This window comes from Haemorhous mexicanus, chromosome 4 (genome assembly GCF_027477595.1).
Source record: "Haemorhous mexicanus isolate bHaeMex1 chromosome 4, bHaeMex1.pri, whole genome shotgun sequence".
Classification (NCBI taxonomy): Eukaryota; Metazoa; Chordata; class Aves; order Passeriformes; family Fringillidae; genus Haemorhous; species Haemorhous mexicanus.
Window position 1 is genome coordinate 8011953 of NC_082344.1, and position 72089 is coordinate 8084041.

The 72089-nt window shown below is 38.2% G+C and overlaps 1 long non-coding RNA gene across 1 annotated transcript; it reads right to left on the reverse strand.

Annotated features, from left to right (window-relative positions):
- Positions 1 to 26090: 26090 nt before the first annotated feature.
- LOC132326898 (uncharacterized) lies at positions 26091 to 34622 on the reverse strand. The gene is made up of 3 exons (XR_009486358.1): positions 34570 to 34622; positions 33605 to 33661; positions 26091 to 29071 (listed from the first exon to the last, which is right to left on the reverse strand). It is a non-coding gene; the product is annotated as an uncharacterized LOC132326898 (long non-coding RNA).
- Positions 34623 to 72089: the final 37467 nt, after the last annotated feature.

The following is a 72089-nucleotide window of genomic DNA, read 5'->3' on the forward strand; positions in this document are numbered from 1 at the left end:
CAGCAAAGATTTGGTTTCTTCTGGGGACACAAGACCTATGCAAGAAAGATACACATCTATCACCTTGTAGGAAAGGCCTCCTCTGACTCTGTTAGTAGAAATAATTCTCTTTAGTTGGCTTTTTCCTTTATAAAGAACTATACAAAGGTTCATTTTAAGAAGCTGGGAAGTCCCACATTTGCAGGCTGCCTTGTGCTGCTTTTTAAGCCTTCTAAACAACCAGAAATTCATTAGCAGCTCACTTTTTCTCTGGGACCCAAAAGCTCTGAGGCAGGTATTAAATACTCCCACTTTAAAGCATTCAAAACAAATTCACAATCTGTTCCATATTTACTAATTCACAAAAGCTTGATGGCCACTGGAAAGCAGATGTTAGGGCTTTCCTGTCAACATCTGTTTGCTATGAATAAGTGGAGCTCTTCTAGTACAAAAATCATTACGAAGGAGCGAGTAAAAATCTTTCAAAGAACTTTATAAAAATTAACCTGTACCAAGCAATGAATTTTTGCAGCAAGGATCTGAATGCTAGTTCTTTCCAAGAGATCTAAGGAAGCTTCAGGCTATATTTCCAGACAGTATATAACAGGAAGAAAAATAACAGTTACATAAACGTGTGTAGATTTTTAGTGGTTGCCAAAGAGATTCATTTGATATTTTTATGATCCAAGTGTTTTCCATTTAGCCAGCAGACACTGGTAATTTTGTTCTGCAGAGAAAGCCATAACAAACCAAATAAACTACTTGATACAATAAAGCTGTTCTGCCCTTAAGGTACAGAGCTTTTCCATACTGTTTTCATTTGAAAGTTTATTCAGATTATGAACCCCCTGCTGACACCAATACCTCTACTCTCTCTCTCTCCCTTCCCAGCTCTTAAATCAAATTGTTGGGCCAGCACTTTTACTTTGATTATGTGAAGTCCCTGTGGAAATATACAGTACATTCTAAAACATCTTTATTTTACAGTCTGCTGTGATCTTAAATATTTGAATGTCTAATTTACAGGCATGCTTAGGGAAGTGTTGATGTAAAGAAACTGGCTGTTTGTACACAACCCAGATCAAAGTGGTTCTTCTCAGTAACATGCTCTATAGCATTAGTTAAATAATTGAGAAAAAGTCTGCCCTAAAACATCTGTAAGCAATTTCAATTAAATTTTAAAATTCTTGGCTGACTTTATCAGCCTATTGTCTGGGTTTCCTATCAAATGACCCTGTGCCCTACCCACTCTGCTGACTACCTGAATGACAGTGTTGATGCAAGCACAGATGTGGGCAGATGTGGAGAGGTCCCAGACACATTGTCTACTGAACATAAACTTCATAAGGCACCAAATTCAGACATCTGTGCTCTGCCTCTCAGCTTTGCTTGGTAGCATGGGTTTACTGTGCCCTTGGCTGTGCTCACATGACACAAATCAGCTTTTAGCACAGGCAAATCCACTTGCACCTGCCTGAGATATAGTGCACAAATCTTTTTTCATTACTGACGCCTCCATAACAGAAAATAAATCTGGAGAATTGAGATTGGTGCCTTAATGCAGATTGGTGCCTTAATTCACAGCTGAAATGTCTTCTTGGATGTGGAGAGTCAACACAGTTGTAAAGAGGCATCAGAACAGTAGTGATGGAGCTCAGCATGAGCTGCCCCGGGGCAGACAGAGGTACGAGCCTGCAGAAACAAACATCTCATTTCTATTTGTATGATCTGGGCTTTAGAATGTTAAGCAGTGCAGTTCTTGCTCCTACATGCAAGAAACAGCCACCTCTGTGGGCAGCCCTCAACCACAGCAGATAATGAATTCAGCCATGCAACAACACACTTGTCTTTTTTTTTTTTCCCCTTAAGAAGAAAATAGTTTAGTTGAATCTCAGACCAGTTTTCTTCACTGTATGGCTTTGGGCAGGAACAATTTTAACCCAGTATTGCTGCCCAGCAATTTTTTTAATGTTGAAAGACAGCCTGAGCTATGGTTTTGATTAAGTTAATACTCATGCATTTTATATAAATATATATTTATCTATATATTAGAAGACATGCTCAGCACTTTAGGATTGCTCAGGATGCCAGATTAAGAAATTATAAGCAAAACCAAAAATTTTAGTGGTGTTGCTGTTGAGCAAGCCAACAGTAATCACAGTAATTGCACCTTAGGGATGTAGAGGAACCACTTGTGTTGTTACCTGATACTTGCGTATCAGGACTGTAAATCACTACAGCACACAGTAGAGCAAACTAAAAGCTAGCAAGGGCTCAGTCAGAAATCACAACATGTGCAGTAGAATTTATGAACCAATTTTGAAATGTCAAGATGATCTTTCACATGCTCTTACATGGACTAATAAAATGCTTGATATTTGCTGTGGTTCCACATGTTCTAGTACCTGCAGTAATTAAGGTGGATTTTTGCGCTTGTCTTGAAGTAGACTTTGGTTCTATGGCTTTCCTCAAAATAAGGATGAATAAAATAAAAGCAAAGAGACACAGTTGTGTGAGAACTGTTGAAGGTTAATGACTCAAAACAATCAGCCATTTGCAAAATCATCTGGGTGCCTTGCTGAGGCCAGGTTTGCACCACCAGCTGAAGGGGAGGAGGAGTTTTTGAAGTGTGGTGACCGTGATAAAGCAACTTTTGTTTAGTAACAAGCTGTGTTTTGAGCCAGATAAGGGAGAAGGCCGATAAGAAACACCTTCTGAGGAGCTGGGATTCTGCTTTTTATCATGCCAATATCCTCCCTTACACAACTGGCTCAGGTGTAAAGCTCCCCTCTAGGAGAGGCATCAGGTCACTCACATACAGGTCTGAGGGTTTTCATCCCTTCTGATGGGGCATAACTGGCTCCACTACAGGGACATGAGAAACTGCAGTCATGTCTTAGAAGGGGTCACAAGCCATCAAAGACCCCCCAAGCATCCCCAGACTCATTTCTGAGGCCTTCCACCAGAGGACTGCACGTAATTCACAGTGCCGCAAATGACAGCGCAACAAACCTCCCCTGCCAGGGGAGGTACCTGGGCATTCCCACCTGAACCTGAATGTGCATTAACCCACTGAACTTGGGGATATAATTTTGTAAATTAAGGGGCTCTCAGGCAAAGATATGGGAGAGGAAAAATTTTACAATAATAATAGGAAAATTAAAAATACAAATGCAACAGTCTAAAAACCCACCACAGAACACGACCTGACACCCTGTGGGTCAGGGTGTTGGCAGCAGTCCCATTAAATGGTGGCTGCAGCCCTCCTGCAGTGACAGGTCTGGTTCTGTTGAAGCAGTGATCCTGTAGAAGGGTGGAGTTTTCCTCTGAAGGTCCAGTGGTGGTGTAGATGGGCCTGGTCCTCCTCTGGGAATGCAGTGGGAAAAGGCTGCCTGTGGTGTTCCAAGTCTCAGATTATCTCCGGGTAGGAATGCTTGGCTCCTCCCCCTGGGTGGCACATCTCCTAATGGATAATGGAATTTTATCAGCCATGCAGTGACACTCCATGGCCCATTAACAGAGGATATTTCCCAGAGGGAGGATGGGTTGTGGAAGAGATAAAGCAAACTGTCCCACCTGGTTTTAACAGGTGGCCCCAATTAACAGAAGGCCTCTAACAGGTGACAACAGAATACACACCCCCAGCCACATCCCACATTTCTAACCTAAGACAGGAGAGATATCAAAAGATATCATCCTCATATGGATCCCTATGGCATCCCACTGGTCCTTCTTCACCCTGGCCTTCTCAGTGGTGGGGGTCCTGGATTTGTTTTCCTGAGGTATCACCTTATACAGTCCAAGCTCCAGGTTTCCTGGGGCACGGATGCCATTCCCATAACTTGAGAAGGTATGTGTATAAGCACTTGCTTCCTTTCCCACAGTTTGCCATGGTGGGAATTTTTGCTTGGATGCTAACTGAACCTCCACCTCTGTTAAGCCTGGAATTATCTTCTTCCTGCTGTGCTGTCTGTGCTTATATCAAATTCCTGTTGTGGTGGCTTATCCTATGGGAAGTTCCTTCTTTGACAGTGTTTTGAGAAGTTAACTGCATTCTTTAAGTCCTTACACATCCATGGGTGGTGATAACTTTCTGCTTTTCTTTTTCTTTCCTTTATGTGTTTTCCCAAGCAAAATCTCTATACTTTTATATTTTTTCATTTCTCTAGGTAACCAAGAGGGTTGTGTATCTGCCTTCCGCTGCAATCAAACTATTCTAAAACAAATCCTACATACATGTATAAACACAGGTCAATCTGTGTTATTTTCCTCTATTCAGCCCCAAGAGATCTCTTGACAAGAAGCTTTGTTACCCTCGCCTTCAGGAACAGGTCATAGCAAGATGACACAGCAGTGATGGAAGCAGAGTATTCTGAAGCTAATAGTGATTAAAGTACTCCAGTTTCCAAATACTCTATTTCACTGTACTTTTAAAAACAGAATAAATACAAACTGTCTCAAATAGTTATATTTAAACCTATAGTCTTACCTCTCTACATCTCAAATTTTGATTGAAATTGGAAAGTAGAGATGCAAGTTAACCCAAAGAGCATGAAACCATCTTGCAAGCTCCTTTCCTCATGAACTCTCACCGACTTTGGTGAAATTATTATTGCTATTGATTATTAAAAATTACTATTGCCATCTTCTGGTGCAATTGAAAATAGGAAGTTATCCTTCTTAAAACATGTCTTGAGTGTGCTGATGCTGTCGAGTGCTGGGAAAACAGTAATGTTCCTTTTGGAACTGAACTTGGAATGCACAATAGGTGTGATATTCCTCTAAATAAAAAGATGGGTTTCTCCAAAGAGCTTTTTTGTAGACTTGTGTGTATGGAACTTAATGTTTGTCTTGAAAAAGAGGTAAGGAGGAAAGAGTGATGGCATATCAAGCTCACAACATTTCTGAACCTTTAATAAAATTAATTATTTAATAGACTGTTGTGGTGAGTATGGGTAAATTTCTAGGAATAGTAAGTTTCTATTACCAGTTCAAAATTACCCTCTTCTTTTTCTAGGTTTTCAAGGGTTTGAATTCTGTAACAAAACAAACATACACTAGCTTTCACCTTCGGTGGGAAGAGCCAAATGTCTGATGCCAACAGCACACGTTGCTGGTTCATGGTTCTAGATTGAAAAGTAAGGCGGGGATCTTTGGGCACGTTCAAAACACCCTGGTGTAATTTTTACTCTGATTATGAAACAAAAAAAAAAAAAAAGTAGGCCAGCCGACTTGAGAACAATCCACTTGTCAAAATTTGTCACAAAGATAATAAAATCCACCAACTCAGGAGTTAAATCTTTCCATACAAAAAGCTGCCAGAAGTGTAATACATATTCCAAAGTAAAGCATATTGACACATTTTAAAGTATTTTTTAATTATTGCAAGGCTTAGTTGCTGCAAAGTAAAATGAACAAGTTTCAGCCCTGGAATAGGTTAATGAATATCTAGTGAGTAAGGACCAAGTCACCAGGGAATTTCACATTATTTGATGACTTTATAGCTCTATGTATACCCTTCCACCTGAGTACAACTTCCATGCACCAACAGCTTTGTGAGATTTTAATGGCCTGTGTTTTATAGTCTAGGTGTTTTCAAGTTTTCAAATTTGCACATCTGTAAATTATACAGAAGGGAATGAAATATGCTTCCTTACTTGCTTAGGTACAGTAGACTGATTTCACAGTTTTTAGACACTTCAATTCAGGGCAAAAAATAAACAAGGAACTTGCTCATGGACCCACTGGGAGTTTTTTCACTAAGTGCATTATATATTCTCCTTCACTATAAGTGGTGCTACTTAAAGTCAATTCTTAAATTACTGGAAAATATTCAGCATTAAAAGACGTTTTTATTGGCTCAAAGATTAAATGCATAATACCCTCAAAGAAGTGTGGGGGAATTAAAAGGGAACTGAAGAGGAAAAATCACACAGATGATAAACTGTTACCCATTTTTTTCTTTACAGATCTAACACCAGACTAGAAGATAATAATAATTTTTTAAAAAAGATAGAATCATTAATATGCTTACCTAACTGCAGCAGATAATACCTCAGTGTTGCAGACGCTCTGTTCAGCCAGAGGAAAGATGAAATCTTGCTGAGTTATAGGCAGAGACTGATCCACAACAGTTTCTCAGTAGAAGGAAATCATGAGATATGCAAGGTGGTATCTCACTCCAGCTCATTCAAGTGAGACTGCTCAGCCCAGATCCTTCATCCCCATAAAGTCAGAACAGGGACTGGCTTCTCTTTGTCCCACTGCCATCCTAAAGAAGCAACCAAAGGCTGAGCTGGTCTAAAAACCCCAAAGGGAGCCCTCCTAAAATTTCTTTTTTACCTTCAGCTGAAGATATTGTATCATGAAAAGAGAGTGGGACAAGCTAACACATAAGGATCTTTTCCAAAGTTGCCCTGTTATGGCTGGTCCTGAGCCTGTGGTTTTCCTCCTTTTCTCTCTTTGCTTCTTTAGTGTAATCCCAAGAAATTCCATCCCCCTTTCCTGTCACAGATTCTGCTCCTCAAAATGTAGAGAGGTCAACCTGAATGGCTGAAAAATGTGCTTCAGGATACACCAGCCATTCTTCTGGCAGGAAAGGAAGAAGTAACTTTCTAGAGAAGAAAGTTGAAGTGAGTTTATGAAGAATTATTGGTCACGTGGCAAGAGCCTTGCAATATGAATTCAATTAAATACATGGATCTTTTACTCTCCCTAAATTATGCATTAGCAGGCAGCCACTTAGCTGATACTCAAGTTTTAACCAAACTCCATTAGAAGTGAAAGACAGAGCAAATTTTTTCTGTCCTTCCCTTCACGAACAGTTCCACTCTGAGGCTACTTCTGAATTTTATGCACAAGCAGCATACTCTGTGCATTTGATCTTAGTTCTGGTCAAACTGATTCTGCCTTGCTTATTATTTATAATTGTAATTTAAAGATTATATAGACAGTTAGTTGTATTTTTATAATGTTATCTTAAGCACTTTTACATTTATTTTCAGCTTCTGGTGTCAATTTCATTATCTGAAGTGACAAAAACCCCACAATTTTTGCATTGCTGATGTATTAATATTTATCTTTTCTGTTTTAAATCACATACTTTTGTCATGGTGAATGTTGTGCTGGCCCTTTATACCACAGATAGGTGAGTTCTCAGATGTCATCCCTCAATTCTCAGGGATTCTTCCTTTCCTAGTTTAAATCTCTAATCTGCCTATCTGCCTTTCTACATTGACAGTCCTGGTCACACAAGTATTTGGGGACCATTCACTCACCACAAAACAGGGGACATCCTGAGCACTCAAGAACTTTTAACAAACACATATATTTTGATTATTATTGAAGCAAATAAACTACTCCCATGTTAAAGTTTTGCTGGATCCAAGTCAAGCGTTACTATTGTCTTTCATCCACCAAAGACACATCAAATAAAAATTTAAAGCTTTCAAGAATGCCAAATATTTTGGAAGCCATCCACCAGTCTCTAAAAAACCTACTTAATTTTTCATGGCACTCAGGGCTTTCCAAAGTCCATCTATTAAATACACAATTACTTTCAAATAAGAGCAAGCCAATAACTTGAACCCTTCAAAACAGCAGATCTGGAGTTGACAACAATGCCACTGGAAGGGGTCCCCAAATGTCCCCATCACAGCAAAGGATTGTGGGGGTGGAGCAAGACTGCTGAGCTGAATGCTTGACAAATTCTGACAGAAGAGGTGGTTCCTGTCCAGACCTTCAAAAGGTATTTGATTTTCTGAATTGTGGCCCCTCTCCTTAATTTTCTGTGAAAGACTGACAAAAATTGCCTACCTTTCAATCCCATTTCCCCATGGGTTTTTTGGTTTTTATTTTCAATAGAACTATATGTTTCCCAGCTGATGTGGTTGATTTTCTTCTTGATTCCAGCACTGACTCTGCAGGTCACTTTAGGAGAGAATTGTCACTTCCCTGCTTCTCAGGTTGCTCATATATAAAAAGGAAGAACTAATGTCTATTTTAAGTGCCTTGATATCTATGGCTGAGAAGTGTTCTTTGTAAGCAGTTATTACTTAGAAATGACAACAGGAAAACAGAAAGTGCTTTCAAAATTAGAAAACAAAAATGGAGCACTTCAAGGAGTATTTTTTTTGTTACTCTTCACTCCCATGCACAACACGGCATGACAGCAGCAATGGAAAGTTTTTGGGGCTTTTTGTCCACCATAAAAAAATCTCTTGCCACCTCTTTTTTATACAGTTACTACTGTATTTTCTACTTAATTTTTAAGATATTTGTTCTTATGTTTCCCCCATTTTAATGTCCTTTCTTTTGCCATTAACCTTTGCAATGATGTAAAGAAAGCCTAGACTAAAGTGCTGTATAAAAAAATGATCAAATAAAAACCGTAATGATGACAGAGAGAAAATTGCCTTTTGTTGCTAACACAGCTTGCTCCAACCAAATTCACCAGAATCCTGCACTCTTGTCAAGGCCTGGCCTAAAAGTAATTTTCCTCTGCCCCTTACCAACACCCTCTTTTAAGGCATTTAAGAAAGCAGGGGGGAAGTTCAGTTTTCAATGATATGCCACAAAATGTCTGTGAAGATAATTTCTCCTAACAATTTTTCCCTTAGAAACGTCAGCTCTTCTGTCTACACATAAATTTGGTGATTTGAAGGAGGGAGAGAAAGAGAGAGGGAGAAGACTCACCAAGGCTTTATCTATTTGGAAGCCATAGACAGGACTTACCATTTTTTCACCTCATCATTTTTTCACTTCATTTTTTGTATTAAACAGGCAAAGACAACTAAGGTGAGCAGAGGAAGACAAGCAAAGATTTTAACCTTTTTCCTGAGTATATGTAACATTTTGATAGCTCATGAAGAAAAGTCATTAGGATGCTAAGGCCATCAAATTGAAAATGGGCAGCAGATCAACAGAATTGCTTAAGGAGACAACAAATATGGGACCAAAAAGGAACTAATTAAAAAATATATAAAAATATCATTTATATTCAAACACAACCAAATTTCCATGTGGGGAATGGGGGGAAATGGAGGCATTTGGGACCTGAAAGACAAGAGAACATTTACAAAGATGCTGCCCCTGTTGCTGAGAGTTCTTCTTTTCTGTGACTATGTTGGAATGGTTTCTCTTGCTACTGAATATTTTTAGGAAGCAGCTGCCCCTTAAACACCCATTTATGCCTCTGCTTATTAGTGGAAAATAAGTTCTCTGAAGACATGAAAATATTTTGCTAAATAGGCTGGGTCTAGAGTTTGAAAAATTATTGCAGCATATTTCACCGTTCTTATCAATGTAAATACGATTTTGTACATGACAAAAATCTATGAGAACAAATCCTCTGAAGTAACTTATATTACAAACCAAATAATAGCCAAGTGTTACACAAACATAGCCAGTCTGGTCTTTACTTTAGAAACTAGATTCTCCACAGTAAGTTTAGACAAAGATTGCTTAAAATCCACATGTAAGACATTTGGAGAAAAATGGATTTTTGCTGTGCACACAACAATGGTTTCCATTACTGTAAAGCTTTCTCACAAGCTTTTTCTGGTTTATTTTCTTGAAAAACTTAAAATTTTTATTAAAATTCTTGTCACATTCAAACAAGTTGTTAGCAATCAACCAATAAATATTATCTGTATTAATGTCGTGCTAAAATAAGATTTGATGTTTATCAAAGAAAACAGTACAGGTACATTTTCAATAATCTCATTTGCTGCTTTGCACATAGAAGCCTTGAGATTTTTTTAGTCTAAGGGACAAGGAGAGCATGAAGTTGTTTGGATTTTTTTCTATAGACAAATGTAATACAGATTCCTCAGAAGTGTCATATGAACTTCTGTGAAAATTGGGTTGTTTTCATTTGTTATTTGGTGGTACAGTTAAACTTGTGTTTGGAATTTTATGTGGCTTATGGTACTGAAAAATGTTATTATTATGTAGAGTAGGCTTATAAACAGACATTAATCCTTTTCATAAGTAGGCCAAAAGAAAAAAAGATATGGGTTTAGGAAAAAAAAAAAATCCTATCCATGTTGTCCCTGTTGATGACCTCTTCCATAAAAAAATACATTTTTATTTGGCACTACTTATTCAGTAAGGCCAAAACTTGTAAATAAAACACATGGACAGTTTACTCTAGAAATAAACACTGACAGCTAATAAGGATCTGGCATCATGGGAAACAGAACTCAAGCAGCAATAATCAGATGAAATGGCAAGGAGAAAAAATAAGCCATAAGAGAAGACAATGAACACTCTAAGTTAATATTCACTATAATAATTAAACACATTGCAAAAGTGAGAGAGGGAAAGAGCTTGTTTCAAAATAAAACAAGCACAGATGTTACAAGACTGATAATATCAAGTACATCTTCAGCAGCAGTAAGATTTATCTGTGCTTCCTGACAAATTTCTCATCATTTTGAGTCCAAATTGTTCTCTTGTGGCTCCATTTCCATAACCATAAGCTCTAGAAGAGTTTGAGGCATTTTTCCTTGGAAAAACCTGACTTCTCATGATATCAGAAAGAATATCAAAGAAATGCCATGCTTGTGCTCTCTGTGTTTTTCCACCACAGCTTCAGAAACAGAGGCAACCTGCTTTGTGACAAAGAAAAAGAAAAAGACACAAGACATCAAGAAAAAGCTCCAAAATTTTTATTCGTGTAATGGTTTCCTCATCCCCTGTTTTTTAATTATCTTTCTGTAGTCAGTAAACTCCCAGAAATTTGGATTTTCCCTGGCTGGATTCCCAGCCATGCAACAAGCTTACTAAACTTCTCTGCAGAAAGTTTTTGCATCTTCAGCAAGTAATGCAAGCTCTGTTTTACTCCTAGCTTTTCCTCTGTCTGATTTCCCCCTTATTCTCTCTGATCATTTTCATTTTGGGAGTACCATAGTACCATAGCTCTGCATTTGGGATGCTATCATGTGCCTTGCTTTAATCAAACCTGGGGTGCCAATGGAATTCTTTACTGTGGTTTTTTTTTCCTTATTGACTGTTCAGAAAAGTTGGCTGGATTGGGAGGAGGTTTTTGCATTCTCCTCACCAGGAATTCAAAAGATCTACTTGGATAAAAAATTTCTGCTGTAATGTGGGACAACTGCAGACAACAATTTTACGGTAACCCCAGGTCCTTGATAGAATGAGTCAGGAAAATAAATCCTTCACTTTTGATTCTTACATGCAAAGGAAGAAGAATAATAAGAAAATCATTAGTGAAATATAAAGGTAGAAGGGCAAGAGTTGCCCTCTGTCAAGGGATTAATACTGTACAAGTTATCTCATTACTAGATGTGGCATGAGATAAAACCATGCATTTTTTTTTCATTTAACTTTTAATTATTACTCATTTTTGTCCTAATCTGCCCAAAATTACAGCATACTGTAGGTAGAACCACATATGCAACTTACTTTACACAAACCAGCATTTTTTCTTCCTGTAGAGCAAACACTTCAGAGTCAACTAGTTCCTTCCCCTTCTTCTGCATAATATTCTCTGAGCTGCCTGCAAACCTCTGTCAACTGTGATTGCTATCAGCAGAAGACACAGCCATCAGATCCCAGACTTTGTAGCCTTCCATCACCTATTTTTGTGGCCTTTGAAACCCACCACCCCTAGAGCACTACTGAAGGCCTAGTTTAATTTATCCTTTTCAAAAAGAAGCCATTGTTTGCTCCAACTTGTTTTAATGCTTCATGTTTTAGCTTTTATAAATTTTTTCAGATTCTGTGCTGCTTTAGCGGGTGGGCCTGGGCTTGATATGAGGGATAGTGAGCTCTCTCCATGGAGTAGGGAGACAAAGCAATTCCTTCTCTAGCTGGGGACCAAGGACAACCAATCCAGATCCCAGGCCCAAGAGCATAAACAATGGTAGAATGAAGAGAGAAAAACAGGAAGGATGGGACTTCATAATCTAAAGCTGTAATTGGACAGTAAACTCCAATATGCCAATCAACCAGAACTTATATAAGTGAGAGACCCCATGACTGGTTGTCCATTTTGTGACCACTTTGGGTTTATCTACGGTGTAGCCCTGGCTGGGCTCCTGTGCTGCCCAAGGTGGATCCATTAAGACCTTCTAATAAATACCTGCTTTATTTTTTAACTCCATCTGATCTCTTTAAACAATGAAAATACCAGGCTATAACTCACCAAACTGATATTGCATTAAAACTTTATGATAGCAAGCAAATTCATGCTGGCAAGCACAGTCTGACAACATTTTGTCATTCATCATAATTAGGAGCTTGTGATAAATCTGATGTTCTGCTCTTTGTGTATACATCCCTTTTAAATACACTTGCTTTCCCTTTAATATTTAGTTTTGTTAGATATCATTAGTCATTGTGTTCAGACAAGGAAAATAGGGAACATAGACAGCAGAACATGTTTAACACTTCCATGAAGTATCACACTGAGAAAAGGAAAGAAGGAAGTGGCAGAAGGAAGTGGCGGAAGGAAGGAAGGAAGTGGCGGAAGGAAGGAAGTGGCGGAAGGAAGGAAGGAAGGAAGGAAGGAAGTGGCGGAAGGAAGGAAGGAAGGAAGGAAGGAAGGAAGGAAGGAAGGAAGGAAGGAAGGAAGGAAGGAAGGAAGGAAGGAAGGAAGGAAGGAAGGAAGGAAGTGGCGGAATTGGCAGAAGTGGCAGAAGTGGCGGAAGGAAGTGGCGGAAGAAAGGAAGAAAGGAAGAAAGGAAGAAAGGAAGAAAGAAAGAAAGAAAGAAAGAAAGAAAGAAAGAAAGAAAGAAAGAAAGATTGATTTTAAAAAGTTATATATACCCAATCTACAAAAGCTGAAGAAACTGGCTTGTGGGGGAGACACAAATCCCTAGTCTGTTGGGATCCAATCTTCGTAGACTCTATTTTCATGCTGGATTAACTCCTGATGATGACTTCAAAAGGACAAGGTTTTCACCTCAAGTGTTCAAAGCAAAACTGAAAAGAAAAAAGCCCACACAAGACTCCCCAACCTGTTTTTGATGTGGAATGTGAGGCACAAGATGACGGGGACTAGCTGAGCAGCTCTGATCCTCTAATCTACATTGTTCAAGAAAATGACTTTGAAATGCATTTTGTGGTGTAGAATTATTTTGTGGTGCAAATGATTATGTAACCTGTAGTAACCTTTTATATAATTCAACGTGTAATCATCAGGTTCTGTACAAGGAAAATCTAGCTAAAATGTGTGGAAAAATATCTTGTTTACAGCATCATGTAGATTTGCAAAGAGATGCCTGGTGTGTACTCCATGTATTTTTGAAGTGTAGACAGCTTTAGGGATAACTTAGCTACATATGCTCTACCAATATATTATATTTTTATTCTTATACAGCTCATTCTAAAGCTTTTGTGTATGTCAAGCTCTCTGAGTTTTAATTTTCTTGTCACGTTTAAAGCAATATATCAAGCTGAGCTTCATATTTAAGCCCAGACATGGAACAGCTGCATCTTTATGTTCTGACTAGGAAACACTAGGCTCTGCACCAAAAAGCTGACTAAAATATATCCAAAATTGAGTGCTTGTTACAGGAGAGCAAACTACAACAAAAACAAAGAATCACATTTCCTATCTTTCAACAAAGTAGAGGCAGTAATGATTCTTCTAATGGTAAGATGATTATTGTCATGTAATGTTACATCATCTTTGCTTGAAGGTGCTTTTTATTTTCATTTTTAGCCCCTCTTTGGAAGGTTAATGACCTTAAAATTAGGTATTGTACAAAGTTTGGGTAAGCAACCCAAATTCAACATGTTCATTTCTTTTCAGGAGAATATAATTGTAGATTCCAGCCAGAAATGGATGAAAGGATAAAAGGTGCTGATAATCTTGAAGATTAAATGAAGAATTGTTTCAGAACACAATTCCCCTTTTTCTAATGACAAAGTTATTTCCACTTTGGAAAGTGCTTTTGATGAAGGTTCAGCATTTGAGGGCAATGTCTGTGTGTAAAGGGCAAACATTATGGAATAAAAGTTGGTTCAGAAAATTACAGACCAAATGAGGAAAAACAATTTAGTAGTTTTAAATGGGTCCATAGAACAGTAAATAATAAGGAATCAGAAAAACAAATATTTTTTAATTTAAATGCTAATATCACCTTTGCCTTCTAGAAATAAAGAAAATTAATAGGAACAACACAAATGCACTTAGATCAAGCTCAACAACTGGTAGCAGGATATTCACCATTTTATAACCAAAGGGGACATTTCACAGCTATGTAACTTTGCAGCTCTTTGTGCTGAAATAAACAGCAACTAACCAGAATCCCACAGTTGTACCTGTCAGCAGTTTTCTCTACTCCATTACTCTAGGACAAAGCTGAAACCTCCAGGAGTATAGAGAGAGAAAGAACAGCATCCCCATGAATGAGACTCTTCAGCTCAAAGATGTGTGGTTTGGGATGAGTCAAACACTCCAAGTCCAATTTCATGTTCTTTCTCACCCAATAGCTTCTGCTGTGGGTATTCGGGTGCCTCTTCATCCAAATGATGGTGTGGATGCAAATTAACATCCTTTTTCAGAACAGATGTAATAAAATACGTTGATCTGAGGTGACATAAATCTTGATAACTTGTATGGAATCTCTCCCAGACCTTTGCACCTGAGTTACTTGTGATCTGCACTCAATTTAGATACAGTGGTACAGTTAGAGCAATATGCCTTCCATCCTCCCTGACTCTCACAACAGCATGCAGGCATGCTGCTGAAAGCTGTCTTTCAAATGGTTTCTGCCCAGATGTGAGAAAGAGGAAGAGTTTGGGAGCTGGGAGTAGCTGCAAGAGAGGAAAAAGCAAACCATGAGAGCTGAGGGTTTGTTTATCACCATATTGCGTAGGAACTGAACTGAGCTAAAATATTTGTAATTATTATCAGGGTTTTTTTATTTAACATTTTTTTCAAGACTATGTAAAGTTTATCAGGCATATACTCTGTAAATTAAGCAAATCCCCCTATTTTAGGATTAACAGGAATAAACCTTTATCCATGGGCCCTGACAGAACTAGGTAAACTGACCCATTGCTCAGATGTGAAACTCACATGTGTACTGTGCTATCTCACAGTACATCAACTGCAGCAGCACTTGGCTTCTCACCTACCAGGCCTGAGCCCTCTCACAGATCCACAGGCTTTATAGTCATTTCCCTCTCCCTTTCAGTTTCTTTATAGTCATTTCCCTCTCACCTGCTGGCACAAGGCAGGTGAGAGGGAAATGACTATAAAGAAACTGAAAAGCACTGCAAAAGAGGGAAAGATCACCTTTAGCATGCCCTTCTTTTATTTTATTTTTTTTCTGAATTTCTGTTCTCTGGTAAACATGAAAATTGTGCTACATAAGCCTTTCTTCAGACCTGATATGGGAGATCTTGGTATATTTCATTACAAAGGATAATGCTATGTCACAAAACTCTCTCTCTGTTGCCAGAAAGAGCTTAAACTGCAACCCAGAAGCACACACAAAACAACATTTGACTGTGCTCATATAGAATATTTGATTAAAAAATATAAGTAACCATTTATGCAAGGAAACCTATCAACTCAAAGCACTCAAAGCTTGTTAATAAAAGTGTACTGAAAGGAAATTAAAACTATGGCCTAAAAAATTTTTTAAAGGTGATCCCATATTCAGTTTAATGCTGTTTAGTGGATCTTATATGTGGTTAGAGGAGCCCTTGAAGGAACAGCATCATATTTCTAGCACATCAGAAACTGAGTCCCAAATTCCTGCTGCGTCTTCTGTGATGCCTCAGTGTACAGCTTGCATGAGAAAGAGCTCATTATGGCCCACATGATCACAGATGCCCAGCAGAGATAACAGTCTAAATCATTTGTTCTCCTTAAAATAATTTATTCATAGGTAGGAATATGAAAATGTGCCCTTTATGGAGTTTATCTGTGTCTATAGCAAACACAACTTAAATCAATTCTTCATCTCCAGGACTGGCAAAGTTTGACTAAGGCATTAGGGATTTTTTATTAACCTCCATTAATTCAGCAATCCTACCACTTTAATAACAAATAAAAATGGATGGCTAAGAAGCTTCACCTCATTAAAAGGTGTGACTGAGTACAATTAAACATGCCTTACATATCTCAAGATACATTACACATTCTAATAAAATTCCAGGGTTATAAAGAAGTGAAGTTTATTAGGCTGTTGACTGGTGATCACATATAGCACATAATTTCTGTGGTAGGAGGAACACACAATGATTGATCTTAATTTCTCTTACAGTTCTGATTTTATTTTTGGCATTTCTATAGAATCCTCATATCCCACAGCAATTTAATTTTAATTAGATAAGCAAATAAGATGATGAAAGTCTTTTTTTCCATAGCATTCAATGAATTGCCTACATACTACATTCTACTATTTGAAAAAGTATTAGAACTTATATGGGTTACAAATCTCTGTAAAACCCTTCTATTTCTGCTCATTTCTATTCAGAAAACTCTAATTTTCCATTAATCTAACTTATTTTAAGTGAGTGTCTCAACTACTTAGTGTCACTCCCTACCTACTTTCTTTTAAATGCAAAGTTCCAGTCCAAAATTTTAGCAGCCTAAAGTTCAGGACCAATCCATATTAAGCACATGAGAAATAAATTAAAATAATCAGACCGTATAACCTTTTGAAAGTGAGAAATAATGCATAAAAGATGTGGGGAGAAAATACCAGACCACTCTATTTAACATTAAACAATGAATTAGGAAGAGGGAGGGAAAAAAAAGAAATGTATATCAGATGATGTAAAGAAAATGGGTCCAGTATGCTACTAGTATAACAATGAGGAGAGCAGGCACACAGTGCTGCACCATTGAAAAGGTAAGTCAAGATAAGCCTGCTTTGTGTGTCACTTAGAATGAATAGGCTACATTAATATACAGCCCATATTTTAAAATTACCTCTAAAATAAAATGAATAATGCTTTTGCTGCACAAACCAAACTCCTTTATCTGCACAATAAAACTGGGGTACCGAGTCACTTAAAAAAAGAAAGCTCTTTAGCACAGATAAAAATTCAATGAAGAAAAATCTTCTCCTGTGATGAAATATGGAAAATAAATTATGTTAGTTTCTTTTGCTCCTTGCTAGAATGACATTTATAAAAGCATAACTTAATTTTGGGAAGAGATTTGCTGCATTTCAAAACCTCATGTAAGTTCATCAAGCATGAAGACTCACAAATGTTAGGTGCTAAATATAAAGCTTGAGCACTTCTTCTGCATCAGTTTTCTTCAGGCATCTAATTTAATATTGCTTCTTAACTTGCACATGTTTATGCAGAATTTGAATGTAAAAGTCAGCTTTGACTGGTCAAAATGATCTGCTGACATACTCATCCTCTCCAAGGCAGAAGGAACAAAAAAATCCATTGTTTTTACAATAAAATCCAATCTGCTCTGGTTCTCACAGAAAACCTAAATTTATCACCCCATATTTTTCAAACAAAATATCAGAACATTTTCACATTTAAGATAATTAAGGATTTTTTCCCCTTGTTGGCTTTTTTAATGACCTTTTCGACAGTGGAAAAAGGAATGAAGATACCTCTAACCCAAAGAAGTTAAGACTGCATTTTCTTTTAAAAAGACATAATATTTTCCCTCTAAATCTCTCTTAAAAAATAATAAGAAATGTCTCTCATTTAAGAAACTGTAATCAAAACTAGTAATAAAAATCATACATCACTTAAATATTAGTAATTTTCCCCCTAAACATGCAAAATAAAAGGCAATCTCTTTAATAATCTAGTAACTTTTTCCATTGACAGGAATACAGAACTAGATCTATGAGGTTATTTCAGAATTCTTGAGGCACAGAGATACTAGAGAGACCAGAGAACTGAGAAAAAACTAGTTTTCAACCATTACATTTTAAACCCTCAGTTTAATCTCATTGCTACACCAATCAATTTCTAATTACATACTTTCATCCTTTCAAGAAATACAATTTTTAAGAAGTTCATTAGAATTTTTTTTTTTTTTATGTGACAAAGAACTCAAATACATTGATTACTCAATCAGTTACACCTCAAATGTATTACAATGAAACCTTTGCTTTCTGATTTTTCTTCGCACTGTGAGAAACAGTTTGAAAGTAAATAATGGGACAAAAAAAAGTGTTTTATTTTTGGTTTTGATGGAAGAAGTGACAGGCCTGATCCATTGCATTTGACAGTTTATATCCCCATAGCCTGAGCTGAAATTCCAGTTAGGATTGAGCAGATTTATCTGGATTCCCCAGACTCGTCTTTACCTCAGTGACACTGGTCTGTGACAATAAGTTGAGTTTCTCTTCTGAAACAGAGTGAACCTGGCTGATGCCTTTCCTTTCCTTGCTGCTGGGAGAAAAGCTCATAGTTTTACAGCACAAACATCCCTCCAGCAGTGAATGGAGTGAAAACATTTTGAGAAGTAAAAGGGTGTCTCTCCTCAAGGCTGTTGTTGTCCATTCAAGGTTCCAGCAGTCCAAGGCAGCAGAGGGCAGCCCACAGGGGTCAATCCAAGTTACAGGGTCAGCACAAGCAAAACAACATTTCTCCACCAAGCCCTTAAGAGCCTTGCAGCACCCCAAACCATCATTTAGAGCCTCCTTTCTGCTGTTGTTGCCATCAGAGGGTGGTGCTGTAGGGCACCATGGAATTACTGCCAGACAGGGCTGAGTGGGCAGGGGACAGGAGGGAGCACCAAGTCCCAGTGGCTTTGCCCACTGGAACTCCCCAACCCTCCAGAAAAACCGTGCCAGCAAGTGTGTGTGTGCTCTACTCCCTTAATATCAAATGGTAAGGTGCAGTGCTGGAATAGAAATAAATTATAGGGAAGGAAAAGGAAAAGGAAAAAGAAAAGGAAAAGGAAAAGGAAAAGGAAAAGGAAAAGGAAAAGGAAAAGGAAAAGGAAAAGGAAAAGGAAAAGGAAAAGGAAAAGGAAAAGGAAAAGGAAAAGGAAAAGGAAAAGGAAAAGGAAAAGGAGGGAAGGGAAGGAAGGTTTCGGGAAGGTTTCGGGAAGGTTTCGGGAAGGTTTCGGGAAGGTTTCGGGAGGTTTCGGAAGGTTTCGGAAGGTTTCGGGAAGGGAAGGGAAGGTTTCGGAAGGGAAGGGAAGGTTTCGGGAAGGGAAGGTTTCGGGAAGGGAAGGTTTCGGGAAGGGAAGGGAAGGGAAGGGAAGGGAAGGGAAGGGAAGGGAAGGGAAGGGAAGGGAAGGGAAGGGAAGGGAAGGGAAGGGAAGGGAAGGGAAGGGAAGGGAAGGGAAGGGAAGGGAAGGGAAGGGAAGGGAAGGGAAGGGAAGGGAAGGGAAGGGAAGGGAAGGGAAGGGAAGGGAAGGGAAGGGAAGGGAAGGGAAGGGAAGGGAAGGGAAGGGAAGGGAAGGGAAGGGAAGGGAAGGGAAGGGAAGGGAAGGGAAGGGAAGGGAAGGGAAGGGAAGGGAAGGTTTCGGGAAGGTTTCGGGAAGGTTTCAGGAAGGTTTCGGGAAGGTTTCGGGAAGGGAAGGGAAGGGAAGGGAAGGTTTCGGGAAGGGAAGGGAAGGGAAGGTTTCGGGAAGGGAAGGGAAGGTTTCGGGAAGGGAAGGGAAGGTTTCGGGAAGGTTTCGGGAAGGTTTCGGGAAGGTTTCGGGAAGGTTTCGGGAAGGGAAGGGAAGGGAAGGTTTCGGGAAGGTTTCGGGAAGGTTTCGGGAAGGTTTCGGGAAGGTTTCGGGAAGGTTTCGGGAAGGGAAGGGAAGGTTTCGGGAAGGGAAGGTTTCGGGAAGGGAAGGTTTCGGGAAGGGAAGGTTTCGGGAAGGGAAGGGAAGGGAAGGGAAGGGAAGGGAAGGGAAGGGAAGGGAAGGGAAGGGAAGGGAAGGGAAGGGAAGGGAAGGGAAGGGAAGGGAAGGGAAGGGAAGGGAAGGGAAGGGAAGGGAAGGGAAGGGAAGGGAAGGGAAGGGAAGGGAAGGGAAGGGAAGGGAAGGGAAGGGAAGGGAAGGGAAGGGAAGGGAAGGTTTCGGGAAGGGAAGGGAAGGGAAGGGAAGGGAAGGGAAGGGAAGGGAAGGGAAGGGAAGGGAAGGGAAGGGAAGGGAAGGGAAGGGAAGGGAAGGGAAGGGAAGGGAAGGGAAGGGAAGGGAAGGGAAGGGAAGGGAAGGGAAGGGAAGGGAAGGGAAGGGAAGGGAAGGGAAGGGAAGGGAAGGGAAGGGAAGGGAAGGGAAGGGAAGGGAAGGGAAGGGAAGGGAAGGGAAGGGAAGGGAAGGGAAGGGAAGGGAAGGTTTCGGGAAGGTTTCGGGAAGGTTTCGGGAAGGTTTCAGGAAGGTTTCGGGAAGGTTTCGGGAAGGGAAGGGAAGGGAAGGGAAGGTTTCGGGAAGGGAAGGGAAGGGAAGGTTTCGGGAAGGGAAGGGAAGGTTTCGGGAAGGGAAGGGAAGGTTTCGGGAAGGTTTCGGGAAGGTTTCGGGAAGGTTTCGGGAAGGTTTCGGGAAGGGAAGGGAAGGGAAGGTTTCGGGAAGGTTTCGGGAAGGTTTCGGGAAGGTTTCGGGAAGGTTTCGGGAAGGTTTCGGGAAGGGAAGGGAAGGTTTCGGGAAGGGAAGGTTTCGGGAAGGGAAGGTTTCGGGAAGGGAAGGTTTCGGGAAGGGAAGGGAAGGGAAGGGAAGGGAAGGGAAGGGAAGGGAAGGGAAGGGAAGGGAAGGGAAGGGAAGGGAAGGGAAGGGAAGGGAAGGGAAGGGAAGGGAAGGGAAGGGAAGGGAAGGGAAGGGAAGGGAAGGGAAGGGAAGGGAAGGGAAGGGAAGGGAAGGGAAGGGAAGGGAAGGGAAGGGAAGGGAAGGGAAGGGAAGGGAAGGTTTCGGGAAGGGAAGGGAAGGGAAGGGAAGGGAAGGGAAGGGAAGGGAAGGGAAGGGAAGGGAAGGGAAGGGAAGGGAAGGGAAGGGAAGGGAAGGGAAGGGAAGGGAAGGGAAGGGAAGGGAAGGGAAGGGAAGGGAAGGGAAGGGAAGGGAAGGGAAGGGAAGGGAAGGGAAGGGAAGGGAAGGGAAGGGAAGGGAAGGGAAGGGAAGGGAAGGGAAGGGAAGGGAAGGGAAGGGAAGGGAAGGGAAGGGAAGGGAAGGGAAGGGAAGGGAAGGGAAGGGAAGGGAAGGGAAGGGAAGGGAAGGGAAGGGAAGGGAAGGGAAGGTTTCGGGAAGGGAAGGTTTCGGGAAGGGAAGGGAAGGGAAGGGAAGGGAAGGGAAGGTTTCGGGAAGGGAAGGTTTCGGGAAGGGAAGGTTTCGGGAAGGGAAGGGAAGGGAAGGGAAGGGAAGGGAAGGGAAGGGAAGGGAAGGGAAGGGAAGGGAAGGGAAGGGAAGGGAAGGGAAGGGAAGGGAAGGGAAGGGAAGGGAAGGGAAGGGAAGGGAAGGGAAGGGAAGGGAAGGGAAGGGAAGGGAAGGGAAGGGAAGGGAAGGGAAGGGAAGGGAAGGGAAGGGAAGGGAAGGGAAGGGAAGGGAAGGGAAGGGAAGGGAAGGGAAGGGAAGGGAAGGGAAGGGAAGGGAAGGGAAGGGAAGGGAAGGGAAGGGAAGGGAAGGGAAGGGAAGGGAAGGGAAGGGAAGGGAAGGGAAGGGAAGGGAAGGGAAGGGAAGGGAAGGGAAGGGAAGGGAAGGGAAGGGAAGGGAAGGGAAGGGAAGGGAAGGGAAGGGAAGGGAAGGGAAGGGAAGGGAAGGGAAGGGAAGGGAAGGGAATGGAAGCTGGACCAGATAATTCTAGTGGTGTTCTTTGGACATGGTATTCCATGATTCTGAGATTGAAATAAAGATGGTCACAGGTCACTAAGCCATCCTGATCATCATCAGACTTAAAGGGAATATGAGAGTTTGTGCAAAGTATTTGGAATGTATTTAGTTGTCAAATTCAAAAGAAACAGAGCATATATAGAATAAAAACTCAGATGCTAAAAACAGGTCACAGCATTACATTTTGTATTGTTTCAGTAAATATGGGCCATAGCCCCTACTAATTTTTACCCTTAATTTTTATCACAGCAAAATGGCCTGACTGTGTATAATAAATATTAGGAATTACATATATAATGTCTGGTATTTTACCTTGAAGTTTGGTAGTGGCATATTTCTAGATTAAACCAAAAACATTATGGCCACCTTTAAGATTTCTGAAAATAAATTTGAAGACAAAAAAGCAACAAACCTCCCCATCAACTTTGAAAATTGCACCTGAGAACTTCTCATCCCTCATTCTTCCTCACTGTCAATAATAGCATAGAGCTAGCGGGGCAAAAGAAGGAAATAAGAAAAGCAGGATATTGTAATAGACATCATACCACATTACTTTAGGAGAACAGGGAAATGCAAAGTAGCAAAATGGTATAACTCAGTTTAGGACTTTATGTTTTAATTTTAATGACTGCTGTTCTTATTTAAAGATTCATGGACTCTTAAACAAATCTCAACTGCCAGAACCTCATCTTTAAGTTCTCCTTTATCAGATTTCCAGCACTGCAGTGCTCCCTAGAGTTACATGGATGAACTGGTTTGGTTCTGGCTGGATGCTTGACCATTGCTCAAGGACATCCCAGGGCAAAGCTCAGTGGGTGCTCAGACATCCAATGTAAAGAGAAGCATCCAAGATTATCCATAGTTCAGACATGGGTAGCTGACTTGTTTAATATTTGCATGTTCTTTGTAACCTACACACAACCTATTCTCCTTTTACATCATTTTTGTCTCTTTGATGGCTATCACATTCTGTTTACAAACAAAGATATTGACATTTACCTTTTCTGAAGTTATTTCAGTTTCCAGACTATTTCCAATGACAAACTCTATCAAGTTTCATTATGCACATGGAATACACATGACTGAAGACAGAGGCTACTATTAATCATGAATTATGATAGCAGATGTTTCTTTTAACATATTTTTACCAGTTTTGTATATGTTATCACAAAACAGTAAAACTTCAGCTTTGGCAGCAAAACCACATTTGCTTTATTTTAGCATTATTTTAGTATGTTCCATTTAAATAATGGGAAATACTGTGAGAAATACATTTTTAAATATAGTTATTTTCTTAGATCTCTACCTAATATCTCAAATAATCTTTCACATTGATTTATTCAAATTATTAGAAAATGCATCTCTCTCCCCCTTCCATTAATACTGTTATTAAATTAAAGAACAAATTCAGTCATTAGAATTAATGTTAACAAATTAATGAAGGGCATAACAAATACTGCACCGCTAGAACATCACTTTAGGAAGACCATTTATTATGAAACATTATAGTTAGTAATGGTTTTGTTTAACACAAATTATTTTCTCCTGGTCACAACATGGTCTTTTTTGCACATCAGTGTGAAGGAAGAGGAAGGAAAGTTTCATGGTTTCCAAAAAGGCCTAAGGATATTCCACTTGGAAAGATAATCCTAAACCTCTTATCTTTCAATGTCTTTTCTTTAAGGTTGAATATTTCCAGAGATTTTGTATTTTAAGCTTCTAAATCCACTTTATGATCTTTTTAAATTGCAAAATGTTACTTTAATAGTAAAAAAAAAAAAGTTTTCTAGCAATGGTTAGTTAAGACGACAACAACAAAAACTTATGAGTAATTTCCAGTTGAATCAGCTCTTGATCCAGGTGAATATTGCTAGAGGAAGCAGCCCTATCTAAAAAATCCACAGGGAAATTCAAATTTTCCTTTGGACTGGAGCTGAAGTTCAAATTTTGGATGTTTTCTACTCTCCTCTCTGCACCAACCCTCCTAAAATGATTATTGCAAACATCTTGTGTCTCTGTCTTTCACAGTAAAACTGAACTTCCTTGATCATGGACTCTGACAAGGCATTTGAGATATCAGATCTTTAGTATATATCACAAAACTCTTCAGATCAGTACTCAGCCCTCCTGGTTCATCATATTTTTTTAAAGCTTTCCCTTTCTGCCCTTTAGAAGTCTTAAAAAAAGACTAAAAATTCACCTTTTTTTTTTTTTTTTTCCTTTTTTATTTTCTTTTTTTTCTTTTTTTTTTTTTTTTCCCTAAAGCTTTATTTTAATAACATTCATTATCCCTTGCAGCAGAGGCTGAAGACAAGCAGGCAGCAGACTGACTAGAAGCAGTTGAGGTCGGGTACAGATACTGTTTTTAAGACTCAGTTCAAAGTGCTTAAACACACATCTAAATCCTATTAAAATCAAGTGTTTACTTCAGTTGCACAGGTCATGAGCAAAACAGTTTGTTCTGATGAAAAATAAGGCCATGTTTTGCATGAGCAGGACATCTCTTGCCGGGCATCTCCTCCCCCCGGCCAGTGACAGACCTCTGAGCCACGAGATTCGTGTTCAGCCCTAGAGCAAAACAGAATCATGGTGTTGTTTCTTGAAGGTTAACATCTCCCTGTGAGTATTTAAAAAGCACAGCAGGATTCCTTAGGCAGCTCAGCAAATAGGGGGCAGCCCTTGTGAGGCTGCATCTGGAGCACTGTGACAGCTCTGGGCTACTCACTCCAAGAGAGACCTGGAGCTCCTGCAGCAAAGATGGAAGGTGATGGAGGGACTGGAATGTCTCTCCAATGAGGAAAGGCTGAGGGAGCTGGGGCTGAGAGGGGACCTCACCAGTGTCTGTAAGAATCTGAAAGGCCAAGAGGATGGACCAGGCTCTGCTCAGTGGTGCAAGGCCATGGAGCAAGAGGAAATGGCAGAAACTGATGCACAGGAAGTTCCACCTGAGGAAGAGCTGCTTTACTGTGTGGGTGAACGTGCACTGGAACAGCTTGCCAAGAGAGGTTGTAGAGATATTCCCACTGGAGATATTCCAGAACAGTCTGGCTGCAATCCTGTACAATGTGCTTTAGGATGACCCTGTTTGAGCAGGGAGGTTGGACCAGATGACCCACTGAGGTCTCTTCTGACCTACCCATTCTGTGACGATAGAAACACCAGCAAGCACCAGGACCTGCTGGAGCCAATCCAGAGGAGGCCACCAAGACGATGTAAGGTCTGGAGCACTTGCCCTGTGAAGACAGTCTGAGACAGCTGGGGCTGTTCTGTCTGGAGAAAAGGCTCTGGGGAGACCTTATAGAACCTTCCAGTACCTAAAGGGGCCACGAGAGAGCTGGAAAGGGACTTTTTACAGGGGCAGGTTGTGACAGGACAAGGGGGAACAGCTTTAAACTGAAGGAGGGCAGGTTTAGGTTAGACATTAGGAAGGAATGCCTCGCTGTGAGGGAGGTGGGTCACTGTCCTAGCTTGCCAAGAGCAGCTGTGGGTGCCACATCCCTGGAAGTGCTCAGTGCTAGCCTGGATGGGACCTTGAACAACCTGGTCTACTGGATGGTGTCCCTGTCCATGGCAGCCAGGTGGAATCTAAGGTTCCTTCCAACCCAAACCATTCTCTGATTCTATGATTTTGCTATTTAAGCAGAAACTTTCTTTGACAATGTTGAACTCTGCAGTCAAATTAGGAAAAGCACTCTTTATTTCTTTATTGTACACTGTGCTTTCAAGGGCATACATTTCAGAGCTGGGACTGAGAGGGGACCTCACCAGTTTCCATATTTCAGAAATATGGAAATGCTGCCACTTCAACACCAAAATCCTCAGATAATTGTTAGCCAGTTGTGATACCAAACACTACACTTAAGTTGTATTATTTTGTCAGTTACACTATTTACACACAAAAATTACCATTGTCAAATACTCCATGACTCAAGTTTTAATTGATTTTGAAAGACTTCACTGAACTCCATCTTGGAACACGTGCTTCCCATTCCTTTGGCAGATAGCTGTTCCAATGCTCCAGCTGTTCCAATGCTCCAGCTTCCAGCAGGTGGAATACAAGAAGGCCACATGCTTAATTTGGTTGGCTATTGATATTATAGGGTAAATTTTTTGCCCTCAGTGCCATCAACCATGAAGATATTTCAAGCACACACAATTAGTTCTTAACAAAAGACAATTACATCCAACAAAACACCTCGCTTGGTCCAAGATTTTAACCAACTGAGCTTGAAAAGGGCACCAGTACAGTAAGAAAAAACTCAAGGAAAAAATAATATTGCAAATGATTTTTTTAATAATTTTGAGATCATGGTGTTTGGCTTTGGTGTTTTTCTTTTCCTAAATCCTTATTATGTTAATATGTATTTTCTCTTAACATTTATTGACCATTTTAAGTATTTTTGTAATTGTTTATTAATTTCTCTCAATTCAGGGCACCTTGAGCAAAACAAAATCCAGGTTTGCATACGATAGTAGACATTTTGGTAAACAGATGCTCAGAATTGTGCTCTCTTAGTCAAAACATTCTAATTAAAATGTATCAATGTACAGAGCCTTTATGTAACAGTCTTCATGATATATTTGTTTCTGCTATTCTTTCATTTTACATTTTTTTAATCACCAATCTCTGCTTTTCATCTTCTCTTTAGCAAAAAAAGTTATGCTGCTGTTGTCCATTGGAAATTTGCCTAATTTTTATACTTCCCTACAACCTAAATATTTCATAACAATGTTAAGTTCTCCCTGTGTTCCATTGATTGGTTGTTCTCACTAGTTCCCTGTACAAAACCAGAATCAATATCCCTTTCTGACAGTTCTTCTAACACATTCATAAATAAAGGGTTATGTCTTCCTCTGACACACATGTACTTACTTGATTTATAGCAGCTTAAGTGTCTGGGAAAAATCACACACTATTAGCTAGGCAAGTACAAGATTATTGTTCAGAGTTTCTGTGGGAGAAAACGGGGGGGAAATCTTATCTGTCAGCTCTCCCTGTAGCAGAAGAGTTGCATGATGAATTCAATGCAGCTGCAGTGATCTGGTAGCCTCCATAAGGCATTTAGGCTAACACATGGGATTAAAATAAATAAAAGCAGTGTTTTGAGCCACATAATCAGAGCTGCACACCCAGGCCTTTTCTGCATTACTGTCGAAAGCATTCAAGATTGACCCGGGGCAAAGGAGGACAGGCCTGTGTACATTCTTCAAATTCTGCTGTTACCCAAATAGTCTGTCTTGTTCACTCTTTTCCCACTCCATAAAGCCACACACAGTGCTTGTGCACACTCTGCATGGTGAGGTAATAAACCAAGAGCAACTCCAAATGACAAAATCACTTCTCTTTCCAGTTCAGTGAACTGGGTCATGCAATAAGCACAATAATTTGCATGATGATTGTAACCAAAAAATTAAAATACATATTTCATACATATATAATATATATATCTCTAAATTAAAGGGAAATGTTTCATGCATATATAATGTGTATATATATGTATATCTATTCCTGTAGAGTTGGAAGAGATGGCACCAGAAAGAAAACAAACCAAAACCATGTCTCAATGTAATAATGACCAACTGCTTTCAAGCAGCAGTCTAAAGTAATTAGAATATGAAAGCTGGGAAGTACTTATTACAACATATAAACATATTTATAAACATATTTTTTATAAACATATAAATCCTTCTTAAGCAACTCATTTACCAGATTCCCTTTGTTGTCAGGTTCTTGAGTTAAACTCTGCCATTCATTAACATGATTTAAAACTTACTTCCACAGAAGAGTTGAACAAGAAAAATTACTGTTACCTGTTCAGTTTGTTCCAAGTCTGGATTTCAGGCAGCATCTTGAAACTTACAAAAAAATAAAATTAGAAATTACATGGATTTTTAAAAATATTTCTGTCTCTCCATTTTCTGTGCTCATCCACCAAATCAGTCATCTCACATACTCATTTCTGAAGCTAAGACTACTATAAAAAAGCTGCAGTGAGTCATACAGAATACAGTTTGCTTGCTAGTATGATGACATCATTATTACTGTCTCAGTGACACTCCAGTAACACCATTGCTATTGAATGTCTAGGGATGATCTCACTGGTCATCAATTTATTTAAAGTTGGAGCATTTTAAAATACTTAAAATATTGCTGTTCATAGGCATCAGTTTTATTCATGTGTAGTTAACTGTAAAATACCAAAATAACTTCCTCAGGAAATAATTCAGCAATATTTTTAATTTTAACTAGGAACTTTATCTCAAATAATGGTACAGGATGTTCCAATTTCACAAACTTGTGTTTTTGTGTCTGCATCAGGTTTTTTTATTTTCATAAATTTTTGAGTCTGAGAACACCAGAAAACATTTTATTATCAGCGTAAATGGAGGTGACTCATATAATAATATTTAAAGCAAATGACCCTGAAATTCAAAGCAAAATGACCTGGTGGACAAGAATACATTTTTTCATTATATTTTTGCACTGGATGATGTTAAGTCCTCACTAGTTAAAATGAATATAAATGTCATTCATGTAAATAAAAATAATAAGGAGTCGATGTTTTACAAACGTAAAGAAATATTAAGAAAAGGAGCTGCAGATCAACAGATTTCATCTTAATTTGTGGTGGAATATCATGCAAAAGGAATAAAATGCAGCTCTTTTATAAAGACTATCTGAATTTAGTGGATTAGACTACCTGAAGAGCACTTTTTAAAAAAGTTCTTAGCTAATGGTTCTATATTAACAAAATGCAACAGACCCCCTTAATCAAATCAAGAATGAATTGAAGCACAGCTGGATGTTAAAACATTTCTCTGTCTGTTTGACATAATAAATAGTACAAATAAAAAATGTTTGACTGCTAATAAAACAATCTAAACCTCAAGAAATTTGGAAGTTCTGGTAAAAACACTCTTACAGAAGTTGGTTATGGATCAATATTAAAGGGGCCCTGTATCATGGGAATTTTGCTGATCTCTGCTGATAAAAATATTATTTAAAACAATAGTAAATGGCTATTAAAGTAGTAAAAGCTGGGGGGAGGAGGCATTTTCATTCTTTGGATACCACATTAATCAGGGGTTTGGTGCTGTACAAGACACGAAGGATAAGTACTGAAGCATTCAGAAATTTTGGGCCCAAAACCAGGTCTCCAAGTCGGGAAACACACCTCAAGCTGCAGCTCTGCTTAAAAGTAACCCTATTGCATACATCAACGCCCCTGTATGTAAGCTGCACATGAGCACAGGTAATTTACAAAATATAAACTGCTTTTTTCTTTCTTTTCTTTCTTCTAAATCTTGTTGAAGCTGGTGAGCACAGATGCTGATGCTGAAACTTTGGCAATCTCCTGACATTAAGTCAAACTGCAAATAAGAACAAAGAAATGTAAATGGGCATGTTATTTTCACTCCATTTATTATAACATTTTAGAAGTGTGCAGGGGGTTGGTGGTTGTGTAGGGGTTTGTTTTTTGTTGTTGTTGTTGTTTTTTTTTTTTCCCCTGCTTTGAAGTCTCAGGTTTTGTTCTGAAGGTGGTTCCCACACAGGGATTGTCCTCGGCGCTCCCCTTCCCTTCAGACCGACCCACCCCTGCTGTGTCAGCAGCACATGAGCTGAGCACTTCTAAAGCTTCCTGTAATTAACTGCACCTTGTTGCATTACAGGCAAACATGTTCAGACTTATTTCGGATACATTTGGGAAATAATAGTTTTTCAGAGTCTACAACGAGAAGCAACTTGGGCTACTGAAATAAACTGTGGCGAGGCCTGTGTCTTGTAGTGATTTTACATGTGGCAAATTCCCTTGGTGCCTCGGTGCTTTCATCAGAAAATTAAGGAACATTAATTTCTGTTGTTTTGTATCAGAACTGACATAAGTTTACAATAATGCTTGTGTCTATAGTGTATTGCTCGTGTGTGCACCCAGGATGGGATTTAGTTCACAAAAGCCGAGTATGTGGTTCCATTTTAGACACAATTTGGGCATCTTGCCTGGACTCCACTGCCTTTCCACAAGGCTTCTGGTCCCCCCTCAGTTAGTTTTACATGTTTCCAATCCCTATAAAAAACATTTCCGACATCCTGGGGCAACTTAAAGTTGCACAAAGCACGTAGGCTTTGGCCAACCCACTCAGAATGATTTAAACTACGACAGAGAAATTTTCTGACACATTTTTATGCATGTGAAAAATACTTGCCCAAGATCCTTCAAGGGACAGTGTCTCGTTTCGTGCCATGACACAGCAACTAACAGAGGGAGGGAAAACTGGGCATGTACAATTATCTGGGTATTTCTCAACCCTAACAAGATGTTAACACAGTTCATTGCTGGGTAATAAGAGGTTGACTTTCTTTTGCCAGCTGGGACCCACAGCTCAGCAGTCAGATGTTTTTCATTGGAAGAATTTTGCCTCAACAAAGAAACAGCAAAATACCCACAACAAAACACAGACCCAGTGATCCTGTGGCTGGTGCAAGGCTGACATGCTGATGGGGCCAGTGCTGGGGTGCCAGAGAAGTCACCTGCCAGCCTGAGAGGTGGCACTTTGCAGGAGTACTGCATGCAGCTCTGGGCTCCTCAGAACAGGAAGGACATGGACCTGTGGAAGCAGCTCCAGAGGAGGGACACAGAAATGGTCAGAGGGATGGGACACCTGAGCTGTGAAGGCAGGCTGAGTCTGCTCAGCCTAGAGGAGAGAAGGCTCTGAGGAGACCTTAGATTGTCCACCAGTACCTGAAGGCAGGAGAATCACAAGAGGGACACTACAAGAGAACCACAGAGGGACTTTTTACAAGGGCTTGTAGTGATAGAACAAGGGGGAATGGCAGTGGGTAAGTTATGTCAAATACTGGGGAGAAATTCCTCACTACTGGGGTGGTGAGACACTGGCACAGGTTGCTCAGACAAACTGTGGGTGGTCTGCCCTGGAAGTGTTCAATGTGGTAATCACATGTCCTCTGAACAGAGAGAGACCTAGGTCTCCCAGGATTTTCCTGGGAAGCTGTGAGAAGCTGTGAGAAAGCTCAGAGAAAGAATTAAAACAATTATTATCTCAATCTCTGCACCTAGCAAGCAATCTCTGTTTGTCAAAGATGTGCACCAGAGGGAGTTGTCCCTTCTTGACCAATAAGTGAGGAAAAAATTCCTAAAAGACACTCAAGTCTTAAGTCCACTATTGTTTCTGTAAGAACTGTAGATTTCTAATAGTAAAGTACTTTTTCATACCTTCTGATAATAGAATCTCTGTATCACCTTTGTCTGTCCCCAAAGCCCTGTCAGTGATAGTTCAAGGCTGTATTGGATAGGGATTCGAGCATCCTATTCTAGTGACAGGTGTCCTTGCCCATGCCAGGGGGTTGGACTAGTTGACCTTTGGAAGGTCCTTTCCAACCTGAAATGTTCTATGATACTATGTCTTGCCCTGTCCCCAGCAAGATCAAGTGAAGATGCACCATCATGGCACGTGCAGCTCTGGGACAGTCCTACCATCCCCAAAACATGTATTTTATCCTGCTCAGATGGCAAATGCCACACCAAAGCCTCTCAGCTACACTGCCCAAACAGCAAACACAACAGAAAGACAGCCCTGGATCTCTGCAGCTCCTCCTCTCTCCTCCAGCCATGATGAGAAACATCAAAACAGGGCTGAAATCTGCTTTTTGGCCAGCCTCAGGGGTTTTGATCTTTCTCTGCCTCAGAAAGGGAAAAGGAAACCAGCCACTACTGACATGAATCCTTTGTATCCATTTTCTATTTCTACACTGGGATGGAAATCAGGCTTTCCTAAAATACTGCTATTTCACCCTCATTGCCCCGACTTCTGCTTTGGTAGTGTAAATTAGAACTGGTGTGGTTTTTCCCCATCCTCAGACAACATGTTAGGAGACCAGATTCCTGCTTTTCTAAAAGGACTATACCCATCTGCAAGTTTAGGAGCCCAAACAGATCTCCTCCTGGAAACCATTATTACATCTGCTCTTCTGAATACTCATTAGGACTGGCTGAAACTATTACTGTAAATGGGCCTCCAACTACAAAGTTTCTCAGGGAATAGCTGCATTTCTTAGAGCAAGGGAGGTGCTGATGGGGGAAGCAGTAAAAATCTTTCAGTTCATGGCTACTTTCTAGATTTTTTTTTTTAAACTATTAGAAGAAAGCTTTCATATTTCTGTGGCACTTTCTTTAAAAACCTCTGTAAAAGGAACATCTTCATTAAAGCTGGCCTTGAAACAGCCACTAATGGGAATGCTCAATTTTAAGATCCTCCTTTGAGGGACAGATTTACACTCCAAGGCAAACCACATAGGCATTTAAAATATGTTCAAAACCAGGGCACGGAAAGCTGAAGAATCTCAGCATCTGCGAAAATGTGACTCTAATTTGTAATGCTGAGAACACTTAAAAACAAGGTCTTTATTAAGGAATTAAAATGAATTCTGACTCATTGATGTTAAACTGGTATTAAAAGAATCTGGAAGTCACACAACAGCGCTGAAGAAGAGAAAGGAGACAGATTCAAAGAAAGTGCATGAGAACAGAGGAGATTAATAGGTTTAAAGGGAAAAAACCTGATAGGTTTAAATATAAATGTACTATGAGATGCTATTCCTGCCTGTTTCCTTACTTTGTAGGTCTTGTTCAGATACATGACAGAAAAGGAATGTGCTGAACCTTTTTGAGCCATTCAGTTTTAATAGCAAAAGTAATTTTCTCAGGTGGGCACCGAACAGTTGCAATTACAGTTTATTTTACCAGAGAAATTCTTTTAAGACACTAATGGTATGAGACACAGGGTAAGGAATGTCAGCACAGCATGTCTCCTAAGCTTGATACCAGCAGATTTGCAGAAGACCCAGAGACAACAAATGGTATTTTTCTGTTAAAATCTCAAGGTGGTTTATTTCAAATGCACTTTACCTGTGGGTAAGGAAAAATAATGGAAATATTCTAACTGCCGTCACGCCGCTATTGCTATTCTTATTCTCAAGATCCATTTAAGCTCTAGCACAGTTGTCTTTGGGCTATCAAAACCATAAGAATTTTCTTCCATGAAAGACTAAAATTTTCACTATCTGCTTTTCATTCCCATTCACTCCATGGTCGCTTAAAAACTTAACCCCCCTTCACATCCTACCTAGTAATTATGCTATTTCTTGTAAAAGACCACGCTAAAGGTCTGTCTCTTTTTTTCAAACAAAGACTGCTAAAGCACCATATCATACATGGCAGGTTAGTTCTACAGACAGGAACTTGTAGCAGAAAACTAAATATTAAAAGAAAGTTGTCTCCTTTTAGCCCACTGATGTCACAATACTACAGAATCAATTAGGTCAGAAAAGATCTGCAAAATCATCAAGTTCAACCTCTGACATCTTGAAAATTCTGTTGGGGTTGGGATTTCTTTTTCCAGGTTAAAAAGGTCTTGGTGGTTTTTTGGGTTTTGCTTTTGTCTTTTTTTCTTTTTTTTTTTTAATTTAATTATTTGTCAACTTCTTTCAACAAGTAAAGTCAGTGTTTAAAACCTCCATGTCTTGTTACCCAAGACATTCTGGCAGCTGTTTTCTCACTGTTGGAGTAGTTCTTCATAAACTTCTATATTTAATTTAGAAGTCAACTTGGTTTTATAAATTACTTTCTGCACAACCATTAAAAGCACACTAGAGACCAGGCATCACCATATGATAAGTGAACTACATGGAAGATATGATAAAATCTTATTTTTTAATTTTTTTTTATTGAATAGACCTGAACAAGGACAGAGTTTGATCTCTACTATACAGGCAGTTCACAGGAGGTCACCTTATCACTGCAGTGTTATTTTGCTTTGGCTTGGTTGAACTTTCCCAACATCTTTATGATAAACAAAACAATTTTTCCATTACTAAAGGCCACTCACCTGACAGCTCAGGGTCTCGGGACTTGTATGGTTTGTCTTCACTTGAGCTGATTTCAGCTTAAAAAAAAAATAAAAAAAAATAAAAATTACTATTTGTGATAGCCGTTGCCTGGTGGTCAGCTAACTACCAACTACAGCTTTTTTAGATTTCATTTGGTTTACGGTGATAACGAGCAGTTACTCATGTTTCTAGAATAAAATGAAGCGCAAAGGCTGCACCTGTGCAGAACAGTACCAGAGGAGCAGAGATTCTGACAGAAACCATAGCTGTAATTCAGAGGTCACTATGGGATTTCATCCTCCCATCTTTCAGGCAAACCCAGCTTTGGAACAAAAAGTGAATGGTTAGGTACTAAGGATAAAAGTGAGCACCTAATCTGTGTTCAAAAAAACTTCCAAAAATAAAGTCTGTGGAGGACAGCACTATCATCTGTCTTGTCCCAGAAAATGGAAGTCCCTAAGACAAGACCATATGCCTCCCAGTTATGACTTCAGGATGCTGATGGCTCATTCTGAGTCCATCTCTTTCTTTCAGGAAGGCTGAAGCTACCAGGCTTTGAACCCAGAGGGTTTATATGAAGGACTTTTTATTTTCCCCAAAAAGCAATATAATTGCATTATGATTTTTTTCATATATTGATTTGGATTATTAATACATACTACTGTAACTAATAAATCAGACTATTATACTGTTAAATCATGAACTGGAGTAACAATAAGTTCAAAGCTTCACCTGTGACTGTGTTCCTCTTTTGCCCAAGCAAGAATTTTGTACAATCATAAAGCATGATGACTCTATCTATACATGTATAGACACACAATTAAAAAACCCCACCAAACCATGTATTTAAAAGAGCTCAAACCATGTATTTAAAAGATGCACATCATTCTAATTGACAAAGGATATTAGAAAATTAAAAGAGATGTGTGAACACCTATAGTTCTTCAGTCACAGGTGTATTTACCTTGTCAAAACTTTTTGCTCATTTCAGCTGTATCTTGGGATGTTGTTTAATCTGTAAACAACAGCAAAAAGAAGATATAAAAAACAAGCAGTATCATAAACTTGCTGCAATCTGTCCTAGAATGATCAAATGAGTTTTCATCATCAAATCTTTCCAACCAGAAAGTGATTTGTGTTTTGTACTAAGTATTTAACTGAATACAGTGAAACAGTGATGAATTTTCAAAGATATGCAGTACTCATTTTACAGAAGTGCACTTTAAGAGGTAATTTTGTGGAAATAGACATATTCCATCTATGCTTCAGAAAAAGTCAAACTTTGTGAGGACTTTTTCTCTCCTTTTTTGTTGCACTTACTGGGTGCAACAGACAAGATTTGGGGGCATAAAAGTCTTTCCTTAAACCTAAAATAAAACCAATAAACTCAAGGCTGAGAATTATTATGATACTTATTTAGTCAATTCAAAAGAAAATAGTGGTAGGTAGCAGAGCAGAGGGAAACATCAGGAAGGAAAACAATGATAAGTTCAGTAGATCTGATGGGACAGAGAAGCTAGGCAGAAGTTCCAGCTGGAGAGAAAGGCCAGAGACCAGGGAGGCAGTATCTCAATGGTTTTTAATGTCAAGTACGGCAGTGAATGTTAGCTATGAATATACCTTTTTTTTTTTTTTTTTGGTAGTTACTTCTTAAGAATCAGGGCTGAAAGTTCAGAAATGCAGCCTTTCTATTCTGAGATACCCTGTTTCTGGCAGGTACACACATTCTACCTTCATCTTTTAATTGTAGAAGACAATTAGTGGCTATCTGATCTTGTCCACGGAGTATCTGCAGGGAGGTTCTGGTGCAGTGATGCCTTGTGAAGGCTGACCTAGAACAGAGGTTAGACAGACTTAAAGAATAAAGTAGGGATTTATTAGAAGGCCTCAATGGATCCACCTTGGGCAGCACAAGAGCCCAGCCAGGGCTACACCCAAGATGAACCCAAAATCGTCACAAAATGGACAACTGGTCACGAAGTCTCTCACTTTTATGAGTTTTGATCCAGTAGCATAATGGAGTTAATTGTCTAATTATAGCTCTAGCTTATGAAGTCCCATCCTTCTTGTTTTCCTCTCTTCAGTCCAAATTGCTTATGCTCTTGAGCCTGAAATTTGGATCAGCTATCCTTGGGTCCCCAGCTAGAGAAGGAATTGTTTTGACTCCCTACTCTGTGAAGAGAGCTCACCATCTCCTCATATGAAGCTCAGAAATACACAGAAAGCAGTACAGAATCTGTAAATAAAAAGCTAAAACCTGAGACATCAGCAGTATAGGAAAATTACTTTCTGATGGCTTTGCTCTGAGAGATATCTAATTCTTGGAAAAGTATGCCAGAAGTTTTGTGCATTCTCAGGTTCTTCTGGCTGGTATCACCTGGTGGACTTTCACCTCTGACACACTTCTCTACACAAGGTTAGTAAGCCACTTCAGTGCCAGAAGGAGGGCTGGAATCATGCCAAGGTTGCTTGGTATGCTTCAGGTAACTGAAATTTTTATGAGGTAAATATACTGGTCTTAGTTAAAGTAGATGGATGGTGTTCTTTCTGCCTTATGAGACTCACAAAGCACCCTTTGTGAAGATTTTGCAGAGACAGTTGAAGGTGGTACAGCTGCTAAGTCGATGTTCTTAATTGTTCTAGAATTAAAATCACAAATCTATTTCAGAATATGATGATTTCGTGAATGGTTTTAAAAGAAAACACGCCCCACTCTGCCTTACACTGGATTAAATATATTCAAAATAAAAAGCATTTTGAATAAGGATACTGTCCATTTGAAAATTGTTTTAAATATCCTATGTGGTCAGTGGTTTGATTTTTTAATTCAGAAGATTCAAAACTTACATTTTTGCATCCCCCACCAAAAGCTTTACCAGAAATTCTCCCAACAACCCTATTAGTAATACATATGTAATCATCATCACACTGTATTTAATTGGGACAGATACAAGAGGCATAGCTGTTTCCATGAGAGTTTCAAGCTAAATTACATTTTTGATTGACTTACTTGAGTGGCAAATCTCCATTAGTCAGTTATGTACTACATGCTGTGCTCTCACTCTCAGGAAAGCAAAAACTCCATTAAGCATCACTAAAGCTCTCTATCAAACAGGTTTTTTCATATGCATTCATTGCATAATTTCTATTTGAATATTCCCCTATAAAAAACCCAAACCAACCAAACAAAAAACCCACCAGAACTCAATAGTCTTTACTATGTAAAGTATTATAGTAAATGTCACTCTTTTAATCAATAGTTTGCTCAAGTATTTTTCAAGTGTTGCACAAATAGTCTTCTTTTAATACTTGCAACTAATCTATGTTAGTTTATAAGTAATAATTCTGCTAAAATGAGAAGAAAGAAGATTGGATTACAAGTCCTTTCCAAAAGAGCCAAATGTGTATATATGGAAAAGCATTAAAAAGATGAACTTTATATTAAAGTAAGCAGGATCAGTACATTTACCATATAAATACACTCCTAAGTCCATTCGTTGGTGAATGGGTACTGAAAAGACTGAAAAAGATCCATATCAAGTTAATGAATTCCACTCTGCTGACTTACAGAAAAGAATATAAAATAGAAAAATCTACATATATTATTCCCAACTGCTTATTAGATAGACTTATCTATAATATATATGTTAGGCACAAATAACATTAACATAACATTTATAGAACTGCAAAGGAAAAGTTTCACAAGTTAGACAATGGGAGTGGGGAATGCAAAAAATCAAGGTTGGCTGAGAAACCTCAGCTCACCCCTTTTGCTTAGGCAGTATTTTATGATCTTTTTTTAAAGCATATGACATAGTAAACATTTATTATAACAAAACAAATCTTGGAAGCCAGTGCAGAAGAGCAATACTAGGAAGGTGGGAGACATGGGACAAGGATAGATCACTGACATTCCCCCTTAAGGTGTTACAGGAGTGATGCCACACTCAGTACAGTCCTGAAGCCAGCAGAAAATACTGCTGCTTCATTAAACCCCAGACCTAGGAATCCACCAGAGGAATTTGTGGTTTGTAATTCCCAAAGTATAGCATAATTAGGTTCAGTCTAATCTGCTTAATGTCATAGGTGATACACTGCCACTGGCAAGGTTAAATAAACCCCAAAGCTCCCAGAAGAGTGGTGGTAAATCAGAGGTTAAAGGTGGGGGGCTTAGAAACACAAAGCAGAGGTTTCAAAGTGTTGATAAATTTTTTTGAGGATCGTGGTCACCAATTTGCTGAGAGAAAACTAATGGGTCTGGGCAAAAGGACTTTAAATTGGTAACAAAGAATAAAGTCCTCAGTAAGGGGACAGGAAGAAACAGGAAAAAAAAAAAAAAAAAAAAGAAAATCAAAAACAACAAGCAGCCAGTAGACAAGAAAATCAGTAAGATGCATCAATCAAAGAAAGAACAGAGGACACCAAACTGGGATTCAGCAGGCAGGTAATTTAAGGGTGTTTCCAGAAAGTGGTAAGAAAGATAAAAGCAAAACTCAGCAAAATGAAATAATGAGAAATAACAAGAAGCTACATGGATGAAAACATTCCAGTGAATCAAAATGTTCTGTTTGGGACAATAACAGGAAAACTCAGAAAACCTTACTGTAGGTTAAAACAAAATAATTGAAATGTTAGCAGAGGAAAAATGCATGAGACAGAGGAGTGACTACTGCATATGTACTGACAGGAGGCATCCCCTATTCCAAGGTAACCATCCAAGTAGGAAGGAAAATTATCTCTTTAAATCTCTGGGTGAAAATAAAAGCAGAGAGACTAAGAAAGCTTTCTCTAAACACACATGAGGTGAAGTTCAGAAAGTGACAGCACATACTGAAATTAGTTGAAGAATCATTAAAAGCAACATTAATTTTATTGCAGAAATTATTTTAGTAAAAAGATTATACAGAGTAGAATCAATTATTCTCACATTTATTCAGCAGACATGGTTCCTATGCACAGTGCAGGGAAAATCAGGATCCTGGAAAAGGAAAACTCAAGGAAGAAATGTTTTTACATACCCTGCCACCTGGAATATCTGTAGGTGAAATTGTGCCTACAATGACCTGCAAATACCTCCTGATGTCATAAATTCCGCCCTTTCTGAGGCAGGAATCTCTTGAAGGATCAAATATTTATCTTGCTTTGTTTCCAAATCCAAACAATATCTTCATGCAGCTAGACTGTCTTCCATGTCCAAGCAATACTTACTCCCCTAAGGTTTATATTTATTCTAGGCTATGAAGTTTTCAAAAAACATCTAAAAATTCCTTGGCATTGTGTTTACATTTTCTCTGCAATCAGACATATTCTTAATTTTCAAGTTAATAGCATCAATCATTGGTTTTGCATTAGACCTCATTTTTGTGACAGAATTCTACTTTAAAATGGCCCTACACAGCGACCTGGCCACAGCCCTCTGTGAATTCAGCAAGGGCCATGACCTCCTGCAGTTGTCCCTTATTGTGACCTCCTTAATTGCACATGTTAGGAGACACCAGAGAGTCAAAAGCCATTAAACTCTTTATTCCATTCAGCTTTTAAGGCCATATTTCAGACTGCACAAAACACCAGAGAGTTGATTTTTACTTCTAAATCAATGGCACTCAGGCACATTAAATATCTTCACAAACACAGAGCTTCATAAACAGCACTCTGGCACTGAATAAATATTATTTTCTGGTATGTTTCCACTTGTATGTAATGTCTGTGTGGAAGAGCTGAGGGACTATATGTATTTCTGCTAGATGATCCTCAGCAAAGTCATAACTTGGAGCAGATCAACAATGGAGTCACACCCTGATAACACTTCTGATAAAATAAGATAAATAGATGAGCTGAAGATTGCTCCACTGGATTCATGGCTCTAACTCTGCTAGAATTTTGACCAAAATCCAACCATTGGCAGACAGCATTTCAGCTTTTCCTACTCTATCAGATCTCCTTATTGCTGTCTGGTTTTTTGCATATTTATTAGGCTAATTTCTCTCAAGAACAGACTGTAATAGAGCAGAATACTTAGTGTACTGGTTTTTATTTTTAAGTCCCTCTACTGGGGACAGTCACACACCAGAAGATTTGAAATTGGTGAAAATGGCCTTGCACAGATCATTCAAAGGTATAGCTAGCTTTTCTGGAGCAATGCTGTGTGAAGAATTGAACCAACTTACCTGGATAGCTCGAAATATTTTTATTTTTCTTTTTTTTGTGGGAATGAGCTGCTGCATCTCTAGAGAGATTCAATTATTATTTCTCCTTATCAGGCCTGAAGTTCTGCTACCTAACACATCATGTCTTCCTGCATCTTTGTCATGGAACTGCAGATCTCATAACGTTTCTTGACTCAGAGGATTTTTCATTTTGCTTTGGTGGCAGTTTTTTTTTTTACACAGAACTTGCCTATTTAAATTGGGATGCATTTTCTGGCTTGTGGAGCTCTGGTGTTGTCATGTGGTTTTACAAAAATTGTAGTGTCTCAGGTGTCTAAGTTCCTAGATACCCTTACATAATAACATAATAAGTGTTTATATATATATATATATATACACACTTTCACCATTTATTCTATGCATAAATACGCAGAGAGCATTTGTAAACATTGAACTCAACAACACTTTTTTGTAATGCCTTTCTTTCACCTTAAAACTTCTACCTAATCTGTGTATTTCCTTAATCTGGATTGAGGACATGACTAACTTCAATTAAGCATGAAGAATATTTTAGTTTACACTGTGGTTTTTTACTAGCAAGATGTACAAGGAAGAAGCAGTCTAACATTTTTAGCAACTTTTATTCAAAATTTTTGTGTTTTTCTGCTCCTGTTTGACCACAGATTAATCCAAAGGCTACTTGTTAGTGTAAACATTAAATCCAAATTACAAATTTATACTTAATATTTAAAAATAGGTAGCAGTAAAAATTATTTGATTACTACCACAGACTTTAAAAGATGTGAAAGGTTATAAAAATAAGTGTTACCTTTCGATTAACTTGATGCTTAACAGGAAAAAGTCATATTTGTAGTAGTAAGAAAAGAAAAGGACTTCCTTTCTTCTGGTACATCGCTTGTTTTTCATTATGCTCTTTTTGCCCACGGGTTTCACTTCAAGCTGCCCTTCTAGGCAACCAGGGGAATAAAAAAAGGATTTTTAATCTGTGAATAATAGAATTTAGCTCAATATATACAGGGGTTTGCATATATTTTCAATCTTCTAAGGAAAACCTTGAAACCAGCCAAAGAGGTCATCAAATTCAGTGTTTACACAAGCTCTCTGTATATTTATGCATATAAGAAATGGTGCTAGGTTCTCAAGAGCTGTTCTGTTAAGATCAACTCTCTGCACTTCACTTTGCTTGGATACCATCAGCTTTCACCTCTCTTCTGCCTTTCAAACGTGTGTTGGGAGTCATATAGTACAGTACTCACTAAATTATTTCATGACATAACAGTAGCAATTTAAAAATCTTTAAAAAATAATTGATAAAAATGTGTATCTTTCTTAAAGTCTTACTTTTGCACAATTATTGTGAAATCTAAATATCTTATTTCAATTTTCTCTGTAGAGAAATTTTGTAGGAATTGGGTTGAATATTTTTGAAATTTTTTTTTTTTTGAGATACAGTTTGCACCTGCATTCAGTCCACTGCAACTTAAATTTTCCTTAGAGAATCTGAGTTTACAAAAAGGAGATTTGGAGTCAAGTGTCTTGATGCAACAACTTGGAGGAAGTTAAATCATTATCCCAGAGTGAATAGTGTATATTATCCTACATACACTGTCTGTGAAGACAAAAAAGGATCACAGAGGTCCTGTGTCACTAGTAAGAAAATACCATATTTTTGTCTAAAGGCAGATTTCAGACATAATTCCTACCTATCAAAACTAAAACTACTTCTGTTCATCCATGCCCCTGCTCCTGCTTTTGGCTCTGAGATGAAACAGCACGACTAACAGTTGCACTGTGAAGTTTCCATGAAAGACAAAAAGTCTCAGAAAAGGGATTGCTTTGCATCATCCCTCTACAATCCCATCATCCTGCTGCTCCAGACACCACTTGGCTATGCAGTCCCTGAAGGAGAAGACTCATGGATCTGTAGTGGAGAAAGCTTTATTATAACTGTCTAATGGGTGGCAATGAGGGCCATGGGAGAGATGACTCACTAATCTCTTAACAAAAGATTTATGGCTCAGACACAACCACAACCACAAGCACTATATTTGAAGTGATTTACTAGCAGTGTGAAAAATGACAGCAACTAATTAAAATGAGAAGTACAATCCTGAAAGCGTTCCAGTAGTTTCCACTAACACATATCTGGCATACAATCACAGGTAGCCCCAGGGAACACTCAGAGTGAGCACACCAAGGCACAGCCACGTGTGGAAAATGGAAAACATTCCCACCTGTGATGATGTTTGCAGGGGTCTTAGGATGAGGGAAGAGATGAGAAAGTTGGCTCCATGTTTCAGAAGGCTTGATTTATTATTTTATGATATATATTTTATTATAAACTATACTAAAAGAATAGAAGAAAGGATTTCATCAGAAGGCTAGCTAAGAATAGAAAAGGAATGAATAACAAAGGCTTGTGTCTGACCTAGACAGTCAGGACAGCTGGGCTGTGATTGGCCCTTAATTGGAAACAACCAAATTAGACCAATCACAGATCCACCTGTTGCATTCCACAGCAGCAGATAATCATTGTTTACACTTTGTTCCTGAGGCCTCTCAGCTTCTCAGGAGGAAAAATCTCAAGGAAAGGATTTTTCATAGAACATGTTGGTGACACCCACCTGCACACAGGCAATTGGAGTGGAAGCAAATTTTGTAAGTTGAGCACAAAATATCCATTTCATCAAAGGATTGAGTACAGGAAACCTCCCCAAATAGCAATGTGTGTCTTTGCTCACTTCTTCTCCAAACACAGGGCAGAGCAGCACAAGGTGGTGATAACTTGTTTGGCTTCCCTTCATGATAAACCTGTTGATAAGCTGCCTGATTGTACTGTGTTACAACCAAGGTATTATCTCAGTGATATGACTCAGAGCACTTAAATAGAGAATAATTTCTTTGTGACAGAATCTCACCTACCCTAATGAAGAGGTTAACTCCACGAGCCGTAGCATAAAGAATCCTGTCATTAACCACAATAATTAAAAACCACGGATCAAACCAGACCCTGAAAGGAACTGCAAACCAGTCCTGTTACACTCAAAGGACAGAGAAACAGGAACCATCAGATGAAAACTGTTGGAACGGCTATATCAATCCATATGACACAAAGTTCAAATCATGCAGAACAATTATTGTGTTATCAGACACAATATTGTCTTATCAGAGTTGTTGAAATGCTTTAAATTCTGTCACCAAAAATTTGTTTTGCCACAGGTTTACCTGCATACAGAATGATTGGGTTCCTTGAGTTGCATGGACCTGTAACCTACCTTTAAGTATCCAGCACAGCTGTATCAATAGAGGTTCATAAAACTCAGGCCTAAAATAGCAATGCTGATAAGAAAAAAAAGATATGTGGGTTTTTTTGTTTTTTCATTTTTCCCTTTCCAAACACAGTCTGTGAAGGCACATATTTGTCCTTCATAAATAATTTGGGAGACTGAAACACAAGGAGGAAGAAATGCTTCTGAAATCAGAAAAAAATCACCCTATGAAAAAAAAAAAAATTAAGATAATTGCTTGTAAGAGGAATATCTTTAATTTCTGCAGCAGTGAAGTTCCTCAACAGGATGGAATAATATACAGAGGATCCTTGATCTGTTTATAAAAAGGACAGGGTGATATTGCTGAGACCGGAATAGAGACTTGATGACACCTAGCAGGTCTGTCCAGCTCATGTTAGAATAAACCAACTTTAAAAAAATAAATACAGACTACTCTTTTAAAATGACCAGAAGGAAAATAATGTGTTAAACAAATTGTTCATAAATAAATAAAATATTGTGCAGAGGAGTAATGTAAATCCTGTATAATCCAGGCTGAGTTAGCACTTTGATTTTGAAATGTCTGTGCTCAGCTTTAGAAGGAAAACTCTCAGCACATCTTGGGCCAAACACAAAATTCTTGGGCTCTTCCACTTCTTGTAAAACTGACCCTTGGTGTTTTTGGGATATGCTGGTACCATATTTTCCACAGTTCATTTTGGTTTATGTTCACATTATCAGACACCTGTCCTTCAGATAAAACTTTGTCACTGGTTATTTTATTCATAGCAAAGTCTCTTCATCTGCCAGGAAACACTGAAGTCACACTGATGGCCAGCAAAATTCTGGGTGTGGCTGCCTTGTTGACACCTTTCCATACTGACTAAATAAATTCAGTATTCTACTAATAGTTGCAAACATAGGTCCCTTGAAAACTAGCTGAAAGAAATGTTCATTTATTTCGTTGGGTCTTTTCACAGTGCATTAACTTACAGGGGTTGTTGAGGGTGTGATGCTTAAAAATAAGAGCAGATATGAAAATATCAACTGTTGACTAATCATCAGCATCTTTTCAGCCTAAAGTTTATGCCTACAGTAAACTGGGATCATAATCATGTGTTCAAACACATCTTCCTAATATATAATATGTTTCAGCAAACCTAAGGAAGTAATAAAGTGCTTAAAAGTGGTTGTATTCTTTCATGGGGTCAAAACCATACTATTGAATTTTGTGCTATGCACTTTCTTCTCTTCTTATTCTCAGTCTCAGGAAAAAAAAAAAAACACAAAAAAAAACCCAACAAAAAACCCCACCAAAACAACAACAACAAAAAAAAAACCCCACCAACAAAAACACTCCAAAAATGGCAGCACCAAAAAACACACAGCCAAATCAAAAACACAAAAAAATGTAATTTCTGCACTGAAAATTTCTTTTCCTTTCCAAACTTCAAACTTCTCAAATTTGTCCATGAACCACAAGTGCTCAACTGGATGTTAAATACCAGCCTATGTTCTTAAAATAAAATACTGCTTAAAGTCAACAAGGTGTCATTCAGGTGTATTCCAATATCTTTCAGAATAACAGAGGTTCAACCTATTTAAGCTAAAAGTGGGTTTATTTGAATGGCTAAAAATTATTAGCATCACAGCATTACTCACCAGTGCATGAAAAGTACAATTCTTTTTCCTTCGGAGAGTTCACAGCTTGTTGTTGTCATTAAAGCCAAAATTTCATTAAAGAGTGGTCTTAGTTTCCAGGTATTTTTAAAAATAGCGCTCACAGCATTTGAATTATTCTTCAGAAAAGTTCCTACTTAATTGAGTCATCTCATAGTTGGGCCCTCTGGCCTCCATTTGGTAATATTTTAAAGCAAATATGTATTGAAGAAAAGGTTCACTAAGTCATTTCCTTGGTAACATAATTTCTAATGATTCATATAATCACGCATATCTTTTTAAATATATTCTGAGCTATAAACCATGATTGAAATTAAGTAAAATACACTCTTAAGGTTGATTTAATCTCTTTTACTAAATAACCATTAAAAATGAAATTCTCTCCCAGGATGCTGAAGTCAAAATGACAAACATGATAATAAACATTTGGTAATAAAAATAAATTAAAAATCACAGCTTTATTATATACTTTCCTATCAAAATGAAAGTGGCAAATTGAAAACAATAACGATGCTCATCCACAGTTACAGTTCCAACAGAACACTTCAGAGTTTGATTTACAATTAGCAGCAGCTTGAAAATGAGCAGTAATTTTACATTTTAAACTGCTGCTTCTCAATCCATCAAGTATTAAAATCTTGATGTTGATTGATGGCATTCTCTCATGCTGTTTCTCTTGATGAAGCTACACAGAACTGAAGCAACAATTTTCACCATGTTAGGAGTTTGCACACCTCTGTTCCCAGTTCAGTTGCTACCACTGTGGTCATATGCAACAGGAATTTTTTTGGTGGTTTGACAAATTTTAGTATCTTCACCACGTACAAGTATAGGACACATACTTCAGTGTCTTTCAAGCTGATATTGGTACAGGTTTCCAGCAGCTGGAAGAAGTGGGCTGAATACAATCACTAATCCCTTTTCCGGCTGCCATGCTGGTTTCTAAGGTGACCAAGAGACACAATTTGGTTTTCTTATGGAAGTTTCACTGCCAAGAAAGGGCTCAGGGACTAAGACCCCTTGGAGTTTTTATCCCTGGTGCAAGCTGAAGGGGTAAGACCAGTAGAATACTGCCTGGTCCAAGCAATTTCCCTAGTGGCATTTCAGGTTTGCTCCTCCTGCTCCGTTTGTCACAGGTTTTGAGGTTTCACCTCCCATCCAAAATGCTGTTTCAGTGGGTTATACAAACCCTGCAGGTTTAATTCACACTGACCCACTTGCTCTTAGTATCATACCTTTTAATGGCCACAAGAAGAGCTTAAACTGCCTTTCCTTGCTTTTTCATTTATTATTATTATTATTACCTTCCATCTGGGTTTGTAGAGTGGCAAAAAGAAACTAGAAATTAGAAAATATGCATATCCTGAAAATAGTACCTGTAACATCAGTTCAGACTATAAGCAATGCAGCTTCCTCTAATTTGCAGAAAAACAGTGAACCATAAACCTTTTCTATTGCTATTTCTTTTAAATGTGGATATCATCAAGAACATTTGCAGCTTGGATGTTTCAAAAAACACCCAGGCGAGTTCATAAACTTTTGACCTGTGGGATGATTAGAACAAAAAACTTTCTTCTATGAATATTTTCAGGAATTTTTAATACATAAGAATAACAGGCACAGACACTCTTAATTAAATAAAAGGAATACAAATTAAAAAAAAAGAAAAAAGCACCATTAAATATCACCATAGTTGTGGGGTATTTCATACCTTCATTCTTTAATACTATACAACACCTAGGTGCTAAGCCCTCCTAAAAAAGACACAGTTATTTGAATTAGAAAAAAAACATGATTTTTTTTCATATGTAATATTATGTAAAACTGAACTTCATGTGGAATATTTAATTATAATATTTTATAGTTTGAATAAATTTTTAATGCATTTAATGATAGGCAAAAATGCCATTCCATCTTAAATATTATTTACTCATTTGAAGTGGCACTCCTAGACTATAAAAAATAATTAAAGTATAAAACCAAATTAGTAAATATTACACAGGCTATTATACAATCTGATAAATTGATTTTGTGCATTATATTGTGACTGGATTAATTAGTATAAAATAAACAATCAAACTGCCTGTTAATGGCTCTGGAAAGAAACTGATTTTATTTTGAGCCAGTTCCAAATCTTCAAGAAATGTGAACATCACCTTCAGTGGATGGATGATAAGATCTTTAGTGCTTTGAAAACAGCTCTTGTAAAAAATTTTCAAAGGAATGATCCAGGTCTTAAAGTGGGAATATGGAATGGCTGTGACTAAACAAGCAAGAAAACACCTTCAGGCCTTAAATCGGCTACACCCTTTTGTTTGAAGTGACAAGGCCTATCATTAAGAAGAAAAATTTTGCTTCTCCAGCACAACAGAGACACCAACAATGCATTCTCACTTTTTCTTCCCTCCTGTTATTACCTTTTCAAGTATAATTGATTTCACACATTTCTGAGGAGCCTGACTTGAAAGCCGTTTGTTTCCCCAATAACATGCCCAGCCCTGAACACATCTGATGAAAGTATTCCAGTATTCCACATCCCCAGCCACTGCTTTATCTCTCCAGCAAGTTTTTCCTTCAGTAAAATGCTTCTCAATATAAAGATTTCTTTATGTTGTTTCAGAGTAAATATCTATCTATACACATACACATATATTGCTTTCATCCTTTAATTTATCACTGTTTCTTAATCTTTCTAAAAGAAACAGAAAGGGAAATGGCTGTTAATTGCTGGGAGAAAATCTGATATGCAGCCTGCACACAGAAGTTACATAGAGTCCTGCAAGGCCCTAAAACTCGCCCTGTGAGACTTCTCAAAGGGCTTTACAATTGTTCATGTACTCTGAATTAGAGGCATGGGAGAAATACCGACAAGATATTCTCAAGAGGTCAAAACAACAATAAAAACTTTAGTAGCAACTTTAGAAAATCAGAAAACTTTGGCAAAAAGTTGCTCTAAAAGAGCAGCATTTAATCTACATAAAACATTTCTTAAAGCATCAACTTGACCCATTCAATTTTGCAAATTCTAAGCCAATTTGAAGTTACTCAAAAATTTGGAAGAGAAATAATTAGAAGAAGGAGAAAGAGGGAAGGACAGAAAAGATATAGAAAAGAACAAATATAGCTACCAGTCCTGGTTCCAGTGCTGTTCAGCTGATAGAAATTCCAAGAAACAGGAGGAGGAAGAAATAGGAGGTAGGATCAAGACATATGGTATTTACTTTCTATTTCTAATATTCCATAAGTGCACTACAAGAATTCTATTAAAAAAAAAAAAAGAGGGAGGGGGTGGAAGTAGTTTCAAAAACTAGACAAAAATGGAAAGAAAAAATAGGAAACTAAAAGTCCTCCAAACAGAAAAAATATGCAATCAGACCTGCACATGGGTATGGATGATTGCCTGGAAAACCCTGGTTGCAGTAGGGAGGACACTGTAGTACAAGTCACCTGTGTAAGGAATCAAAATGCTCTTATGAAGTGTTGGACAAGGCCTGAAATCCATGTGTGATCAGCCTGACAGGACCTAGTGCTAAATTTCCCTTTATTTGTAGCACATCTGGATGTACAGTGAGGGTTAAACCCACCAGCAGGGCAACTGATCCAGGCAGTAACACATGCATGCAGTATCATGTGCTAAAAATACATGCAGCCTCAAAACACAACAACCAGATGGATTTTGATGATGTAAAAATGCCTAAATTTGTGTCTCCACATGCATACAGTGGTGCCTTGTAAAGGCTGACCTACAACAGAGACTAGATGGAGCTAAAAAATAAAGTAGGTATTTATTAAGAGACTTCAATAGATCTGCCTTGGGCAGTGCAACCCAAAATGGCCACAAAAAAATGAACTGGTCATGGGGGGGGAGGCGTCTCACACTTACATAAGCTCTGCTCCATTTGCATATTGGAGTTAATTTTCCACTTATAGCTTTAGGTTATTAAGTTCCATCCTTGTTTTTCTCTCTTCAGTTCACTGTTGTTTATGCTCTTGGGCCTGAGATTTGGATTGCTTGTCCCTGGTCCCCAGCTAGAGAAGGAATTGTTTTGCCTCCCTACTTTGTGAGGAGCGCTCACCATCCCTTAATAAGAAGCCCAGAACTACACACTAAAGCAGCACAGAATCTGAAAAATATAAAAGCTAAAACCTGAGGCAGAAACTCAGTTCTCTGGCTGTGTGTTCAGGATGATGCTGTTCAGCTGCAAGTCCTGGGCTAAGACAGCCAGACATCTGCCAGCCACGGAACAAGGGACAAAAGGTGATTCTGACAGGAAGAATGCAGGACCTGCATTCATTCCCTCTCACTATCCCCAGAAACAAGAGGGAAACAGCTAGCTAGACCCCTGGGGAGCAGAATGAAGCAAGAAATGTGACAAAACCACAAGACATGAGAAAGAAAAGCTGAGGCTGTCAAGAATATGACAGAGCCTGCAACTGGACTGAGAAAGCTCCAGAGAAATTACAAATCTAAATACTACATGGCAAACAAAGCAAAGAAGGGGTTGTTATGCTTCTAAATGCAGATGAGATCAAGAAATCCCAAAGGAACAGCAGGTGCTTTCACAAAATGCAGAAGCTTTTCCTAAAAAAAAAAAAAAAAAAAGAAAAAAAAAATCTAAATTAAAAATCTAAATTAATAATGTCCATGTAACTGATGAGAAAAAAATAATAGGTTGATATAAATCATTATGAGTTTAAATTTGTGAAATAAGCACTTTATCCCTACTCACAAATTCCTCTGAGTCAAAATCTTATTCTTTAAATTATATACTGATGACACTGGGATTGAAAGCCATCCAATCATCCTTGCTTCTCTGTCATGAGAGGAAAGACATCCTAAGTGACATATCAAGCCATACAATCAAGATATCTATCAAGAACTTTAATAAAGTAAAATATTAAATGCCATTTTCTAATCAAGAAATTAGTGTTTATGCTTGTCTACCCATTTCCCAATGTGCACTTTCATTTACTCTTTTTTTCCTCTCTGTCATCTGTTTCCTTTCATTCCTTTTAGCTGCTTAATTTCTCTGAAAGTAAGGATTTTTCCCTTAAAAAATAAAAAAGCAAGTAAGCATTTTCTGCTCTTTTTATTTTGTTAAACCTCATAATGTGTGTCAACCACTTTGCCACCAAAATGACTTTGTTTGATATTCTTCCTTTACAATAGTTCAAATCTGATGATCTTTTGGGAAACATTACCTCTCATAATGGTATGTATGAGTTCATTACCTCATCTCTCCCAGTTATATTACCCTGCCACAAGAAATACAGTGACTTTTGAACTTTGAGACTTTTCCAGCCCTACAGGAGCTGATGATCAGAGGATTTTTGCTTTGTCTTCCTTTGCATTGAATCAGAATAGATTTAGCATCATCTTGACCTGGAGATTGAATTGGACCATTAGCTAAAATTGAATGCTTCTAGAAAATATGTAAAATAGTGTAGTGATACATAATGTAATGGACTCTTTTGAAAGCTCTTCCATATAATTGTGCAGGAGGTTATTTACTGTGCCTCAGACTTTCATTCTATTTGTTCTTTATGAAAGCTTCCAGATAAATTCGTACAAATTTTAGGGAAACTTTTTTTTTTTTAAAAAACCAAGATTTGCAATCAGCATTGCCAATGACAGTTCAGCACACTTAAAAAAATGAAGCAGCTAATTTTCTTTCAAAAATCCATTGATTTCCAAGAATTATTTTTTACCTCAATTGATACTGAGAAAAGTATACGTTCTCCATACAAATATTTTTACTTTCATAGACTTCTCAAGCAGCACTTTAAAAAATATTACTAAGAAAAAAGCATAAAGTGTGTTGCATTCTGTATAAGACACCAATTTACATGCCTGACCTATGATTAAGAATTTCATTAGTGTCTCCTTCATCACTCATGGGAGGAAGCTTTTTTTTTGCCTTGTGAAAATGCTTCTTGCACAAATCATGAACACCATAACCTAAACTGCCAGTTCCTGGGAAAGCTTGTACAAAGAAAGTTTCTCTTCAAATTTGATCCATAAAACTGAAGTAGATGTGTAAGAGCCTAGACTACCTGTTCCTTGTCATAAGGATACATCGTTTGAATTAAAGTCTCTTGCTTTTAGTTATGTTAATTTCAGATTTGATTCTTCCCTAATTCAAAGTCAATTGTGTTTTCTGGCTGGCATAAATAATTTTTCCCTCTGAAGTGTCTTACACTTGAGCATACAAAGTGATAGTTCATTTGGTCTGACAATGAGATCATTGTCTCCATGTCCTGATAATAGAATACCTTATGCAAATAAAACATTTTTCTACCTACAGAAGTTAATCAGATGCACTCTTGAAGTCCTTCTGGACTATTACAGCTTGAGTCTTGTGTCCTGTTTCCCACCTCCTCCTCTCAGTGAAGAAGAATTTTGTTCTTCACCTTAGCATAAGGAAGATTCCCCCTTCCACCAGGATCTCTTTTTCCCCACTCCATCTCCTGCTATGAAAATGCTGCAAGTACACCAATAGAAACACAAACAGCTGGAAAAAAAACCCACTAAAATGTTTTTTGTAACAAAGACAGACTATTTTACTTACCAGATGCCAAATAAAAGGAAACACCACAAAGCCACCTTACAGCTTATATTTCTTCTGTGTCCTTTTGGAAATTGCTTTTATTTTTCCAAAGCTTTCTAACATTTTGACAGCAGACACCTTTTCATATCCATTTGCATGTTCTAAGTCAAACCAAGGGCTGATGGTGTATCCAAAAGATCTCTTTGAAATTACTACTCTGAGCTAAAATCAATGTTCTACCAACAACCTGTTTTTTAAAAGTAATTTCAAAATATAATTTCAGCTATTGACTTCAGCCTGTCCTGTTCTTTCTTCAAATCTGCCACCCATTCTATCTGAAAAGCTGAAAATTAACTGAGAGACTACTGCTTAAAACCAGTAATAATTGTATAGTTTACATTTAGCAGTGATTACCTATTGCCTTGTCACAGTCAAATCTGACTGGAGTTTGTTTCTTGTCAATGCTTGCTCCTTCTGAAAACCTGCATTTCCAGCTGTGAAATAACAAATAACCAATTTTCCTCTTCTCTATCTCCTGAATTTTCCAGGACTTTCAGATGTGAAAATTAAATATTGTGTGTCTGCAGACTCTCATTAAAGGCTTTTTTTTTTTTTTTTGTAACTAGTAGTGGAGAGCTTAATGTCAACATAGGTATGGAGGGGAGAGGAAGGGAGCAGATAAAGAGTTGAAAGAGTTCAGTTCTGAACAGCTTTAATGTTCAATAACCTTCTGGTTTTGCAGGTAACATTCAAATCTTCAATACCTAGATTAACATAAACCACCTCTGATTAGCTTGAAAAATACATTGATCTCATTTTTAACACCTTCTTACCTTTCCTTATGTATTCATTCAGGGTTGGTGGTCAAAGATGTCTGCTGCAATCACCTGTAAATGTGTTCTCCCAGGACTGTCCTTGTATCCATCACTCCCAAAAAACACATATCCTCCTAATTTTCATCCCCTTTCAGTTTCTACTTTTTTTTTTCTTTTTTTAAGAAGGTTCATGTGAGAGTATTTAGCTGTGAAAGCTGCTGCATTTTAACACACAAAAAACAGCCTCTAAGACCAGGCAATGATGTATCTGTAACTATCTTTATAAAAAGAAGTCTTTAATACCCAACTTAGAAATGTAACAAGATTTCTGATACTATAGCCTTAAAACTTTGCTTGTTTTTGGGGTCTTTATAGTTTCTTTGTTTCCTCCCCCCCAGTATTTCCTAATTGTACCTATATTAATAGTGTATGGTGTTTCCTTACTGGCCAAATCATGGTTCATTCAGGAAAGTGCTTTCAGGAGGTGATCATCAAATAACTAAAATCCTTACGGGCCTTGTCCTGAGCCTACATTTATAAAATAAAAGCGCCTGCATATTTTTTACCTGCATTTTAGGTACATTTTTTAGCAAATAAAAACTGCCTACAAAGTAAGCAAACTCCCTGTAAATTTTCATCATCCCTCATTTTAGCTGTTGCTTAAGGTATCTTTGAGAAATTAACAGGTACTGCTGTCAGTAACAGAAATATTAGTTGCCTAAATAAAATTCAATTTTGCTTCCAGGAGTTGAAAATGAAAATAAAACCTGTTCCTTTCAAAAAAGTTATTTTTTTACTGTGCTAAGATGTAACCTTCAGAGCCACTGCTGTGAATCCTTTTTTATCCAAAAAGGAATAATCAGCTTTACATAGCAAGTGACAGTAAGTGACAGTGTGGTGTGGTGATGAAATCCTAACTTTGTCTTACTCTGCTCCATCAGAGCACCTGCCCACACAGGTACAGACCAGCTACATTTCCAAATCCATCACCAGATGTTGGTACATTAACACCCTCCAGCCCCTCTAGCTCCAATGCAACATGGATTTTGCAACATTAATTACAGCTGATAAGCATAATGTGAGAAAAATATTTGAATGCAATAGTTATTAGCACATGTTAACTTCTATCTGAAACCAGCACATATTTTCATATTTATAAAAATCAAGATGCAATAATTGAATATATTTTTAATGGTGTTTGGGAGAAAATGTGTCATTTTTCTTTATCATTTTACTTATTTCACACATAAAATTAAATATAAAATGAAATCTCAAGAATCATTGACTTAAAAACACCAAGGACCCAAAAAGAATCTTTTACTGAGAAGAAATTTTGAGTTGTGACTTGAGTAGGACTTGAGTGGGAAGGGGTTATTTATTTCAATAGCTAGAGAATATCCATAAGGCTGTAAGGAAGTTAATAAGGATTATAACAGTTCTCACTCTTTCTTCACACCACTTCAAAAATCTGCAAATAAAAATGAGGATAAGATATTTGCTGTTAGGAATCTGGAATGCAAATAGACCAGAAGAGGCATCAGTACTAAGCCATTAACATTAATACTTGTACAGCAGCTATGATCTTGGCTTTTTAAATGGGAGATACCTCCAGGCAGATTTTACAAAGAATTCTGAAGCTAGAAGCACAATTAGCCCAGGGTCAACAGCCTAAATTATGACTCAGTCCAGGGACATCAGATCACAGATCAATATCTCTGATAAAAATAACAAAAGCAGAATTAAACAGGTTGCATACAGGCAAAGACAAAATGAGTAGCAATATTGTCTTAGCCTGAGTTTGAAGAGGAAGATAAATTAAGAACTATGATACAACAGCCCTGTGTTGATATTATTCTATATTCTTCTGGGGAAAAAATATTTTAAAAATGAACCTAGAACTGTGGTGTTTAATGCCCAGTAACCATGAACCTTAGTGATATAATTCCATGTTCAGACTCTATAGCTACAGACTCTCATAGACAACTTTACCATATCAACAGTCTCAAAGATTTCAACAGGATGAGACATACACCAAACATACAATATTCATCTGAAGGGAATAAGTGCACTGTAGCATGAATAAATGATGCTTAGTGAAAGGTTGGGTTTGAGACAGCCTTAATAAATGAATGGCAGAAAGGCTTGGATTGGAAGGGACCTCAAACATCATCTTAGTTTCAATCTCCCCTCCATGGGCAGGGATGTCACCCAGTAAATCAGGTTCCTCAGGGCCCCATCCAATCTGGCTTTGGGATGGGCATGAGGAAACCTTTTTACAATTGGGTAATTTTAAAGAGAAGCATGCCCAAATGTGAACAGACACAATCTGATGCAGTGACTTCTGTCTGCCTCCATCACCTCAGGTGCCACCTCTGCGGGAAGGGAAACAGCAGAACCCTGTCTCCCTGGGACACAGCTCTCGAGTACCAGTATCATCTGCCAGCCAGACACCATGTTTCTCCCCCTTCAAGTCCTCTCCTAGGCTAAGAGACCACGGGAGCAGTAGGCATTGTGAAGCCAAGAGAATTATTTCCTTTTTCACTCCACAGAAATATGACAGCTTTCCACATTAAATAAGTGTTGTGCTTACCAGTTTCCTTCGGTTTTGAACTTGCCTTAAGCTGCTATTAGAGAATTATTTCCTTCTTTGACAATTTGCTGACATCTTGGGTGAAGTCATGACTAAATTCTCTTCTCAAGACTCACTGTAAACTCGATGGGAAAGTAAACACTTTGCACAATGGGTTTTTTGCTTGTGCATTCCTCTGGTTGCTTTTGCAACACAAGCAGCTTTGCTCAGCAGCAAATCCTATTCAAGTAGTTATTGTGATTGCCTGCACTAACATGAGACACTCATTTAAGAAGATTACAAAATAATGATGAAATTGCAGCATTACTACATTGTAAATCTCATCAGTGAGGATAAAGAGAAGCTCTCAGAAAGTAACTGATTGTTATTTCAAGTTTCTCTGTTTCCATTATCTGACTTCTCTGAACATAAGGAAACTAAAGACATAGATATTTTGTACTTAATTAAATATTTCAGAGGTAGTTGTATGTAATGCCTACATTGTAGTTTAGCTTCACCCCAGAGTTAACAAATGAATAGCAGGTGATTAAAATGCTGTTTATTGTACCAGTAACTTGTTTCATAAGCATCTATGCTGGCACTTTAAACCACCTTGTGAAAGCAGGGCAGCATCAGCTCGTGCACTGAGCATTTTTGTACCACTTGAACTATTTAAAGTGCTTAAAGCTCTGAAGCATCTATCTGCTGAAAGACTCAGTTAGATATCCACTACTTTAAAAGGATACTGTTAACAAACATTCAGCTAAACAAAGTCAAGAGTTCAGATTGATTGCTATAATCAGGCTGGGGAGGCACCAAATCTAGAAAATTTAAATGCTGGATCGCTTGTACTGCTTATTTGAGAGGCAAAATTGAAGACTACTGGAATTACCTAAAACTTCAGTCCTATCACAGAAACAAACTGGCTGATCTTGTTGTAGGACACCTCACTCCCTGCAGATAATCTCAGAAAAATATTTCCCTTTTCCTGCCCCTAATTGCACACCTTGAGGGGTTTGTACCTTTCTGTGCTGTACTGTGGCCATGTGCTCTGCTAGGAAAGTGGGAATGCTGGCTGCCTCCAGGACAGATCAGTGCATCATTAAAAAATGAGCAGCTGTTCTTCTCAGCTTGGGTGTATTGGCACTTTTTACATCTCTGGCATCCTAACAGTGTTGTGAGTTACTGAGAGTAGTCAGTGCTCTCACTTGGCCTGAACACCTTTTTTGAAGCAGTTTATAGAATCAACAGAGCAATTCATGCCCATATTCACAAGTGGTTCACACAGCCAGGCTCTCACTCAAAGTATTAGAAAGCACAGTACCCTATGTATAAGGTTTCACGTACAGATATTCTAGATACATTCATGTCTAGATATGTCTTAATTTACCTGCTTTCTGGAAAGGACAAATAACTATCTTATAGAGAGAGTCAAACATGGATATGTTTTAATATAAAACACTTTCTTAAAAGGACAAACCTGAGCAAGTGAAATCTTTCTCCTATTGAAGTTAATAGTAAATAAGTTCAAAAGTACATCAAGCTCGGGACAAAGAAAGATTATTTTCACAGTTAAACTTAAGTAAGGAGCTTTTGGGGGTGACATTTCTGGTGAAGTTAGTGGATAACAAATGGTAGTTGACAATGAATATCTATAATCCACTACCTTGCCTCTGCTTTGTCCCTTAAAGCAAAGTAAGAACTCCAAGGACAGGAGTAGGCAAAAAAAACTGTGTGTCTTACATGCAGACAGATGAATAAAATGTTAAAAAAATAAAAAATCTAGTTCTCATTTATCAGGAATACTCTAACTACAAATAGATCTCCATTTGAGCTACCTGTCCAGGTGAGCTATCTTGAAAGGATATTTATATTATGCCAGAGAGCTGTGTTGCATCTCTCTTGTGGGTAAGGCAGCTGGCAGGAGCATATCTTCTTTGTACTCCCACTGCACTGCAGGTATCTCTGCCCCAAGACATTCTGGGCTTGCAAAATACACAAATGTTATTAGCAACTATTGACCTAATTTGTTAAACTTTGAATTTGTTAATCTTTAGGAAAGATTCTGGTTGCAGAAGGTGCATTTTCATACTCCTCACTGCAGCTTGCCCACACAGAAGCTCATCTTATTTCCATCCAGAAAGGAAAGTGATTTTGGTGTGATCATCAGAGGCAGAAAAGACCTTAAAGACCACCTTGTTCCAAGCCCCCCTGCCATGAGCAAGGACACCTTCCACCAGACCAGGTTGCTCAGAGACCCATCCAACCCAGCCTTGGACACTTCCAGGGATGGGGCATCCACAGTTTCTCTGGGCAATCTGTGCCAGGACCTCTCTATCCTCACAGAAAAAAAAATTTCTTCCCAATACATAATCTAAACATATTCTTTATCCTCTTAAAGCCATTCCCCCTCTTTCTATTTCATTCCCCCTGTCCTATCATAGATAGGGGAGAGTTGCAGAGATAAGCAGGAAACCCTGCTAAGAATTTGCTTTTATTGTAAGGCATGAACACTTCTCAAATTCTTCATCTGGAGACCCTATTCTGGTCATTCTTGTTTTTAAGTAATTTGAGAGATCTCTATTGCTTGAAAGTGTGCCTTTATTATAGCTTTTAGAGGCAAATGTTAAAACATCTGAACTTCTTTAAGGAAAAATAAAACAACTTAGTGTCATAGTTAGAGTATGCTGTATTTAAAAGGAGCATTTTCCCCAAAATGTAAATGTTTTACTTTTGAAAACCAAAGTGAAGATAAACATTATTGTGCTTTCAGATTTCAAATGGCTTTTGGCAGACGACATATGTTCCCCAAAAGCATACTTTGGGGACTTGGGCCTTGACAAAGGAAAAGCACTAAAAGGATAAGCAACCAGGAGATATATTCCATCTCTGTGTTCAGTAATGCTATAATTTGTAGCATTTACAAATAACATAACAAAAACAACAACAAATGAATACTCACAAAGCAACAGCTGTCCTTCTCTTCAAACTACTCTTAAAGATTATCTCTGTCATGATGTTTACAAAACTTGACAATGGTTAGGCAGATGATATTCTCCAATTGCTTATTACTTGTGCCAAAGATGAGAATAATTTCATTCCTAAAAAGAGTTTCTTCTATCTCCTTTTTGCATTTGTCTTGGTGAATAGGGGTTATATTTTCCTCTATGTTCCATACAGGTAATAATGATAGAGATCCTAGATGTCATCAATATTAAAGAAAAAGGAAAGAAAATCATGTTTATTTTTCTACTGGAGCCCAAGTTCTCAGTTACAGACCATTATGGGCAGCAAATGACTCCTGTATTGATGCTAGGTAATAATTTACTCCAAAAAGTTATGAAATTACATCTAATCATTTCTCTTAGGTAGCTATATCATTTTAATAAATCTGATGTGTAAAATCAGATTTAAATGTCAAGCTGAAAGAAGTCCACCAAATGTATCTCTCAAGGTATCACAGGAAGGCTAACATTAAACTGCAGGAAGGAACACAATTAATAAAAATAAAGTAATTTTTAAAAATGCAAACCCAAACCCAGGAAAAAAAAAGTATATCCAGCATAAACCCAGAGGTAATTTTTGGGATACATCACAATAGACTTTCAGGCAAATAAAGAAGCCTTTAGGAGTACTGCTGAGATTCAGCAATATCAAAACAGGCAGTTCTCATGAGCTGCCTTAAAGTTCTTTAGCTATTGCTGTTTCTGGCACAAGTGATATAAAACCACACTTGATATCAAGGCTGGTATGATTGCAGCTCCAGGGGTACAGGCAGCAAGATTCATCTGTCACCTTGCCTCCACCTAGTACAGATCTATGTGATAGGTGATCTCAAAATATCTTATCACACTGGATTTCTCACCACACAAACTGGGAGGAAATGTGGAGGTGAAAAAAGCTGTCCTAAAACTCCAGTGCTTCAAGAACCCATTGAATACTAAAGACCCAGCTTCTAATTCTGCTGAAATAGTGAATTCCTCTCTCTGGGACAGTGATTTCTAACTCCCAAGAAAACAGCCCAACCCTCAGGCTGTGGGCATTCTCTAAGAAAAATGGGTTGTCCAATTCTGAATGTTTGGGGACAGGGAAGGAGGGAAAAGAAATGGAAATACATTCTCCATTCACCTAAAAACAATCTAATGATCAGATGATTCATATCAGTCAAGTGTTAGAGAGCTATATAGAATATTCTAAAGATAAAAATCTCCTCTGAATATGTATATAAAAGCTTGAATGATTTTTTGGGTACTTCAACAACTTCAGCAGTAACCCAAGAAGCACAGGGCTGGAATTGTTCAAACAGTAGCTAATATTCAAATAACCCATCAAAACTGTATTTCCAACAGACTGGCATCATGAAAAGAATTTTGGATAAAGGGGAACAGATGAAGAGAAATAGCAAAAAGAACTCAGAGGAGCTGTCAAAGTCCCCCAGGACAGTTTTAGACAGAATTAGGACACCATTTGCAGGGAAAGTTGTTGTTATGGACACTGAAGGCTCAGCCCCAGCTCTGTGTGAAGAAAGCAGTGAGAGAGGAACCTGACTGTTCAGCTCCAATCAGAATTAAATTTACATTTATTTAGTCTCATAACTTGTGGATTCTAAATTTTAAAGTAGCAGTTCAGCCTCAGACTGGACTTTAATATTGGATACACAACCAGGTGAAAGGGAAATGCCCTGGGACCCCTCTTCCTGGGAAACCTGGACAAAATTGAGCTATGGAGGCACATCCAGGATACTGATATATCCTTCAGAGATGCAAGAGTTAAGGAACAAGCCTCCAAGTTAAGTACTGGCAGGGAGCATTGGGTAGCTGCAAGTGCAGGTAGAGAGATCCCATCTGGGAGGTGTTAAGTGATTCTTTGGAAAAGTACTTCAGGTGGCACACAGCAGGTTCACAGCCTCAGAGTGGTGTTTCAGGGCTTATCTCAGCATCCCTGGCTGCTGAATCCCAGCTATAAATCACAGCACAGACTTGTACCTCACTTTCCCATGTCTTTGGTGAATGCTGTAGGCACTTTCTTTTTCTCTCCTCCACAGTCAAAAGCTTGGCCTTGTTAATCTTTTATTAGAGATTAAAAACAGCTTTAGAAGGAGGCAGATGGCTCCCAAAACAGCACAGACCGTGGTGTTGGGATATTCTTAGTGAAAACAAAAAACAAAAAAAATTCCAAATTCTGCACCAAATAAGTCTGACATTTATAAGAATTCCACTGGGACATTAGGCCACAGATGCAGATGATTCTTTTTGCCGTGAAAGGGCAATATTCTGGCATAGAGTCCAAGGGGCACTTTCTTCTTAGGAAAAACCTCCAGTTCAGCTGGGCACAGTATTCTGAGAAGCTGGACTCTGTCTTCTCACCCCAGCATTTCCTAATGGCTAACTTTAGACATTTCCCCTCCCTGCTATTGCCTATCACACTCTTAGCACCTCCCTGTGCACAGTGTGAGGCTACTCAGCAATTCGAGTTATCTAAATTTCAATAGAAAGTGCAGTTTCCAAGAGTTTGGGGACACAGTGACTTCAGTAGCTGGAGCTCTTTTCCAGTATTCAGTATTTATTATGTAGTGATACAAAAAATATTTTGAACCATTTGCAGAGTAGGTATTATTGGCTAAACAGTCAATTTATCAAATTACTGTGCTCCAGACTGTGGAATATTCCCTGGCTTTCTGATGGAGTTGAAGTAAGAGAGTAAATATTTCTCTTAGTAAATACTAAGAGACTGGAGAGATATATTTTAAATACACACTGAAATAGAGAACACTGGAAAGTAGCAACCAATTAAAGCCTTTACATCTCTCTATTTCTTATCTCTATCTCAATTCTTATCTTATAAAACCTTGAATAGAAAAGACCATTCTGAAGGCAGTAAGTGGAGCCCAAGGTAGATAAGTAAGTGATTATAAAGTCTCTGAGAGGCACACAGGGTCTTTAGAAGTAAGGATGAAATTTAGAAATTGAAACTACCTCTGAATGCTCAGCCACAAGACTCTCCACACTGCTCTAGGTGATCTAGACACTGACAGCAAGAGTCACCTTGGTTCAGAACTCTTCAAAATTGCCATCTTCCTTCCAGAGAAGGGAGTCTTGCAGTGGCAACATTCTGCAGGGCACAGAGCTGAACAAAGACACTTGGTCTTTCAGAAGCAGCTAACACCTTAGGCCAGTCAGCCAAGTGTACTCACACAGATTTGATAAAATGAAGTGATGGTGCAAAGCCTACTTTTGACAAAAGAAAGTAATTTAGGCCAGTACTTACTGTATTCATTTCCAACAGAGGTTCACTGACTAAGGGCCAGGTAGATACCTACAGCAAGCACATGAACAAAACTTCACTGTACCAAAACCCCTCTCTTTAAATCTGTCTCCAAAATTACTGTGTAAAACTTGGCACAGCAATGAGTTGAACTTCAACAATTATTTCCCTAAAACCAGAGCTGGCAATGTGCTCTACATTACTGGCTTGCAGAAATACCTCTTCTTCAGGTGGTTTAATGCACCATTCAACAAGTCACCACAGGCTGCTGTAAATTATTTGTGCATATTTCAGGAAGCAGCTGTTAGGAAGCTTCACAGATCTAGATGTAAATCACATAGCTACAGACTTGCTGGGAGAGGCAAACACAGCTCGTGCCAAGATACTTCTTGCATTAAAGAAAGGAAAGGAAATGTTAAAATAATGCTCTAGATTTGGAGCATTTTCTTTCACTGATGAGTTGGAAGTTAACAGACTAGCTCCAGATAAAGAAACTGACTGGAAATCATGGTGGTCAGTTTGTTCTTTTTTTAAACATGCAGCCTCAGGATTTGGCAAAAAATGTTTTATTCAGAACCAATTTTAAGTTAAAAAAAAAAAAAAGATAAAGGGGACGATAGTGTCATGTATAAATAAAAATGTTAAAGACAGAAATTCACCTGTCTGATCCAAATCCCAATTAGATGGGCTAACTTTGAATTCGAAAGCTGGATTTGGGTTAAAGCACAAAGGTTTTAAACCTCTTTCAAACTCATGCAAACTTAGTCAGCTCAAGAAACAAGTTTTACCTGTTCTCTAAAGCCTTCTGGCTTTCTGGCTGAAAATCTAAACTTGGCCACTCTGAAAAAAGAAATGTGTCATGGAATTGAGCCAAAAAACTTCATGCAAGTTCAGGCACTTAAATATACTAAGGCTGAAAAGCCACGCTATACTGGTCATGAAATTCTAAAAATCTTTCACTATCTGCTTGCTCACAGCAATAAAAAAATAGTTATGAGTTTCCTAGAATAAATAATTTAAGTATTAAGATAACTAATGAGCCAGAACGCTGTTGAAAAAGAAGAATGTGTGTTTCAGAGACGTTGTGTATGCAAAAACTTTTAAACCTGCCTTTAAAAACTTTAAATAGGTTTTAAAAAGCCTATTTTTTTTTTATGGAGACTAAAATCTCTATTCCCTTTCTCCTTCTGATATTGCCTATGTCTTCTAAGCACACCACCCAGACCTTTTCTCAGTTTAGCTTTAATGACCATTAAAATAAACCAATTCTTCTGTGTAAAGCCAAAATACAGTGTTTCAGATTGACACTAGAACTCCCTGAAACTGTTGAATTCAGCTGCATATATCCACATTTAATTAGGATTGCTGCAAGTGCAGGTATTCCCAAGCTGTCCAAAGCATGACCTGCTGAGGAAATCAAGCAACCAGGGTCAGAGATTCTCCTTGGAAATTATTTTCTCCATTTGGAAGACATGAGAGAAGATAAATGGCTCAGAGAGAAAAGCATTACCCAGGCACACTCTGGTAGGACAATGCTGCAGGGGATTCCCCCTTGGGAAAGGTGGGAGTAACAAGAGCTGCAGCTGTGACCAAGCATCTCCTCTCCTCCTGTGTTCAGGCAGACACCTTTCTGTATGTGCCTGAGAATGAATAAGAGAGCACCAAAGGTTAATCTGGTATCACAACATGATACACAGTGCCTTGGCTGCTGCTCACCTCTGCAGGCTGGGTGTGTGACAAGGAAGAGCCTGTCAAAAGCCAGGGCACTTTGTTATTCACATCCCCTTCTCTTGAGTACATACTGAAGAAAATGCAAGTAGGTTTTTAGTCATCTTCACACTGCATTCACATACATCTATAAAAATACACACACAGACACACACACGATCTCTTTGGAAGCCATAAAAACAGATAAGCCATTCTTAGCACTGCTCCAGAGCCTTCTGGAATTACACTGCTCCTAACACAGGCATTTAGACAGGACATCTCATCACTGTGAGGACCAGTCCATTTTCCAACACACTGTTGCAATACGACACGAAATGAACGACGCTCACACGCTGAGATGTCCAGGTAAAAAAGGGCACGTTTATTTCTGGACTTTGATATTTATAGAATTCTAAAAGTGACCATGGATTGGAGGATGAAATTGCTGCTTCTCCAACCACACTAATCAAATGAACAATCTATTAATTCTGTCCTCCAAAAAAAACCCAAAACAAAACAATCATTATTTACATAAAAAAATGCATAAAAAACTCTATTACAAAAATGTAAACATCAAAAAGTTAAAAAATAACTTAAAAAAAACCCAAAACAATAGCACACCACTACCCAAGCAAGGTACAAGCAGGAAACAAAACTGGCTCCTTGCTTTAGAGTGCCTTTAAACAAAATACAGGATGGTGTCAAGTTGCACCAAGGGAGGTTTTGATTAGGCATTACGAAAAACATTGTCAAGAACTGGTAAAGGCTTCCCAGTCACCATTCCTGGAAATGTTCAAAAAATGCTTGGATATGGCACTTGAGGAAACTGTTTAGTGGTTAACATAGTGGTGGTGCTGGGTTGATGGTTGGACTTGATGATCTTAGAGGTCTTTTCCAATCTTAACGATTCTGTGATTCTCAGAACTAAAGGAAAAATAAAGCTGTGCAGGCACAGAAAAAAAATATAAACAGGTGTCTTGTTTCAAAACTTCTCTTTAATGTGAAAAATGGAAACTTTTGATGGACATCACGTTGTGCGGCCCTGAAATGAAATATGGATTTCTAGCTTTTATGAAAGTAAAGTATTTCAAAGAAGACATGGAAGGGAAAAGACATCTCAAATATAATGCCTTTCTTCAGCAAAGAATCTCTTTCAGTATCAGTTCATGACACTGGAGACTTTGATGCTGCTTTGACAAATATTTTCTCTAAGGTGAACTTTAAGTTCCTTTAGTTTAGTTTTACCATTTTATTTTTTCCACTTTTAGTTTCTGTAGGAATTGCATTGAAATGATAACCCCTATTCCCTCCAAACAGACAGATTGGAGAATAAAGATCATTTATTTCTATTAAACTGTACCACTTCTTATTAAGGTTATCCAGGCCACTAGCTCATGACAAAATATCTTGTTCAATGTAATTTCAATTTTGACCTGCAAGCAAAAGCAGAAGATACACTTGAAAGAGCACTGCAATGTTTATTTTTTTTTAATTTCCTCAAAGAAAAAGGAAAAAAAATTAAAAAGTTATTTACAATTCTGAAAAACTAATGAAAAATTACCCTGATATTTTTCTTTTTTTCTTCCAATTTTGAAATGGCCTGCAATTTTCAACATGTTGTTTTAAAATTTTGTCTCATGTTCTTGCCTTAATTTTTTTGTGAAAGGCAAGTTATCTCCTCATTCCACATTGCTTTGCAATCTCAAAATAGTCATCTAACATGAGAACACAGTCAGAGCTGTAACAAGCAGAGCTGCCAAGATAACAGCAAGAAATTCCATCCTTTGCTTTCACCTTAGTCTAAAATGTAAAGTACAGCATTTGAAAATGTTTCATTTTGAACTATTATTTGAAGTCTAGATTGAAAAAAGGTAAAACGAGCTATGCCATCTGAAAAGCTTCAGTTGAGTTTCAATTCAGATTTTCTCTTTTAATGCATGAGCTTAGAGAAGAAATTATTATTTCCCTGTTCTTTAACTCAGTCACTCCATTTTCCCTTGCACAATTTTCATGGACTGCCATCTCTAGCTCTTCCAATCTTTTCCTTCCATTCATCTGCTGTCATTTCTTGAAGCATAATGTAATGGCATCTTGCACAGTGGCACAAGATAATGGTTTATTTCTTTGCTCTTGCCATGTTTAACAAAGAATACTTTTCTATGAATATGTTGAGCTTATTTCTCTAAAAGGACTGCAACTTTTCAAGTCTCCATTTAAGCTTTGAAATTTTCTTCAAAAAGCCCCCTAAAATCTTTTAAGTGTAATTGTACCTTCCACTATTTTAACATTTTCCAAGAATCAAAAGCACATGTTTTCAGTTTTGCTGGAAAACTTTTTCCTTTATAAGACTGCGGCTTCTGGTCCCTGTATTTCATGAATTTACAGTCCTGAAGTTATACCTACATGAAAAGTTGTCAACAGTCAAGGCTGAAAGTTGCTCATTTACACCTCAAACAGCAGCTGATGTACAGGAAGGAAAAATCTCTCTGTTCTGGACTCAAAATGCTTTGAGCATTCTTGAAGCACTAGTGTAGAGCAGAAACAGAATGAAACAGTTCCAGTAAAACAAATGAAAAAAAAGAAAACCCCCTTTGAGACATTTCTCCAAACTATTCTAGTGGATGTGGCCTAGTGGAAGGTGTCCCTGCCCATTGGAAGAGGGGATGGAACTGAATGATCATTAGGGTCCCTTCCAATTCCAACCATCCTTTGATTCTACAATATGCTCTGATTTGCCATAAGTGGTGTAAGTGGAGGTTTGTATCTTCTCTAAATTCACAAAGAAAGGCAGAAGGATACAAGCACAGCTAAGAAAAGCAAAAAGTTGAAAAGTAAAAAGTCAAAAAGTGCAAGCTACTCTTTCCAGCACCATTTAAGTCCTGGTTCAGAATATCATTATTTCACCATGATAAGTGTTTGCAGGTTAATTTCTTTGCCAAAACCCTGTTTAGCACAGGACCATGGGGAAGCATTTTAGCTACAGTTTGAATATTCAGTGTGAGAGCCAAGAATTTGGTATCCACCCATTCTCCAAAGAAATTAAGAATATAAATAAAATATCCAAAGCAAGGTACACCTCTGTACTCCTCAGTGCAGCATCACTTTGTATCCAACCAGGAGGCATTACTGAGGCAGTAACTGACAGTAATTTGTGTTGTGATGCCTGAACACTAAGAACCAAGTAGAAAGCCATACAGTAAAGGCTGCTGAGGACGAAAACTGATATCCTAGACCACTTGCAGAGCAGTTATCCCAGTAACATGGCTTAAAGTAAATGAACAAACTTTAGTATTCAGTTTTGTTTCTGTTACAGAAGTTAGATGAAGCTTGACACTGATTTTCTTAAGCATGATGATTTTTTTTAAACTACTTTGTTTGATGAAAGGGCACATTTTGATGCAATTATGTTCAAACTGTCTTCTTGGCATGTAAAACTTACCAGTTGTTTCACTTGAGGAAGGAAACAGATGTAGGGATAAAGAGTGATTGGTAAACCTTGAACTCATTCCTTATGAAAAAAACATCCTAAAATGAAAATAATAAATGGAATACAATGCCACTGTCAGGATAACTGGGACAGGGAGGACAAAGGAAGCTTAAAAGCTAAAAGAACACTTGAATATTTTCAAAATAATCCTCAAAATCCTGTATTTCAAGTATTAAAAAAAAAAAGGGGGGGGGAATAAGATTTCTTAGCTAATATTAAGATGATCAAAATTAAAGACTAAGAAAAATATTTCTGTTTCCTACATGGGAATATGGTTTGACTCTTGGTTTCAGATCAGGTTGGATCTTTTCTTACTCCTTCTTCCCAAACTCAGGGAAAACACTGTGCTAAGAAATTAATGATTATCCTTCATGGGTCCATAAAAATGAACAATATTGTGTTCATACAATGACCAGCACAGAGGAAACCAGAGCCAAGTCTTTTATTGGCTCAGCAGTTCAGCTGGGAGATGGATTTCATAGCAGAACTTGTTTAGACTGTCTATCTCCACACGATGAGACAGGAGGCTGCTGGTGGCAAATTGAAATATTCTATTGAAAGGAAGGGAGGACCAGAAGGAGACTGGCAGCATCCACCAGCCAATGGCAGATGATGGAGAAGTAAAGGATACTGTAATTCCAACACCTGGACATCCCCAGGGATCCCAGATAGTTGCCATACAGCCCAGACAGTAACTTCAGTCTTGTTCCTTCATTGTAAACTCCTCTGATCCAGTTCCACAGGATGACATGCCATAGGTTTCCCTCTCTATTGCCTTGCAAAAGCTCTGCTTTTGGACTCTGCTCAGTTTGAGCCAGCAAGGAACCCTGTGCTCTATAAACTGTGCTTCAGTACAAAAGCAAGAGCCAAGATTTAAGCCAATGATGTTTTGGCTTCTACATCAGCCACATGAAAATAGAAATACCCTATATATATATATATATATATATATATATATATATATATATATATATATGTATATTATTGAAGTTAATAGTGCTCTCATTTTTGAACCTCTCTCTGCCCCCCTCTTGAATTTTTAAATGCCTTTTGAGTGACTCCTGACCTCAAGTTAATAATCAGTGCTCCTCCTAAATCACAAGCCTTAAGTACTGGAGTCCTCAAACCTTGTCCTTTCTCCTCTGAGAAATATTTTATCATTGGGTTGCTTTAAAGGCAAATTTACAGCATTTATGAAACAGGGAGGACATTGAAAAAAGCACCAAAACAGAAAAATATTTTAATTAAATAATAAAACTACCTTTTAAATTTCAGCTAATGGCTGCATGATGTCTTTAAATTTTGCTTAAAAGTGATTTTATTTTGAACAGAGAAGCATCCAGATCATCAAAAGATAGAATGAAAGATTAACTCACAGTCCTGAAGTAGTCTATCACACGTCGTTATGAACTTTTATGCACATCTTGGATCTGTGGTGAAACTAGGTCCAAATAATTATCCTAAGCCAGCCAAGGGAGAATGAATGGTAGGTTAGTTGCATCAAAAACATCCCAGACCTTCCTTACACTGATTAAGATTTTTTTACAAGCTGGATTTTAAAAGCAGAACTCTAAATCTGCTCTAAAATAATTTTAACAATTTTAATGTAATTATAAAATAACTAGCAATCAAAATTTATTCCACAATGTGGACCAAGCTTTTTTTTTTTTTCATTCTAATAGACAGCTAGAGAAATTTTCTTTGAAATACTCAAAGCTTGAAACAACAGCAAAATAAATTTTCACCTCAAGAATATTAGTTAATGGCACATCAAACCTTTATATGCCCTGAAAGATAAAGGTTGCCAGAGAACAACCTCTGTTACTCATTAGTGCACATTTAAAAACTGAAACTATCAGTTTATCCATAAGAAACTCACAACAGGGACAGGAGCAATATAAAAATGCAGATCTCTTCACAATCATTATGACTAATTCTGATGAAGGATTATCTTGTGCTTACATTTGTGGAAGTCTGTGATATGCAGATTTTCACCCCCAAACCCCCTAAACTGTAAATATTGCATTTACAGCTGCTCCTGTTAGATGTCTAGCTATACATTTATTTAGGAATGGAAGCATGATAAATACACCCACTTCCATGGGTAGAAGCAATGATACATAATGACTAACACCAGCTTAATTTGTTCTTTGAAAAACTCATTGAACCTTTACATATCAGTTTCCTCATTTTCAAATGCATGTTTTTACAGTTATTGGCATTTAGAAAAGCCTGTTACTCTTTCAAGTGCATCATTTCTTAAAGAATCTGAGTACACAAGATACAGTCATTGGGGAAAGGATGGGTAGAAGAGAAGGAAAAGGAGGGTTATGATAGTACTTCTCCCCAAGGACTTCTGCAGTTTAAATATTTTATTATGCATTTTTTAATGTTAATCTAACTTTTCAGCAATTTTATTTTAAATGAAATCAAATTAAATTTAATAAAATTTCACTAACGTATCATTTTAATTTTAAATTACATTTATTTTTGATAAAGAGGGCAAAACAGTGAAGAGGGGCACTTAGAAACATCAATATGCAGCACCCTCTCTCCCTAGATTCAAGATCATAATCAGCTACATTTTCATGACAGGAAGGATATATTCAGAGCTACCCAAGAAGACTAGAAATAAAGAGATGTTTATGTGCCTTCTGTCAACATACAATTCAAATCACTGTCAAGTCCTCCTCCTTTCCATCTTGGACTAATGGCCTCTGGGCAGCTGCCAGGGAAGAACAAAGGCTATGCCCATGTCACTGTCTGAGGCATTTGATGGTAATTCCACATCACTGCACTGGTATCTGCTGGTGACAGCAGAGCAGCCCAACAGCTGCTGGCTCTGATGCTGAAGCAGACCCAGCTCTGCAGACAAACAGCCAGCACTGGCAAGACCTGAGATGAGTATATTAAGCCCAACTTCTGGAGTTGCTCTTGCTCAGTCTGCATAAAAACTGGCCCAGGAGCAGTAGATCACCTGTGAAAGGCCTCTTGCTGCATGAACTTTGAATACACTGAGCTATTAAAAAATCCCCTTTTAAAGGTTGCAGTGACCCTTTGATTCGAAAGTTTCCTTGCATACAAATGGAAAATTTTCCCACCTTCCTCCACCAGCTGCCTTACCCCATCCCTTCCTCTAATAAAATTTCCTCTTTTTTGCCTCTCTTCTCGGTTCTGTGACAGTTGACACCATAAAAGATAGATGTAGAACCCTGCAGAACACTACACTAACCTTTCATGCTGATAGAGGAAACCTTTAAAGGGTTTGGCTGCAGCCTGTAGACTCTAGCAATAGTGGTTTGTGCTGTCACCTTTACAGGTGCATGATGAATTTCAATTATCTGAACATCTACGCTGGACATATCTTGTTTGGTTGTCAAAAAAGACACCAGGGACCTCCTTGGACTCCCCTTGTACATTTTGCTGCTTCTATTCCCTCTACAGCCTTGCTCTCCCAACAGAGACCATATTATGCTCTTTTTCCTTACTGCTGAGAAGCTCATAACTGTGATACTGTTCTAACTTTATGAGCTTAAAAAAGTGGCCAAAAGACATGCAAATTTTCTAATGCCTCCTTTGGCTTCCATTGTACAGATCCTCCACCTGAGGAATTCACAAGGATCTGCAGAAACTGTGTTCAATTACAAGGACCAGAAAGCTGGGGCATTTTTCTTCTTCAATTATTGCAACAATGGCAAAGGCAAACTGAAAGCTCTTTAAAACACTTCTGACACACCAAGTAGCTTCAAGAAATTCATATCTCTGACCTCATTTCATGCATTTCAAATTACTTTCACCACCTTAGTGTCATGCACTCAGGTAATTGAAGTACTTCTGATGCCTTTCCTGCTCTACTTCATTTTGCAGCATCTCCTCAGCTGTGCAGGCTTTGGTGGCACGCAGCTGAAACACATCTCTTGAGCTGGTTAGGAGTCTCTTGTGATGAAATCAGAGGCAAGATTCACTATTTTTATGTTACTGGTATGCAAGAACATTTCTGCATCACAGGCTGCTGAAGGGAATTTCCATGTAAATCCAAGCAACATACCAAAGTTAATATGATATGGAAAAATAATGGAAAGTATGGAAAATAATGAAAAATAATGGAAAATAATGGAAAAATAATAAGAAAATAATTTTGTTTGAAAGGACTACAGGTCTCAGAGTGGAACTGGTGAGAAAGTCATGCAGCATCACAACCTGCAATGCAGCTGCTGTGTTTAAGTTTCACTATTGCATAGAATAAGGAACTAATGCCAGTTATCATGTTCCAAGGATTGGCTCCGCAGACTGGAACATTTGAAGAGTTTATCATCATTGCTTTTCTAATATTATGTACACACAGGAGAAGAGACAGGATTTCTTTGTACAAAATTAGTATCCTGTAACACACACACACAGTTTGAGAATGGGATTTTTAGAGATTAGATCAACGACATTGATCTATATCTTTTTTTATGACAGCATTTTAAAAAAATGTATTTACGATCCCACCAGTACATACTACCAAATTGTTTCCTGTAGCAATCAGTATAATAAGCATTTCAGTATCAATACTAGAATTCTGAATTTGCAATGTTTTAGTTACATAAAAGACACAAGCTTATCAAATATCTTTCAAGGGCAAATAAAGCAGTTCTATAACATCCTGGGAAGGTTTTCTAGTAGTGTCTTTTCCTCTTGTCTCTTCACTTAGTACAGTAATTTAATAGTTTATCACCATCTTTCCCTTATAAAAAAATTCTTTTCTATAATTACAGGTTTATTTTTGTTGTTAAACCATGAAAAAAAACCCCAAAGCTGAATTAGACTTTGCTGAGTGATTTCCAGCCTTCCCATTTCAAACTAAGCCCAAGTAGACAGAAAATCCAATGTTTATGAAATCTGGGATGCATCAGAGAAATTTGTGCCATTAAAAGAGACTTCTCTGCATCACTTTATCTTGGTATTGCTCAGAAATATCACACGTGAAGCACAAAGCTGAGCTCCATCTCTCTGCTGCCAATTCCCCCTGACTGGGATGGGAAAAAAATGGAAGTAGCAGCATCTACAAGAGTGTGCCTCTGCCACTTTTATCTCTGAATCACCACTTTCTTCCTTCAGTTCAACTACCCAATTATAGCAGAATAATTTTGTACACTTTCTGCAATACTGAAAAGATTTTCTGTCTCTCATTTGCATGTCTTTTGGCCACTTTTTTAAGCTCATAAAGTTAGAACAGTATCATAGTTTTGAGCTCCTCAGCAGTAAGGAAAAAGAGCATAATATGGTCTCTGTTGGGAGAGCAAGGCTGTAGAGGGAATAGAAGCAGCAAAATGTACAATAATTGCTTTAGGGCTTTATCTTTCTGGCTTTGCTGTGAAAAGACCTCATACAAACAAAGTGATTAGCTCATGTTACAGATCATTCCTAAAAAAAAGAACCCCAGAACTTCTCCAGCAACAGCTCACTTGAGATAGGGCTGCTTTTGGAGACATTTATTGTTCATGCATCACAAGTCCTCCACAAGTAGCAAAAGCAAAAAAAGAAAGTACATGCAAGCACTTCTTGTCCTTTCACAGGAAAACTGAACTGATGGTTTGCACTGAGCTCTACATAAGCCAGCCACAGGACACCCACAGCTGCAGCAACAACAGAAAGATGTGTTGCAAGCTGGTAACAGCTGTGGGAAAATCCATCTAGCAGAGGCTGAAATTTCGTTCTTGCACAGCAAATGAAGGCAAAGGAAAAGCTCCAGTCAATTGTCACTTCTAAGCCAATAAAGAGGCAACTGTTCTTACCAGGTGCATATTTAGAGCAGATGTTAAAGACAAGTCTCATATAGCAGCATGGATAACAGGTCAATTTTATCTTCAATTTTAAAGCATCCAGAGTTGGATTTTATGTATTAGTGACAAGAGATGCAGTATCAGTAGCTGTAGAGCAGAAAAGGCTGAAATATTTCTCATAAAAGTGTCAAACAAATAGAAATTGTTCAA